General features: G+C 40.2%; 1 protein-coding gene and 1 long non-coding RNA gene across 5 annotated transcripts; both read left to right on the plus strand.

Annotated features, from left to right (window-relative positions):
• Positions 1-9,810: 9,810 nt before the first annotated feature.
• Positions 9,811-24,474, plus strand: LOC118008599. 2 transcript variants are annotated; one of them, XR_004678722.1, is made up of 3 exons: positions 9,811-10,259; positions 20,254-20,597; positions 23,671-24,474. It is a non-coding gene; the product is annotated as an uncharacterized LOC118008599 (long non-coding RNA). The 2 variants fall into 2 exon arrangements; XR_004678723.1 differs by having other exon boundaries at positions 20,254-20,465.
• A 526-nt stretch (positions 24,475-25,000) lies between these two features.
• MDM1 (Mdm1 nuclear protein) lies at positions 25,001-58,087 on the plus strand. 3 transcript variants are annotated; one of them, XM_035002193.1, is made up of 15 exons: positions 25,001-25,140; positions 26,131-26,245; positions 29,741-30,114; positions 31,210-31,344; positions 36,023-36,190; positions 37,946-38,049; positions 38,131-38,230; positions 43,088-43,117; positions 43,455-43,630; positions 44,692-45,000; positions 45,783-45,895; positions 45,985-46,094; positions 53,237-53,489; positions 55,947-56,006; positions 57,259-58,087. In XM_035002193.1, the coding sequence occupies exons 1-15, from the start codon at positions 25,123-25,125 to the stop codon at positions 57,369-57,371; spliced, it is 2,178 nt and encodes a 725-aa protein (XP_034858084.1). In that variant the 5' UTR covers positions 25,001-25,122; the 3' UTR covers positions 57,372-58,087. The 3 variants fall into 3 exon arrangements, with proteins under 3 accessions (XP_034858084.1, XP_034858086.1, XP_034858085.1); XM_035002195.1 differs by having other exon boundaries at positions 53,237-53,347; positions 57,259-57,344; XM_035002194.1 differs by lacking the exon at positions 43,088-43,117.
• Positions 58,088-72,089: the final 14,002 nt, after the last annotated feature.

Here is a 72,089-nt window from a genome sequence, read left to right on the forward strand (position 1 = left end):
GATCTGCATTAGCCTTGTAAATCTTTCTTGTGAATTAACAAAAGACATACAATTTGACATGTCTAGAAAATAGAGCATCTTAATTAATTCAAATGTATTGGTATAATAATTTAACACCACCGATGCAGAAACTGCTGCTTAAATATTCTCCACTGACTGGAGGAGCTCTTTGGGAATATGTACCTCCTGAGTTTAAATAAGGATTGGCTAATGAGCAAAAAAGAAGATTTAAAAAATATTTCAGACCACATATACAAATCAGTGTGGTTATTAAAAGCTGCTACTTTGGGAAGCTGTATACTTTTTAAATTGCCTCTTTGAGTTCATAAGTCACATTTTACTGTGGTTGCCACCATTTCTATTATGGCTAATGCCACTCCTGCCAATATGACTATTTATTTAGTAAAAAGTATGTACCAGTGGAAATATTTTATATGCATTATCTCATTTAATCGCATGTTAACATTGTCAGGTAGGTAATATTATCCTCTGCATTTTACAGATGAGGAAACTGAGGCACAGAATGATTTCATAACTTGCTTATATTCACAAATCTAATGAACTACTGCAATGGGTATTGGGGCCCAGCTTGAAACCAGAGCATACACTTCCTATCAATACTTCAAAGTCATCTTATTTTTGACCAAAAATAGAACATTCTTATTGATCATCCTTCCTTTTTTTGCCAGATTTAGCCCCAAATGACTTCTGGTTCTATCAACAAGTGAAATCCATCTTCAGAAAGAATGATGTTTTGTTAGTACTGTGGCTTTTCAAAAGATATGTGTCAGTTGCTAAAATCAATTCAAAAAGAGGAACTCCCCAAATGGTATGTATCATTAAAATGAGTGATCAGCTTCCTAAGGTTCCCTCTTTGAAAGGGATAGTACCATTTATATGAATATACATGGGAATTTGCTGTAAAAAATCTGTCCTTACGTTTACTGTCATATCTCATATAGTTAATTTACTTAAAAAACAGGGAATTGGGGCAGTTTCCTGTTAGAGTTATATAATCAGAAAATATCAAACTGCCTATATTTCTTCATATTTCATCACTAGGGCTTTATGATCCAGATAGTCCTAGGCAAATCTGCAAATTATGCAAGGTGTGTCTTGCCACATCCCTTTCTTTCAGCACTTCCCTTTAATTATTTCTCCACTCTCCTCTCCTCATTCAAAAATGCCAAGAGTTCAGTGAGCCTCAGTAGCCACATGTAGAGTCCTCAAGTTCAAGGTCCCACCCTGTCCCCTCCTCTCTGAGTGCTCTTTTCATGTGCTCTGAAATGGTCCCTCTCTTTAGCCATCTGAACAACAGCCTCTTCTTACAGAATATCCAATAGCATGTAACTTTTAGGAGAAAAGACAGCAAGGTGTAAATGACTGATAGCTCTAGCTAAATACAGAGATCCTGGCAGTAGCACTGCTATTTAATAAGAGAAGTTTATTAGGTTAAAAGCAGTATATTCACTTTGGGCTGAATACCATTCTTGTCTTTCCTCAACAATAACAGATCCCACATTTGGACCTTTCTTGTCCTCCTTCATCTAATGCTAATCTGACATTATCGTTGGACATTATTCAGTGATGACTCCAGAGACCTATTTTTACCTTTGGAGTATTGTGGGGGCACCTATTTATTTTGGTTGGCCAAGGGTGGGGTTGTTGGTTACAGACCCTGACTCTGTGAAGTACCTACCATTATCTTATTTTAAGGTTAGGAACGTGCTTGGCCCAAGGTCACCCTGCTGGTAGGTGGCAGAGGCACAATCAGAACCCAGCGTGTACAACTCCAAAGCCTTCTCCACAGCTACACAGGGATTGGGAGTGGGGGAGAAGTGGGAGGAAGTTAGGGGAAAGGGGAATCTTCCAAGGAGACTTTTGGAGGTGTCCATGAGAAATACATTGAATTTATTATTCTGGAGAGTAGTGTTGTGGAGGTGGTGATTGTTCTTATTTGTTTTTACCAGGGAGAAACTCAAAACCTTAAATGGTCTTCATCTTGTTGCCTCTAATGCTTTGGACTTAGAGGGTGTCTGGTTCAACTTTTCTGCTAGTTTCAAAGTGAAATAGTATTTGGGGCATGCCACCTAGTGGCAAGAGCTTTTGGTTTATTGCGCATTTACCCTAGTAAACCAAAGACTCCTAGGCTTGAAAGCCACATTAGAGGCCATCTGGGACATCCTTTAGGTTTTCTGTAAGCAGGGAAGGATATCACCCTTTCTATGGGCCCGAGAGAGAAAAGATAGGCAGTTCGAAACCTCCAGGGCTCAGAAGTCCACTGACTCCCTGTTCTCTGGTGGAACTGGAATGTGGTGGCTTGCCTGGCTGGGACACAGCCCTGTATCCCCACAGGCTTTTGGCGGTCCCAGAAACAAATGCTTGGAAGAAGACAAGGCTCTTTCTGAGTCTTAGCCCTGACTTTGACCCATGTCCTCTCTCTGACCTCTTTTCCTCCCTCTCCCTTCCCCCCCCCCCCCCCCAGCTCTTGGCTGCTTCTTCCTCTCTCCACATTCCCTGCTGCTTTTACAGCTTTTCTTCCATGGTCATGCTTTATGTACCTAAGAATATAATACTTTTTTTTAAAAAGTTGCCATAGTTTCCTCTTTAAGTTTTAGTTTTACTTTTTCTTCCTAAAAGGAAAAGGGTTCATGCTTAATTTGGGACACTTGGAAAACAGGGAAACCACACCCATACCGTTTTAGAGATAATCATTGTCAACATTTTGGTAAAAATCCTTACAGCCCCTTTTTCCTTGGGTGTGTGTGGCTTTTTAAAAACAAAAACCAAAAATGATACAAATACTTCTTTTCACTTAGTAATATATCATAAGCATTGTCTCATGTCAATAAATGTTCTTTTACTACATGATTTTAGCAACTGTATTATAGTTGTTAATATGTTAAATTTGAAGAAAGTGAGAAGGTAGGGAATATTTTAAATTCATAGTCACATTCAGTTCACACTTTATTGAGCATCTATTGTGTGCTATGCTCCTGCACAAGGCAATTTTCATATTCATCATCACATTTAACCTTCACAAGATCCCTCTGACCCCCTATGAAGTATTGATGACATTTTGCAGAAGAGGAAAATGAAGGCCTGAGAAGTTAAGTAGCTTGCCCAAGATCACACAATTTGTAAGAGGGCACATAGGAAGAAAACTTTGGTCTCTGGATCTACAGTCTCTCAGCTACTTCCTGAGGTCCTCATAGGTACTGAGTGTGGACGTAGTTTTTCTGAGCATTCTTTTCTTGGTCCTCATAATATTAATAGACAGAACCATCTAAAAGGAGGTTAAGTGTCAAAAGACTTTAGAGCCAAGGTAGGAAATGTGAAATAGGATATGAGTAAGTGGAAAGAGAGCCACCTAGGGAGAAACCCCTGGGTTTTCAAAGCCCCAGCAATAATAATTGTTAAGTGCTCTATATACATTATTCAATTTTATTCTCACAACTCTGTGAAGTACCTACCATTATCTTATTTTAAGGTTAGGAACGTGCTTGGCCCAAGGTCACCCTGCTGGTAGGTGGCAGAGGCACAATCAGAACCCAGTGTGTACAACCCCAAAGCCTTCTCCACAGCTACACAAACTTCCTCTCCATGTTAATTAGTTCTACTAAGAATTTTAGAGTGATATGGTCACAGGTCTCACCCCTGGTTTTAAAAGTGTGTTGAAGGGGATTATGGCTCAGATAAATAGAGAAAGAGAGGGAAACAGAAGACCAAAGCAAAACAAAGCCCAGAAAAAAAAATATAAAAAGCCTGAAAGAGTGCCAGTTGCAGTAAGGGGAAGATAGACTAGCAATCTTTGATGCAAAAAAGTTTGGAAAGCAATGCTGAGCTGTTGAAATGGTTGAAATTTCTGCTTTTTCTTGTTTTGTAAGCAAAGAAGAAACATACGAATAGTTGTTAGAAATGGTTTTTCCTCCATACAATGCTAGTACATTTTCCAAAAATAATTAGCTCAAAATACATTACTTATCATGAAACTAATGAAAGTCTTTCACAGAATATTTCTAAGTTTATTCTGTGTGGTGAAAGATCAGCAGCAATACTACTTTTCAGGACTGTGTCTATTTGAACTGCTCCTGTTTTGGTTTCTTAATGTCTGAAATGAAATGGATAATACTCTCTATGTCACAGGTGTTGTAAAAATTAGTGAATAAATACTAAGAGCTTGGGGAGTGATTTAAAAGGAATATGTTAGTATATGCTATTATTAGTTATTATATCCTCATTCCTATTCTGAAGTCATAATGCTCTGATGGTGACACCGTTAGTTGTCACCATGGAAACCAATGACATATGCCATCTTTTTCTCTGTGGCCTCTCTCCATCCTCCAGGCAGGAGGGGTGGAGTGATTGGCAGCAGTAACAAACTGCTCAGTCCTCAGACTAATAGGGTGAGACCTGACCCTACGTCAGCAGAAAACGGTATCTCACTTTGAAGAGAACATTCAGAACTGATGCCCTTGCAACTTTCTGCCAGCAGTCATTGTTTCAGTGATGAAGTGTCCCCCTTTTTTCCTCCCCTCCTTTTGAGTCACTTAAGATGAAAAACAGGAAAAGAAAGTAAGCTGGTTTAATAGTTTTCCCATCCTCCAAATAACCCCCTTTAAACCACTCTCTTTCACTTCAAGTTTCTCTTTCCCAGCAGGAGGCTAAGCTTCTAAGCTCTGACATCCTGCTCCGAGTAGCTGTGAGTAGTCCAAATGCTACAAAGGTGTAGGAGTGGCTGGAGGTGCCTCTCTGACAGGAGGGAGAAAGAGCAGGTAGCTTGGCTGTGAAGTGGGTACCCTTGAGGATATGTATCTCTGTCTTTAAAATCTCCATACCTAGTCTGGTTCTAACTCCAGTGAGAGTGGGCCTGGCTATCTCACAAAGTTCTCAGTGGCCCCCAGTTCAGAGGGTCAGTGGGGGCTGGCAGGCAGGACCTGAGGCACCACCCTTCACTTGGCTTGCCATTCCAGGGCTGGAAGTGAGAGCCCTCAGTTGACTTTTGTCTCGAGCCTACCTCCCCATGCTCCTATATACTTCCTCTCTCCCCCTGCTAACAGATCTTCTCACTGCTGGTTCTCCTCCCAGATGCCAAGCTGAAGGCAGAACAAGTTGTTGCTTTGCTCTGCCATACCCTAGCACTTGCAAGGGGCAGATGACCAGATGCCAAGTAGACTGAAGCCTCATTTAGCTCTTGTCCTTTTGCAGGCACAAAGGAACTAGAATGGATTGAATTTAAAGTTAAACTAAGCCAGAGCACAGTAAGCCATTTGCTTGGTGGCCTCTAAAGGAATCTGCCCTTTTAGAGCAAGGGACAGGGGAGGGACAGTGGCCCTCGATCCTTTAGCATTTCTTACATTTCCTTTCCATCTTCCTCATTGGAATGAACCCTGCAATAATCTGTGCCGGGCACTATAATTAAGGTGGTATACGGTATTATATTACAAGGTTTCTTAATTCCCATCTATTCCTTCATTGCCTATGGACAATAACACTATTATTGTGTTGTTACTATTACCTTTTTACAGATTATGAAAGGGAACTTTCACAAACATTTCATAGCTCTGCTGCTGAACTCAGGGCTTATTACATATTGAGACCTCAATAATGTTTGTTATTAAACTGGAATTTGACCAGTTCTAAGGGGTTAGTCTCCTCGTGATAAGAACCCTGGACTGATATCAAGGCAAGTATTTTACTTAAAAGTATGGAGAGACTGAGTCATCACCTAGTCTCTAGGAGTTCTTTGGGGGCAACTTTTCTGTCTTTGATCCTAAACAGGGTTGTAGAGGAGGAAAAAGTTTTCCTTAACTTTCTCAGAGTCCCTGGCTGAGTCTGAGAATTAAACTGACAAGGACAGATTAACAGGAAAGAGGCACACAAATGTACTGAATATAGGTTTTAGGTGATATGGAAGCCTTCATAAGGAAAGGAAGACCTAAAGAAACAGATCTGTGTAGCTTTCTAGTAGGTTTGATGAAGAGTGAGCAGTTGTGGAGAAACATGATAGGTTCAAGAGTACGAGGTAAATGCACTAAACCAGGGGAAACTAGCAGGGCCTGCTCGTTAGGATTCTTCTGGGCATCCTTTTGTCTTTGGAGATAAGGTTGCTCCTTTCCTCTGGGTAGAGGGAGGGCACTCTCGTATAAGGGTTTTATGACCTTTCTCAGGGGAAAAGAGTGACTGACCTTCCTGCTGTTGCCCTTTACTCAAACTCCTCCAGGTTAAAATATTCAATATGCCAAGGTACCATATTTTGGGGTAGCATGCTCTGAATCCCATCAGGGTCAGTCTTCCTTCTCTTTGTTGCTGCTTGATTATAAAGGAGCTGCAAAACTCTCTTCCAGTTACCCTGTAGTGCTCAGATTTGTCAGGCTCACTCAGCACACCCCCACATGTTGATAGAAGGCTGTGTGGTCCAATATGCTGGCTTAAATCAGGGAAGATGGTTTCTTTCCTGCAGGGCTTCCTTCCACCTTTAATATACTAATAAGCACTGGGTATGTCCTAAAGGAGTACATAAATATTTCATCAATTCTAAGCAGTACCTTGCTGCCACATTTTCTCATGTCTGAAGCTAGGATACTTCTGGGACAGCAGCATCTTACAGTGGCTGTTGGCAGGCAGCTGTTGAGACCTGCTCAACTGAGGTCACTGCTGGGCAGTGTGAACTTGGTCACAGCTGTTCCTGCTGTCATCACATTAATTGAGTTAGGTACCTTCTTAGGATGTATGTGATGTTTAATTGCTCTTTAGAACGTCTTCAAAAGGTCACACCATGATCTGGCACTGAAATGAAATGTTACGGTATATAAAAGGTATGGAAACAGAGCAGTGGGGTCTATGTATTGATGTTAGGATGGCAAAACTTCAGTATTGCAGGCTTAACAATTTCATATTTTCTTGCAAAGCAATAACCAAGTGCTGAGTAGAACTTAAGAAAGGAAGATATCCCGTAGTTGAGGGTGTATTTTGTTACTGAGATAGGTGCAAAAGGGTTACCTAGCATGTGCCAAGAAAGCAATAAAACCGAAGTCAGAACTGCCAAATCCCCAGGAGAGCCTTGTGTCCTGCTTTCTTTCTTTGTGGTACTTAACTGATAGCTTTATAGACTTCATGAAATATGTTAGTGTGGGGTATTTCCAATCTTATTTGACCACAGACTCTTGTTTCCCCAGGAACATCTCTTGGAACTAGTATTCTGTGGAATATAATCAAGATAATATGTAGCACTTATCATTAGCTAGTCACCATTTAAATATTTCACCTGTATTAGCCAAATGACTTCTCATCACCATCTCATGATGGAGGTACTATTATTATCTCCAGGCCACTATTAGCTCTATAGTAGAGCAAGGATTCAAACCCAGGTGGCTGCAGAGCATGCATTCTTGATCACTAGGGCACCAAGTCTGGGAAACTCCATTCTAGCTACAGACCAGGGGGTGGATGGGGTCCTGCAAATCTGACCCATGGTTAAAAAATTAATAAATATCACAATCCCCACTGATTCTAAAAATATTTATTTTTAAAAAATTTTTAATTTTTTAAAAGATTTTATTTATTTGACAGAGAGACAGTGAGAGAGGGAACACAAGCAGGGGGAGTGGGAGAGGGAGAAGCAGCCTTCCTGCTGAGCAGGGAGCCCAAAGTGGGGCTCGATCCCAGGACCCTGGGATCATGACCTGAGCCGAAGGCAGACGCCTAATGACTGAGCCACCCAGGCACCCCTGATTCTAAAAATATTTAGCAGGAATCCACAAGGAAGAAAACTTTTCCTACTTATTGTTTATATTATGAATGCATTATTACCTTTTGTATATGCCTAAATGATCTGCACTCCTTCCAGGTTATGAAGATTAGGGAAAAAAGTCACTTTCAGTGGAAGACCGAAACACTGCAAGTTTAACCGGAATAAAATGCCAGAAACCAGTGGAATAAATATCAGCCCCACTGTAGGTCATCTCTAAATGCTCTGAAAGGATATATTACTTTACAGGTTGCTGCTCCAGTGAAGGAAAAACTGGTGCTTTTTTCCCACAAAGTTGTGTGTGTGAGGGGGGGGAGGGGACTTATAAAAATTAGGCCACTTTGTGCACTTTCTCATCTTTTGACCAGCTACTATTTGTGAGATGAATTTCAGTGAACCAGATGGATTTGCCGATAGATGTTAACAATCCCTTATTACCTCAGCCCCTAGGGAGGAGGCAGGTGACAGAATGATTTCGGCAATAAAATGAACCTGAGCACAAAAGGTGGCGTTATTGCTTGGAGCTGAGTGCTGTTCAGGTCCCATCAGCTCAAATTTCCCAGACAGGTGATCGCGAGGACAATTCTGCCTACTCCATCTCCTTAAGAGGATTTCAACTCTGTAATAGGTTTTTTCCATGTGTGGGTTACTTCCTGAGATTAGTTAGGCCTTCCTGAGATGTGTCTGGCCTCATAAAAGCTGCAAGTGAATACAACAGCTATTACCTTATGTTAATTTAAGGAAATTATACTCTTCAGGAGACAAAATGCTGCTCAGTTGCTATTTATCTGTGCCAGTTGGGTAAGAAAGGGAGATGATTCATAGCCCAGTCCAGTGGGACCAGTGAAAAGCTTGATTACACCTTGGTTCCAGGCTGTCTCGTGGAGCAAGTACCTTGGCATTTGTGGGTTCCAAAAAGACTGTACTAAGTACTCGTAGTTCGAGATTTACCTTGGGTACTGGCTCTTATGAGAACACACAGGTGTTAGATCAGTTGTGGACAGGATCTTTTCTGTTCATTACCCCAGGGGGATAAAAGATATGGATTCCACTTTAATATGTGACTTGTAGCTCCAAAGAAATCAGATGGAGATGGCTATCTTATGGCAGCTGGTTAAATGGCAGCTATCTAAATACAAATAAAGGGGACACTACAATTCCCAGGGCTACGAGAAAGTTAACAGAGGGAGAGTTCTAGTGCATTAAAATGTCATCCTTTTTGTTTTGTTTTGTTTTTTTGTTTTTTTAAAGATTTATTTATTTATTTGAAAGAGGGAGAGACCACGAACAGGGGGAGGGACAGAGGGAGAAAGAGACTCCCTGCTGAGCGGGGAGCCAGACAAGGGGCTCCATCTCACAACCCTGAGATCAAAAATAAGTCATCCTTATACAATAGCTGCTCCACACATATATTATGGTACAAACCAGTTGGTAATAAAATTTCGACTGGGTTCATTACGCTAAGTTTATAAATCAAGCTTCTGGGCTTAAGCAACAGAGACACTCTTTGTTCTGGGAGGCTGCAAACTGGAAGGTACTTGATAAGAAAGTGCTAGAAAGAGTCCAGCTGTTAGCTATTATCATGCTTCTTTTGAACCTATTATTTAAGACATGTATAGTTACAAAGAGAGTATATGAGGAGATTAAAAACCATGGTTACGTTAACTTAAACCTATCTCAGGGGAACTGCACTCACTTTTCTTTCCGTGCATGCTTCCTGCAGCTTCTCTGCTTCATCTGGCAGGCAGCCTGCCTTTGGAATCCGTACTGCCTCAAGTCACTTTCAGCAGTGTAGGAGGATAGGAGTCATTAAGACAGAATAGATGCTAGGGGCAAGACAGCTAATAATCCACTTGAATGCCAGTCAAGAATATGTGCGGCAGGTGAAACATCCTTACACATAAATATTTTGCTGGAGGTATATAGATAACTACTGTTTCAGAGGGATGTTAATTATCTTTAATAAAATTAAATCTGAAGTCTTCCACCCATATGGAAATCATCTGAGCTTAGAAAAACATATTTGAATACCAACGAGGTGGTACAGAGTATTATATTACAAGGTTTCTTAATTCCCATTTCATTTTTCTAACCACTACTGTAGGCAAAGATAACTATTTCAAGAACTTTTAAGCCAGGTTTGCAAAACTCTGTGTGGCAACCAGGGCAGATCCTCTGAAGGGCCAGCCTCTCATTGGGCAGAGTTTTCTGAGGTAACAAGCCACACTTCTCCCTCCTTCTCTAACAAAAAGCCAAGAGGTACAAATTCCTACTTACGCAACAGGAAAATGACTGATTTGTTCAACTCTTCACCTCACCACATTTAGTCTTGTGCTGCAGTCAAGCCACAGTCTTTCCTTCACCCATGGGAGGTGCTGAGTGTTGGTGGGATGGCTCAGCTTTTGGGGATTCGCTTTCCATATTAGACTACAGCCTGCTGGGCCAGCCATGGAGGGATGGCTCCAGCCTCCTCACGCTCTCTTCTAAAGAATGAACACCTAGAGTTCAGGTAGGTGCCTACGAGCTGCTATTTGTGGGGAATACTTGACTGATTTTCAGTCACAAGTTAGTTCATACAGCACTTCCTTATTTGTGCATATCCAAAAGTGTTCCTTGTGACTGGTAAAGAAGAGAAGCACGTGACTTTCAGAGCATACCATGTAGTATGTGTCTCCTTCTAGGGCAGAGCAGTAGCCAATTTACATGGATGCTTATTTCATGAGGGACTGATGGTTGTAGTTGGGTGGCTTTATTAATACATGGGAAAGGGGGGGAAATGGGGGTGGGACCGGATGTTTTTTCCAGTCTCTTCTGTGATTCATTTAGAATCAGAGAAATAAAGAGATGACAAATTTATCTTTAAAAAAAAAATGTGATCCCTATTTATTCTTTCCCCTTCACCACCCAGAAATACAGTTACATTGTATCACTGAAGTGAGGGCGAGTCTTAGGATTTCTTTTCTTTGGGTCTTCAATGGAGTTTTTACAGTATAGTCTTCCTAGATTATATTTTGCATTCTTTCACATATTTGTGTGTGTGAAGATTACGCTGGGTCAGTAATCAATCATGGTCAACTTACTTAACCTCTCTGTGCCTCAGTTTCCTCAGCTGTAAAATAGAGATAATATCTCTACTTTATAGAATTATTGTGAAGATTAAACGAATTAATATATGTAAAAAGCTCCTTAGATGAGTACTTGGTATACAGCATAGTGTATATTATTATTATTATCATTATCATCATTATCATTATTTTTATTTTTATATTATCATCAAGGCTTCCTGGGTCTTTATCACTTACTTACAGCTTTCCTAGGCATGGGGTAGGGAAGGGGTGAAGCAGGAACACTGAAGTTTAGGAAACATTGTAACCTTTTAAAATCTTATCATCTAATACATACAAAAATGACATATTTTGCACTTCAGGGAACAATATGCTACAATATGTAAATGGGATCAAATGCTGATTTTAGGTGTTGGAGTAATTGAATGAATGAGATTTCATTTCATGCACCTCAGGGAGAAGGCTGAAATGGAGCTGGGCTGAAGAACAGGTAGGATTGAGATAGCTGGAGAAAAGTGAGGGGGCATTCCAGATGAGAACAATGTGCATGAAAGTAGAGGGGCCAGAAAGAGCATGAGATGGTCTTGGAGCAGTGGAGAGACAGAGCTGGCAAGGCAGGTGAGTGGAAGGAAATAAGACTGCATAGAATGGAGCTGTATTATGGAAGTTCTAGAAAGTTCTATCTACTTAGAGGATTCTTCACCTGTTAGGAATGGAAACAGCAGAACTCAAAGTTTCTGAGATAATATTTCCATGGTTTGGGGTTGGAGGCTGAGTCCACAGAGACTAATGAGGAGGTTGCTGCCCCGGCTGCGTTAGTGTGAGCAGATTGGGACTAAGCTGGGGCGTAGCAGAGGGATGAAGAAAAAAGAAAAAGATTGAAGTCACATTTCAAGAAAAAATTAGTAGGAGAGTTAGCAAGACCTATTTTGTCAACTGACTAGATTAAAAAAATTGAAGTAATGGGTAAATCAAAGATTATCACAAATGTTACATCTGTGGGTCTGAGAACTAGAGACCGCACAGAAAAACTTGAGAACCAATTAGGGAGAGAAGCAAAGGAAGAATTTGGGGTTGTATACATTGAGTTTCAGTGATAGTGTGACCTCCAATAATGATAGCTAACATTTATTATTTACTATGTGCCAGGGGCTATATGTTTTATACATAAAACTCATGTAATCCTCATGGAAACTGAGTTAGGTACTATTATTATTCCCACTTCATGAAGGATGAGGGGCTAAATATAACCCCAAAATGATATAGTTAAACTTAAACCTGAACCATCCGATTTCAGCACTTATGCCAGATCACCACTTTGCTTAGATACTCTTAGGAAGTCAAACTCTGATAAGAAGCAAAGACTGAGATGAACAGGTGGGAGTCATCCATGCAGGGGTGTTCATTGCAGTTATAGGAATGATGACCTTCCTGAGGGAGAAAGCATGCAGATAGGAGAGCAGATGACCAAAAATGAATCCTGGGGGATGCCCCCATGAGAAGTCAACCACGGGGAATGGTGCAGAGCCCCAGGCAGGGTGCATAGATCAGAGAATAGGCTGTAGGCTTGGCCCTGAAAGAATTGGGTTAGGGATAGGGCTGGAGAGGGAAATCAGGGTTAAGAAGAGAAAACTTCATCAGAGACCTGAGGGGGAAGTGACCAAGTTTTGTCAGGGAAATGAGGAAGAAAGAACAGGATGGTCAAATGAAGGGTTTGTATTTCTTTGCTCCTTTTCCCAAAGTAAGAGAGAACTATTCCTCAGGAAGCTAGAGGATAGAGGGAGAATGTGGTGTGGAAAATGCAAGGAATAGGGGCACCTGGGTGGCTCAGTGGGTTAAGCGGCTGCCTTGGGCTCAGGTCATGATCCCAGGGTCCTGGGATCGAGCCCCATATCGGGCTCTCAGCTCAGCGGGGAGCCTGCTTCTCCCTCTCCCACTCCCCCTGCTTGTGTTCCCTCTCTCACTGTCTCTCTGTCAAATAAATAAAATCTTTAAAAAAAAATGCAAGGAACACATGTGGGGAAGGAAAGATCCTGTAGGCGTCATAAAAGGGGAGAATCAATAGCTTTTACTTCAGCGGTGAGGAGAGGGCTATTGGATTGTCAGGTCTCAGGGTTGGAAATGGGCTTTAAAATCTGGTCACTTATCTGGCCCTTGAGATAGATGCATTGCACTGAGGAGGACAAACTTGAATATGCATTTCCCCCCTGAATTTACTTGTTTAGGAAAGAGATACATATGACATCTCCACTTGTATGTCTTGTAGGCATCTCTTAAGTCCAAAATAACCTCTCATTTCTCACCCTTGCATCTGGTCCTTACATCACACCTTGCATCTAATAGTGTCCCCTTCCATCCTTCTAATTGTTGTGGCTAAAAACCTTGGCTTCATCCTTAACTTCTCTGTTTCTCTCACATATGACATCTAATTCAGCAGCAAGTCTTGTGTGATCTGTCTTTGAGATTTATCAATAATCTGCTAATTTCTCACTATCTCCACTCATGCTACCCTACTCTAAGCCACTCATAAGTTTGCCTGGACTAGTGTGGTGCCCCTGCCCCCAACCTCACCTCCTTACAGTCTACCTTCTCATTGAAGCAAGGGTAGTTCTTTAACAACAGCAATTTTATCATGACACTCTGATGTCTAGAAACTTGCAATGGATTTTCATCTGTCTCAGAATAAAATCCAAAGTCCTTGCCGTGGCCTACAAGGTCATCACCTACTATGTCTCCCCAAGCTACCATTGCTCCAGCTTCGCTGGCATTCTTGAACAAGCCAAGGATGTTTTTGTATCATGGCCTTTGCATATGCTTTTCCCTATGCTTCGATTCATTCATTCAACAAGTGTTTCTGGAGTGCCTCCTATGAGCCAGGCACTATTCTAGACAGGTGGGATACATTAGTAAACATGGCGGACAGAGAATCCTGCTTTTGCTGTGCTTCTATTTCCAGCATGTCTGCATCTCTCGCTCCCTCTGCTCAACTGTCACATGATCAGAGAGGCCTTCCCTGACCACCTGGCCTAAGATAGCAATCCCTTCCTACCATCTCATTATTCCATATTCCTTTATCCGGGTTTATTTTCCTTAATGACACCTGTTACCATCTGACTTATGTCATTATTTCTTTGTCTATTACCTGTCTCTCCCAGTAGGATGCAAGCTCCTTGGCAGGGACTCACATCCTTGGCTTTAGTCTTTGCTGTAGTTTTAGAATAGGGCCTAGCACAAAAACAGTGTTTTCAGATATTTGCTGAATAATTAATGCATATGATTGGTGAGAACTTTTATTTTAGAAACTCATCTTTTCAATTCTGGGAAGATTTCTTGAAAAAAATTTTTTAAATTTCTTACTCTACATTTTTCCCCATTTTCCCTTTTACAAACTGCTATTATAATGTCAGATTTTGGACCTCCTCAACAACTGCTTTTATTGTATTTTATTTCTTTTTATGGATTTTTTCTTTTTGATCTAACTTCCAAGAGGTGGCTTCAGCTTTATTTTCTAACGCCTATATGGCATTTTTAAGATGCTGCTATAATATTTTTAGTTGCTAAGAGTTCTTTCGTGTTGTCCCATTGTTCCTATTATATAGGTATAATCATTTTTACTTACAAGCTGGACTGAATAGGGTCATGCAGAAATCAACTTCATTCTTTCCCGTCTAGATCCCATTTCTGGATGCAATCTTGGTACCCAAACTTTTTCAGTTACTTGTAGATAGGGAAAAAAATGTCCTTGGTTACTTTTAGTCACAAGAACAGCCTCCAGTTGGTAGTTTTTAAAGTTCTCATGTAGTATAAAACTCAGATCCAGTTTCTTTTTCCTTTCCTTCTGCCCCCACTGCCCTGCAACTGTGCCCAGTTGGAGACAGACACATACTTGACTTCTCTACTTGCTTGTTTTACCTTGTCCATCTACTTTTCCCTGTTTTGTAGGTGCTGCTTCTGATCGTTCCAGGGCCAGGCTCAGAAGGAGAGGGGATTAATGAAAAAGACTTTTTGTGGCTTGTGTAGACTGTAATCTGATGACTTCCTCTGAGGTGGCAGGTGCGCAATTGCTGGCTTTTCCCCTTGAGGGATGTTTTGGAGGTGTGCCCACTGAGGACCTCTGACAGCAGCTCCCCTGGTGTGGGTGGGGCTGTACATCAATAGGCACCATGATCCTACCCTCAGCACCTGGACTTCTGACAATCCACCTGCGGGTCACATTTCCCCTCTAGGCAATACTCTGAGGTAGGAGCGAACATGACCCCAGGTGGACTCCCTCTCATCTGTCCAACTTGGCCACAAGGAAACTCAGATGTTTTTGCCCTACTGTGGGCAGAAATGTAGTTTGTTCCTAATGCACCCACCTCTTGTCATTCTGCTATTAAACCAGCAATTCTAGCTGTAATCTCTCACCATTGTGTGTCCCCAGGCAGGAATTAGATAATGGCCTTTCTGTTTCACAGAGTCCAAGGAACATTTGTCAAGATCTCCAAATGTTCCCTGGAAGCTCTTTTCACTCGGCTTGAGTAATGGAAAGTATATTCTTTCCTCTCTCCCAAAAGGCGGGTTCAAGGTATCGTTGTGTAGGTCACAGCATGTACAAAGGATGGGAGAATTAAGGGGTGTAGGCATTAATTTTTTTTCCAGCCAGAGGAAGAAATGAGACTTCCTGATAATGTAGCTCTGTAAGCTGCTGAACCCATGATACCTTGGGCAGCAGAAATGTCTCAGCTCGGCCCCAAAGACGACTTGCATCCCTGACACATCACTTTAGTCCTGAGATCTGTATCTCTTAACCACAGTGTTCTAGAATAGTTGAAACATATGCCTCTGGCTCTCACAGAGACAGGAAATAATATTAAATATTATGACGGATAATCAGTATTTATAGATTTTGAAGGGCCATTAAATAAGAGTTGTTATGATCATAGGTCTCAGACAGACCTGGGTTTTGAGTTTTAGCTCTGCCATCTATTAGCATGTGACCTCAGGCAAGTCATTAAACATCTTAGCATTTTGACTGCCAAAAAATGTTAATAGTAACACTTGTTTCTATTGTCTGTGTGCTGCATTGCCTGATGGTAACTTGGCACCACCAATATTATTCCTATCTAAGGCTGGAAACTACCAGAATATCTGGAACTTCCCAGAATCTCCTTTCCTACATGGTTCTGGGTTGGAATTTGTGAGTGACTTTTAGTTTGTGACTTGCGCAAGACTTGGAAGGCAAAAGTGAAGGGCGACCATTGTTTCTGGGATAATAGTTGCTTAGGCTCATTAGGGCTTCACCGGACACAGAGGCTCACAGCATTCTGTAGCTACTGCAGGATTCTGGGACGTGCCCCATGAGCTGAGTCTCTCCATCCACACTCTAGGACTTCAGACTGAACACATCAGTGACTCTCCACTCCTCTGGCTGCCACCTTCTAGACCTTTACTCCACCAACTCCTCTCATATCTATGTAAGCCATCATTTCTATATGAAGCCCTTTATTCCTATACTATTTACAGTGGCCCTGTTTCCCTAATGAAACCATTCTGATCCAGGATATACAGTCCTAAGACATGTAATGAGTACTCAATAAATATTAGATGAAAATAATAATAATCAGAAAAGGTATTGTTCACAATAAATTGGAGACTAATTAGTAATGTTAAACTGCATGAGTTCCACTGTTTAGGAAAAGCAAAGATGAGGAGTGGTACAAAATGGTACAAAAGGAGACCATTCTTAACACCTAATACCAGGAACTGCTCACATTTCTATAATGTTTGCCAATTCACAAAGTGTTTGCACACATTTCACTGCATTTGGCTGAGGTGAAGCATGTACTGGAAATGGACCCTTGCTTTCTTAACAATAAAAGCCCATGATCAAGAGAACATCACAATTCAAAGAAGAAAGTGGCTTATATTGTAAAGAGAACATTTATTTGAAACATGATTTGTTCCACTGAGTGTTCTTTCATCAGGAGAGAATGGAGTTGCCCTCTGGCTCGTGTGCCCTCCAGGGTTATGGGGTGAGCCTTGGATCCCAAGGAAGAAGTAACAAACCCTAACGGCTGTCCATATAGTGGAAAGTTTAGCTTTCCAATCAATTTACTGAACAAACCCTTTATGACATGGACGCTTGTTATTGTGCTCTATGGTATTCATGTATAAATGGTAGCAGCCAGTTTATAAATGATTGTAATGGGAATTAATTTTAGGGAGTCAATATTTTTTTTTCTCTTCTTGGTTCACTAGTACTGACAATTTTTTTTTTTAATGTGAGTTTGATTTACCTATAGATAAAAAGGCAAGTCCTAGGCCAGTTCCTCAGGTCCAGTGTCTTTTTCTTTTGCTCCTCTCTAAGATAGGGGTTCCTGTGCTCCTCTCTAGCTCCAATTCCCACACTTTGCCTGTGAAATTCATAAGCAGAATGTCCTGCTGGCCCCTGCATCTGGCTTTCCTGTCTGCCTGGCACCAACACAGGCAGAATCTCCGGAAGCACAAGGCTGTGGGTGGCCTGATGCAGGAGCAAAGCGAACCACGACATGGTAAGGTAGAGCAGACAGTCTAGGGAAGGGACAGGGCACCATGAGATCCAGGTCCGGTGTTTTGTCTCTAGGCATTCTGAACCAGAACTCAGGGCACCAGGGCTGACAGGTACCCTCCTTCACTCTTGAAGGTTTGGGGACTCACGCTCTAATAGCTATATTGAGACTGGCTCCCCATGGGAACAGAGATATTTTCGCCTCTGGCTCCAAATGCATGTTTTTGTTTGTTTGTTTTGTTTAGTTAGTAGGAACATGCTTACAGTGATGCATTTGTCCGTGTCCCACTTCAGGGAAGGATCGTTGCGGCTGTTACTGTCTGTGCCCTGTGCTGTTACCTCTGCTGCAGGGAACCACCTTCCCCAAGGCTGTGCCCTTCCTAAGGCCCAGCACAGGACAGGGCTGACAGGCCCTTTCAGTTGTGGACTCCGCATGGGGTTAGCTGAAGTTGTTGTCAGGCCTGCCTTGAAGCCTGACTTCTTCTACGCCATCCTGCTGCTGTGCGCTCCCTTTCACAAGTGTTGGTCCTAAGAGGCCTCACTAATAAACATTCAGCACATTCAACTTCAGCTTGGGGTCTGTTTCCCACAGAGCCCAACCTGCAACAGACTCTGTTCTCCCTATCACCAATATTTGTTGACATCTCTATTTTGCAGTTGTCTCCTCTGCCATTCTCTCTGACCTCACCAATTTATATCAGTTTTATTCATTTACTGTCATTTTATAGCATTTTTAGAGGGAATGGAGATACATGCATATGTATAACCCACCAGAGTTAAACTGCAGAGAACATAATTTATTCAGCCATTTAAAGCAGAGAGGGTATTTCCAGAGTATTCAGTGTTGAGGCAGATTTATTGTACTAACAGCCCCACGTTTTCTTTCCTCCTTTACAATTTGTCTTTGTAACTCCTCCCATCAAGGGATTGAGTCTATTTCCCTACGTCCTGAATCCAGGCTGCCCTTTTGGCTTGTTTTGGCCAATGGAATGCAGCAGAAGTGATGGTATGCTGTTTCTAAACCTAATCCTCAAAAGACCTTGCACACTTTGCTCTCCTGCTTGGTACCTTCCTCTCCCATGAGAATAATCCAGGCTGGCCTGTTGGAAGGTGAAGGAGCAGTGAGAGTTGTCCTAGCGGAGGTCATCTGAGACCAGCCAGCTTCTAAAGTCCCCATCAGTTGACCACAAATACTTGAGCAAGCTCAGTGAGGTCAGCCAAGCTCAACTTAGACTCCTAGCACTGGCTAGCTGACCCACAGATTCATGAGCAATATAAATGGTTATTGTTTCAAGCCACCACATTTGGGGGGGGGGATGTTTGTTATACAGCATTATTGTGGTAATAGATGACTGGCACAAAGTGGCTTACAGAATCCTTGGGAAGGCAGAAGAAGTAAATTCTAGGGCCACATCACAGAATAGACTCACTAATGCCAGGAGTTGTCGAACCAGGAAATTCCTGGCTAAGTTAATAAACCACTGCTGTAAACCCTGGCTCCGGAACTCTGTCACTGCTGCGGTGATCAGGCAGCTGCTGCTGGAGCTGCCCGATCAGAACCACGCTCCTGCCACTCCAGCCATGACTTACACCATCACAACAGGTTCCTGTGCTTTGCCTTTCTCCCACCTAATTCAGTTTATGCAAGTGCTTCTCATCAGCAAAGTGTAAGTTATACCTGACATTCAGCTGCGAAGGGGCCTAGTGTCAAAGGGACTTTCAACTTTCTAATTTCCGTAGTACGTGAGAAGGTTGGAGTGGATTTGCAGTGTCAGCCTCAGTATCTGCCACAGCTCTGATGAACTTAAACGAGCATGATTCCTAAACCTTATTCTGTAAGTTGTGCTCAGTGATATTGGAACCATTTCTTTAAACTCATATGTGCAGTATTTTACAATTGGGTATATCATTCTCTGTAGGGTCGAACATTATTAATTCAATTACCGGAAGTTGAGAGACTGAAGGATGAACAACATAGTACTAAGATTTTATGAACTCATTGTTCCAGCAAAACCCAAATGAATAAGTTTTAAAGGGAACCAACAATGATAAGTCACTAAGGAGAGGAAAACTGATTTGTGTTTTGAAAGATTCTTACTCCCTTTTTGATATCTGATATAACATTACTAATAGAACAGTGATTTCAGAAGGAATAGTAACAGGCATTTGGTCTTGACCTTAAGTTCTTAAGGTGCCTATACACTATGTGATAAAAGAATATTTCAAAATTTATTTTGGTGTAGGGTATGGATTTAGAAGGTTCTTAGGAAGACAGTGTCCTCTGACCTGACCTTAAGACATGACGTCTGATTTTAAGTGGTCAGAGAATTAATGCTTCCCAATCTACAGAGTTAGAAATTCTAGAAAAACCTGTGTCCCTGTGGATACTTTGATACAGATGGTGATTTAAGACAATAATCACTGAAGAAAAGGGAAGGCAATTTTTAGATCACAGAATCATCAACAGTGAAGGCATTAAAGTGAAAAGAATTTTGTGCCTTCGTATTTTGTTCCCTGTGTCTTGTTCAGCAGAGGCACAACATATTATTATGGTATGTGAGGCTTGCAGTGGCTTATGCCTCACTAAGAATCACTTTCTTTATTCAGTCATGGCCTCATAAGGTTAGGTGTCCCTCGAGCTCACCAAAAAAAAAAAAAAAAAGTACATGTTGTCAAGAGAACCTGGAGTCCCTCCCAAAGGTGCCCCATTGATTCAAAAGCCAGACACTTCTTTGTCAACAAAGGCATCCCATGGCGAAAAGTCTGGAGGATAAATTGCTCCTGGCTCATTGGTGAGTCTTAATCACACACCCTGTTTATTTGATTCTTAGTGACACTAATGTGAAGTATAAGCAATTTTGCTTCTGAGACAGAATCCATTGATTTAATTTTGTCATTTTTCTTTTCAGTTGTGCAATCAGAAATTCATTCATGCGAGGAAAAAGCAGTTAAAACTGATGGAAAAATGCCAAAGAAAGCGGCTGTCAGACTGATTGCTTTTTGGCAGAGACTGAGATCAAGATTTACCAAGGAAAGCCCATGTAAATATGACCCAAGAGGAAGTGACAGAGCTCAAGAGCATTACTAAGCCTCGAAACTGGAATTTCAGTTACCTTGCAAGGTATCTGAGAAAAAAAATTACATATATGCAAACACAGTGTGGATGAATCACTGCGCTGATGGAATGGTGGTTACTAAAACAACATTACTCTGATTTCTGAAGCAACGAGAGAAAAAAGACAACAGAGAGCAAGTAACTTACCTTTTTGGGACCCAATCTTGAGCAAATGTTAGTTCTGCCCTGGATTCAGCTACCTAGGGCAGAACAAAAGGGAAAGTGAAAGGTCCTCTAGATCAGGTGTTTCCCAGGATGTAACTTAAAAGCAGCTGTCTTACCTGTCTGTTCTTTAGTCTCCAGTCTTGGCTCAAACTTTCTGGCACTGGATTTAAAAGCATCTTCAGAATACCTGAGTGCTCACTTTTAGCCCCTTCCTTGAATCATTCTTTCTATCCTTTCCTGAGCTCTTTGTGTATGCGTCTGTTCCCTCATTTGACTGTAATCAGATTGGAAGGCAGGCGCTGTGTCTTACTCATCTTTGTATTTTCTTTCCTCAACCCTTTTGTATAACAGTGTTCTGCTTATATGTAATACATTTTTGTTTGTAAAATAAAAATATGGTTAGAGGCACATACAGATTCAACACAAACATAAATTCGAATACAAGTACAAATTCTCCAATGTTTCAATTGCTGCCAAGAAAATGATGGGAGATTGTTAGATTTGTGAAGTGATTGACTTCCTGTTTTTAATAGAATAGGTACCATATTTATATTTTAAGTGCAAATAAAAGTTGTTTTTAAAGGATTTTGATATGCCTTTGTCTCTAAAAGAAGCAACAGACTTATTGCAATATATGCAAATCAAAGTGAATCTAGAAAGGGTTAATGGACTGATTTTATGTAAAGAGAACAGCCATAGTAACTACCAATACCTTAAAGTTTCCATGTATTTATAAGTAAGTTGAATGAAATGTTCTTCATCTTCATAGCTGCTGCTAATAGAGTTAGACTCATGAGTGAGGGAACAAGTGCCTGTGAATGATGCTATTATATAACATCATTTTTTCTTTCTTTGTCTTTCTTTTATCCCAACTGATGGTATACTATACACATGTCTATAGTTTGCTTTTTTTTTTTTTTTTAACTCCTTCCATGTTAGCTCATTAAAAAATGCTTCTTTCTTTTTAAGGGTTGGATGGGTGGAAGTTAACAAGTTACAGTCTCTCACTTCCAATTTTACCTTTTGGGCTCTGCAGACCCTTTGGACCCTGCTAACTAACTAACACTAGAGACCAGAATGCTCGCTTTCACTCACTATTTGCTCTCAGCAGCACCTTAATGATGACCTTTTCTTCCATGGCAGCAGCTGGTCGCCAACTTTTCCTTTTCTTCCTTCCTTCCTTCTTTTCTTCCTTCCTTCCTTTCTCTTTTCTTTCTTCCTTTTTCTTTCTTTCTCTTTCCTTCCTTCCTTCCTTCCTTCCTTCCTTCCTTCCTTCCTTCCTTCCTTCCCTCCTTCCTTCCTTCCTTCCTTCCTTTCTCCCTGTCATTCCCAGAGGCAGCCTCACTTTGTTCCCTAAGAAGGGCAGTGACCCTTCTCAGAGGTCTGGCCAACTCCCTGAAGCTTCTAGGGTAAGCCTCTGTGTTCCAGTAACATCAACATTTTCCTCTGCTCTTCTAACCTCAGGGGTATGAGCTGCTTTCTGGAATTACTATCCTCAGTTTCTCCTTTTAGTTTTTCTAAGTTCTCCAATAACTCATTAACCAACAGTTTATAGTAAGCTTTCTTTCTTGAAATGCCTCTAGTAGTTTCTGTTTTCCCAGCCAGACCCTGATGGATGTAATATTTGACACCTGAAGTGGGTCTGACCCAGCTGGATCTGCTGGGTTGGAAGTCCCAAGGAGCAGAGCAGCCTGCACTGTCACCTGGACCTGCTGCATAGCCTGTTCTTGCTCTGGGCCCTGGAGCAACCATAATATATTTAACTAGGATGGACATTTAAATTGTTTCCAATTTTTGTTACTCTAAACAATGCAGTAAACAACCTTAAATATTTTTCACATATGGGCAAGTATATTTGTAAGATAAAGTTATAAAAGTAGAATCGCTGGGTCAAAAGGATTGCCAAATTGTCCTTCATAGAGGTGGTACTAATTTAATCTCTCACAGGTAATAAAGAGAAATCTAATTGCATGAGAAATAGAGAAATCAACAAAGGGAAGAGGGAGGCAGGTATGACACCCTTGTCCTAGTAAGAGAGCCTTGGTCGGTGGAAGAGAGAAGCACGTCTAGAATAGAAGGTCATAGATTGACACAGAATGAAACCTATCACTTGAGGATTACTTTCTGGCTCAGACTCCAAGGAATTCCCTTTGGAGAGAAGGAAGGCTAAAATACAAATGGAAAAGCCCTCTAAGACACTTTGATACTCACTTAATAGAGGGTAACACAAAAATGGGAGAGAGGTGCCTTGTCACAGATCACCAGCAGGGTGGGGCAGTCTGAGGAGGCTTCATGCTGTGCCCAGTGGAGACTCAGTACTCAGCAAATGTGGCTGTGGTGGCCAGCAGCAAGAGTGACACATACAGACGTGTGGCTATTGGAATTTGAGGCAGTGTTGCCCAGCATACCATATGTGCTAGCTGTAAGCACATGTGAAACACCTCCTAGGGACTCCCCAAAACTCTTGGGTGGAACACTGCAGGTACTGGGTCTGTTTCCTGTGGTAGTAGAGAGCGTAAAGGCTGGTAAAACACAGGCTACAAACTCTCATTTACTAAGGTTGTCCCTTTTTTTTCATTTCCACGTCTTTGCCTCATTAGCTTGAGTGGGCTTTCATTTAAAAATAACAAAATAAAGTACTCTTCTTCGAATCCTTATAACCCATCTCAGCAAACCCAGGTTATGACTCAGTTATTTTTACCCTCTGCTGTTCTTGTCATTTATTCCCTGCTCAGTAGAGCTCTACTGCAGTTATCATGGCCCTTGTTTAGCAGACAGGCTACGTTCTACATGCTTGCTTTTGCTGATTTCACCTCAGCATTATGTGGTAACAAAATTGTGTATACAACCAGAGTTGTGTTTTTCCTACTCTGTAAGATCTGGGCTGTTTTCCTGCAAAGGACCTTTGTTTTATGTTCCACCGTGTCTTGTTTGTGCCATTCTTAATTTACACGACAGAGATGCTGTCATCACCAATTAACATTTATCAAGGGCCCCCTGGATGCATGGCCACATAGGGGCTAATTTAATATTCTCTTTGTTTCAGATATCAGGTGCCTCCTTCAAATGAATTTTTAAGTATCTCCGTGATGATGAAGAAGAACAGAGACATCAATTAGGATTCAGGAACACAAGGCTTTGCAGAAAATGCTTAGGGCATCAAGGACTGCTATTAATATTTGAAAGTTTAAAAGAGGGCATACTTTTCTTCAGTCAACAAATGACAAAAGTAAAGGCACTGTTTTCATTGTTCCTGAAAGAAGCCTGGCAGCATTCCATTCAGACATCTGCCCTTTGATGGTCCCGTTTTCCTCTTTACTTATTTCAGTCCTTCTAATCTTCAAGGCTGAGTCTGAATATTTCTTCCTGAGGCTTCTTCTAATCATCTCTGCCCTTAAGGACAACTCCCTCCTCCAACTCCTATAGCCCTTATTATTATACCTATCATTTGAAAATTTAGTACATGAAACATTATACTATTATTGAATAAATAGATGTTCATTCTCTGCGAGTATATTAGACAACTGTCTGGACAATTTCTTTCTTTCCCATTCTCAGAGTCAGCACAGTGTTCTGTCAATGGTAGAATCTGGAGAAATAGTTATTGATGATGATGGCAACAGTCTATTAAAATCAGATGGAATTTTATTTTTTAAAATGAGTGAGAGGAGAGACAACGCTGAAGCTTTGGAAGTTGACACAAGCATCATTCACGTTTTCTAACATAAGAGCTCTATGTGCATGGTTTTTGGTGGGGGCGGGGTAGTGGGAGAACTGGGCGCAAGAACATCACTGGACGTAAGCAGTTTCTCTTTCAAGAGTTACTAAAAAAATGTTTTTGGCCTGCCTAAGCAATATTTATTTTTTGCCGACCCTTTTGATGTGCCAGTGAGTAGTGTAACATGGCTGTCAGAAGAACGGGTATTCAGGAGAATAGACCTGAACATTTTCATATCAGAAAAAGAAACATTTCGGTTTCGTCACAGATCTGGAATTAAGAACACACCTTCATGTTTTATGACGTCACGAACTCGGCCCAGCGAGGCCGGCGACACACGAATCCCACCAGCCGGTAGACCCATTGTCACACAAAACCCGCAATACCCGGAGCGGCGGAGCTCTCCCCAGGACGAAGCTCCCGCTGGAGGGCCCCACCCACCCCGGTTCCGGGAGCCTTATTGGCCAGTCTTCCGCCCGCCATTTCTGTTAGTCCCCGGGATTTGTCACGGGAGGCGGGCGTCTCTCTTTCGGGCACTGATTGGTCGGATCTTAACGACCACAAGAAGTTCTCCGAGTCTCTATTGGTTCTTAGGCCTCAGAGTGGGCGGGGAAAGGCCGAGCGACGGCGCTCAAGGAGGAAAGCCCGGAGTGCGCCGGCGCGTAGTCGGGGACGCCAGGCCGAGGATTTTGCTAGGGAACCGACTGTTGTCGCCCCGCCCCCTCGGGGCTTTTTGTCCCGTTAACTGTCGGAGTGGCGGGGGCTCCAGCACCGGGCGACATGCCGGTGCGCTTCAAGGTGAGGCCGTGGTCTCCGGATCTGAAGGCTGCTGGGGGAAGTCGTGGTGGGGCGGGTGCGGGGCGCGGGGGCCTCGCTGGCTTTCTGCGCGGCGCTCCTGGGCCCCGCAGAGCCTGCCAGCTCCCGAGCTTGCCAGTCACGATCCTGGAGGATGCTTGGCTCCTCCACCTAGCTCCCTCTCCGCTCACACACACTTCCAAGTTGCAGTGTGGGAGCGTTGGATGGTGTTGAGAGAGACTGATTTTGGAGGACACGGGAGTGGAGATGGAAGGAGGGCACTTTGTAATGAGATCTCAAGTGGCTTCAGATTGGGACACCTGTGGCCCCATCTCACAGCTTATCCTTTAACCCCCGCCCCCTGCCTACCCTTTAAAACTTTAAAGTGCCGGTGTCTTTTAAAGGATTGAGAAATGGGACCTTGACAATGTAAAGATAGGGTGTAAGAAATACACATTGTTCATAGTTGTGCATAAGTTTCAGGTAGGTGGTAGCTGTCAGGCACCCACCAGTGTAACAATTGGCCACAGCATTTCGCAAACCCTGTTTTATTCTTTTAACTTAAGGGCTTGTATCCAGAATGGGAGGGGAATTTTTCTTTGGTTGACTTTCCAAAATTTTGAAAGGTACAAGGCATCATACTCAATTGAGAACTTAATTAGGATAATTATATGATGAGGATTTGGATTGTCGCCTGTTATCAGACAAGAGCCCAGGCTTTGGACTCAGACACCCAGCAAAAAGGTGACTGCTCAGAGCCTCAGATTCCTGCTAGCATCTGCCTCAGGTGGTTGTGAGGATTAAAGGATAGAATACGTGTGAACTGCTTAGCACTGGGCTGGATAAACGGTAGCTGTTATCAAGGAGTTCTTCTGTGTTTACCAATCTCAAGACTTTCAACTCTGTAGTGGTTCAGAAATTATTTTTACTGATGTCTTCTTTAAAGCAACGTTCATTAATTGCATTGTACTCAAATTGTCTTTTGTATTACAGGGGCTGAGTGAATACCAGAGAAACTTTCTGTGGAAAAAGTCCTATTTGTCAGAGTCCTATAATCCCTCAGTGGGGAGAAGGTACCCATGGGCTGGACTTAGATCAGATCAATTAGGTAAGTTGAACAAACTAATAGTCATGATAGCTTAAATAAACCTTGGGGTTAAGTTTGCAAAATGCTTAAAAATTGTGAAGCTTTGTTCAGTTGGCCAGGTTGCCTTACCCATTCGTTTAACAAATATTTATTGAGGGCTTCCTATAGGCCACGACTATTCCCAGCTTCTAGGGAGATAGCCTTGAATCAGACAAAGACTCTAACTGTAGGGAAAAGCAGTAAACAAGTAACTCAGTAAATAAACCAGGCGATTTCAGGTTGTTATAGGGTAGCCTATAGATAACTTGGGGGGGGGGCTGCATTGGAGGGAATACACTTTAGCTTCAGTGGTCAAAAAAGGCCTTTCTGAGGAGATGATATTTGAGCTGACACGTGAAAGCTGAGAGCAGACAAACCTGGGGAGGTGTACTCCCAAGGTCTTGAGAAAGGGAAACTTAGATTAAGTAGCTTGCCAAAACTTCATAGTAAGTGGCAAAACCATGATTTGAAATCAAGTCTTTTTTAGTGGAAAGCCTATGAGTTTGGAGGCTGTATTTTTGTCATCACACGTGTTTCCTCCTGGTATCCCAGGGAAGTCAGAGCCCTGGGCAAAGGTTTCCCAGAGCATGGTAAACGGGAAAATAAACAGACTGACTTTATTCTACCTGCCTGTTTCATTCTCCCTTGCTAGAATATAAGATCTCTAAGCAAGGGCTCTATCTTCCTGCCTAGTAGATGACACACAGCCTTGACACACTCTAGTCCTTATTAAAACTAGTGTTTGCATAAATGAAGAAAAGTGACTTTGAATGCACATTAGCTGCATGACCTTGGGCAAATTTGGCCTGTTTTGCCAAGTGGGGTTTAGGAAGCCCATTGCACAAGATTGCTGGGAGGGATTAAATGAGATATTGCCTGTTAAGGGCCAGATGCATATATGCAGATGAGAGCTTGGGGCCCCACATCTGAGAGTGCTTGAAGTGTGATATATATATGTCCCCCAAATATTAGATATTTGAAACCAGGAGAAAAAAAGACATAATGGGAAATAATCATCATTTTCCTAAGCCTAGGAAATTAGTAAAATGAGAAGAGTGTTTCCAGGATTAGATTTGGAGAACAAAAAGAAGAGTGGGCTAGAGTGGGTGGCTCTGGGTTCCTCTGAAGCATCAGGATCCTTTACCCAGAGCCTGACTTCAAACACTGGATGTCCCTGCTTCTTGGACAAGGTGGTGCTCAGAATCCTCCAAATGACTCAAAATTCTACAAATTTGAGGCTCCATTAGAGTAATCCAAAGTAAATCTTAAAGTGTAGATATCCCACTGATGGGCTATTATGACACTGGGGAATTGGTTAACCAGATTGTTGCCCCCATAACATTTTAGCTTAGATCAGCAAATTTGGAGTGTGGTACATTATGAAGGCAGGAACGGTCTAGGGGAGGTATGTTAATGGGGAATATTAAGTAAAGGGGAAGGGCAGAGTGAGAACTCCAGGATGTTCAGAAAGGGAGGTGGGAGACCAGCAAGGAATAACAACAGTTTTACCTAGGATCGGCTGGACGTTCTGTTAATGTAGTGTATTTTTTCCCCTTAGTGTATTTTTGCTGATGCTGCAAGAGAAGGGCAGACCATTTGAGAATCTTCCCCTTTCATTTTGCTATTCTACCAGAAGCCTCTCTCTGTGTTAAAGCAGAGGGAAGTCTAGGGCAATGGTCTTCAAACTTTTTTGCTTTCATATCCCTTAAGAGAGTTTAGAAAGTCTTTATATCCTTTCATATTTTTAAGTAGATTTTTAATGTTTTTAATCATAAGTGTAACAAATAGTTTCAAAGGATATGATTTCTGGCATATTGAATATTGTGCATATGTTTTACATATGTTTTGTTAAAACTTTGGAGCTGCCAGTGTAGCTCATTCAATTTTTGGTAAATGTTCATCATATAATTGGTAAAGTCAGTCCTCATTGGCAAACTAATCAGGCAAATTAGAATTCTTTTCTTTGAGGGGCGCTTGAGTGGCTCAGTTGGTTAAGCGACTGCCTTCAGCTAAGGTCATGATCCTGGAGTCCTGGGATCGAGCCCCGCCTTGGGCTCCCTGCTCAGTGGGGAGTCTGCTTCTCCTTCTGACCCTCTCCCCTCTCATGCTCTCTCTCACTCTCTCTCCCAAATAAATAAATAAAATCTTTAAAAAAAAAAGAATTATTTTCTTTGAGAAAAAAGTCTAACTTTGTTTTTCAATTCCTATAAATGTGTTAACATATGTTAATATCTATTCATTTCACGTGACAACCCTTACTCCTGAATTTTAATTCTAAGATAGGTAGGTGGGAAAGGTGTGGACCTGGATGAAATAAGGCACTGTTTCTTTGTTATTTGTAGTCTCTGCCTTCTTTGCTTTGCTGTCAGATATTCTCAGTAGTTACACTTCCTTAAATTGTCTCTTTGTTTATCCTCCACACCTAGGAGAATTTTTTGTTCCTTGGGGCTGGCTGAGAGGTGTGTCTTTTGCAACGTGGGAAAGGGTGGGATGGGAATGAAGACTGAAGATGGCAGGTGCAGCTCTCAGGCAGACCAATGTTGGGAAACAGTGCATATAGAGTTAGGATCTGCAAAATGATTCCTTAAGTGGCCCATTTCTGCTTATCCCCCAGAATGTCTCCATTTGCCTCCAGACACATGCATGCACCCAGTTTGAAGGCCACTAGACTAGGGAAGTGTTGTAAGAGTGGGGACCCTGGGTTCAATGGCCAAAACATCTGTCACAGAGGCTAAAGAACTGTGGGTTTTTATGTCATGCCAGATTTTTGGTTCACCTTCCCTCTCCTTCCCTCTAGTCTTACTCTTTCTTCCCCACCCTGCACAGCCTTCTATTTAAAGAATGGCCCCAAACTAGGACAGTATCTCGGTGGCTGTCATTCCAAAGAGCTCCTCTTACTTGGGTAGAAGGTTAAGTTTTTTGGACATTTGCTTGCCAGACAGAAATATAGAGAACTAGTATCTTAGCTTCTGTTAAAAGGGTTCATTCTCTTTAATTCTCAGGAAATCAAGGCAAATGTAGAACCAAGATCCAGCATAATGACATCTCATCCCTTCTCTTCTTGGTCTACTGTGCATAAGAGAAGCTTTGTGAAAAGTTCCAAATTTTGACAATACTAGGGCCCATTGTTCTGTTAAGTAGCACAGGAAAGTAATTGAAACGGAGGCAACACGTCCTGCGTCGCTTGGCAGGCCTGTCACGTTGCGATTCTGGTGACTTATGTTAGGATGACTCGAACACTGTGATCCCAATTTTTAATTTTTTCCATGTCAAACTTTCAGTACTTTTTTTTAAAAGCAAAGTTAAAGATTTTATGTTGACAAACTATACCTATTTTTTTCTGTATCCTGCAACTTGAAGGACATTGTATCTCACCTGAATTTTCAATTCCATTTTTTCTCTCATAAATGTTATGAAAAATTGTCTTTGTAACCTTATACTTCAGTAGCTGCAATTTTTTTACACTATATTTTGTAGGAATCACAAGAGAGCCAAGTTTTATTTCAAAAAGAAGAGTCCCTTATCATGACGCACAGATTTCAAAATCTCTTGAGTGGAATGGAGCGATCTCAGAGAACAATGTGGTTGTATCCCCAAAACCTGAAGCCCCAGAAATAACAGAATCACAGGAGGCAGAACAAAAAGATGATGTTAACCAAGAAAATGTTCTTGCACTAGAAGCCTCCAGGGTTCCCAAAAGAACCAGATCTCACTCTACAGACTCCAGAGCTGAAGGGGCTTCAGATATTGTGGAAAATGATGCGGATATAATAGCAGACCATATACCAGTTAATGAAAATGAGGACCTGCAGCATTCTACCAAGCTGCATTCAGAAAATGTAGATAACGGGGTAGGTATATTCACTGTATTTCTTTTGGAAAGCATAGCATTCTTTGTAAATTTCATCATCATTTCAGTAATACTACATTTTGTGCCTAAAAATTTTCCATTGTTGTTTTCTTATCTAATGTCTTATAGAATAGTTTCGGAGACTGTTGACTTTAGCTTTTGGGAATTCTATTCTTAAGAGTTGCCATTTTGTACTGGTTATACTAAGATATCTCTTCATTGGATGGACAGCCTGCCTCTGGATTTTATTCATCTTGTATCAGCACCACAGTCCTAAGGGAGAGATCAAATTGAGACAGAGAGGGAGAGTAGTAGGCCATTACCTCTGGCAGGGCTGGTGAGCTGACTTCTACCTAGGCCCTTTTCAATTTCTTATTGTGTCAACAAACAGAATCACAATTGACAAAATGCAAAAGGCAAGGCAGTTCTGGCTGGATCTCAAAGATCTTGGAGTTCTGCTCTCTTATGTCACACCTGGCCAGTGGAAGGTCTCTGCAAGCACATAAGCTTAGGCTGCAGGGACCTGTGCAGACATCTCTCTGCCTCGCATGTTTTTCTTCAGTCCACTGCTTCTGCATTTCTTGTCCACCAGAACCACGGAGAGGCATTCAGAAGTGAAGAATCCGTGGCTTGTTGCGAAAACCAAGGGGGCACGGTAGAATCAAGGAAGGTGATATGTAAGTGGTGGGCAGGGGAAGGGTGTCCCAGAAGCAATGTGTGGATAAGGTGAGGTGCTGCTGTTTCTTGGTAATAGATCTAATTATGAGTAATTGGTAGGAAGGCACTGAAAGATGCTGTCTTTTTCTGGAATACACAGAAATGAAGAAATAAAATTCCTTGACAGTATTAAGATAAGAAATTTTAAATGGTTGGACAGTTTAAAAGGGAGATTATCACCAATTGAAAAAAGTTTGCTGTACTACAATGTGCATGTAGATAACAATACTGTATACTTAAAAATTTGTTAAGAGGGTGGATTTCATGTTACATGTATTTTTTGTTGTTGTTCTTGTTTTTGTTGTTTTTTTACCCAAGTACAAGAAGTTTGAATAGCAACTTTTAATGACTCTGGGTGGGATTTTTCTTTCCCTAACAGTTGGATAGAGTTCTTCGGAAGAGAGCAGGATTGACTGTTGTTCCTTCACGTGATATCTTGAGGAATTCTGAATATCAAAGGCAGTTTGTTTGGAAGACCCCTAAAGAAACTGCTCCAGTTTTTGCAGCCAATCAGGTAGTTTAATGGATGTAATACATTTTTAAGTATTATCGTCTGATCTAGTGATGCAGATTTACACAGAACTAAGAGCTAAATTAGGTACTTAAGTAGGCCTGGAGGTAGGTTTTAGAAAAGTAAAAATGAGATTTTTGCTAAAATCATTCTATTACTTATGATTTATAGTAGTAATGTGATACTGTCCTAGGCTACTGATGATCATTGTTGCCAGATCCATGACATACACTAAATATGAGACAGGGTAATGAAACTTGATGCCTGGTAAGTTTCTGCATGCTGAGTTTTTTTTATTTAATAAAAAAATTTTTAAATTGGTTTTAATCTATAACATTGTGTTCATTGACTAATACGTTGCATGTTTTCTGTCTTGCAAGAAAGGCATAACTGCTTTGAATATTTTAATAAATACAAAATACGTTAAAAGTAGCACAAGATACATAAGCTTGTTTTTATATCAAATGAGCAGTAATAGGAATTGTCAGTTTAACTATATTTATAAAATTCAGAAGCTATGATAACTAAATGTGATACTAGATTTCAGTGTACCCGTACACAGTTTTTGGTACCGGACAACCATTACTAATAAATACTCTGTTGTTTTACTACCATCATCATCTAGACAGTTCTTAGGCTCTTAACTCTCATTTTTGTTCTTAACCATACTTCTAGGCCCAGGTAAGGAAATACCTCATTTAGAATATCTGCAGAGGCCCATGATAGCTTAGACTTTTCTTTCTCACGATCTTGGCATTTTTCTTTATAAACAAACATTCCCCTTCATACACCCTCACATTCATTTTCTCTTCTATGTCAACATTCACTTGTAACCTATATACCCCTGAGGACTGAGAGGGTAGATTCAACAAGACAATAATATTAGTCATCTTACACTAAGATAATAATACCCGTGATCCTATAAATTGTGGCGGCTTTGGGCTTGCTTACTTGTTACTCAGTTTTGTAAAAAACTGAAATTTGTATAACATTTTAGGAACATATAAAATAGCATAAGTGATGTTTGTACTCTTTGTGAATCTAGTCAATAGGAACAGTACTTCTTTTGCTGGCTCACAAGTGTCCTTGAATAGTAAGTGTACCTACAAAATTACTTACTGCCTGAAAATTATAATTGTTCAGTTTTTGTAGAGCATTTCACCTTTCAACCTTTAAAGCTGATTCAAATCAAAGCCCCACTGACCGCTTTTACGTATTTCAGTGGAAACATTGTGTAGAAATGCTCTTTTTATAGGCCCCAAAATACAGTATAAAATAAATTGCTGGTGATACCTTCACTAGTAGTTTTATTGCTTTCATCAGTGAAGGTTTCAAATAATTTTGGGGGGAAGCAAATGCTCTTTGTTAATTCAAAGCATATCAATTTCAGGGTCTGTGGATTGAAGAGCCATGTGATGGAAACTTTCAATGCTTGTTGATAGGGAACCTCTAAAGCTATTCAGTTCTATTTTATCAAACACCTGTTTTCTGAAAGGATGTCTTGTATTAATATGTAAAGGAGTCTGAACAATTTTTGGCAGAAAAGTCCTTGAGGTTATACTCAGGAAAAAGATACTCTGTTTGGAATTTGATCTGTATGAAGATGCACTAGTCAGCATTGTAAAGCAGTAATATAGCTAATTTGCGCTCCATATCTTTTCCTTTTTCTTTCTTTTTAGACAGTGGTAATATACCATAAAATAGAAACCATATTATAAAATACTAAAGATAAGAAGAAACATTTAAAAATAAAAACATAGGGATGCCTGGGTGGCTTAGTCAGTTGGGTGTCTGCCTTTAGCTCAGGTCGTGATCCCAGAGCCCTGGGGTTGAGTCCTGCATCGGGCTCCTTGCTCAGAGAAGCCTGCTTCTCCCTCTGCCTGCCACTCTCCTTGCTTGTGCTCCCTCACTCACTCTCTCTCTCTGTCTCTCTGACAAGTAAATAAATACAATCTTAAAAAAATAAAAAATAAATAAAAATAAAAACATAATAATTACCTGATTTTTTTCCCCTTGCATTAAGCTAAAGATAGGCAAGCAAAGGAGAAAAACAGAACAAATGAACACATCAGACATTCAAAATGTTAATCTTCTCTTTTTGGAGGAAGAAAAAAAATTCATTTCAAGGAAGGAAAAAAACCTTTAGAGCTGACAACAGAATTGCCTTATAAAGTGAATGTCTATGTTCATATCATTAAAATATGCCTATTTTACATATCCCATTACCATACTGATGGGAGGGAGAGGTAGGAAACTTTGGGGAGAAAAGATATGGGTCATTTTTTTGGGGGGGGCTTAAGCATTATTTTTATTATAGTAACTTATTCAAAACATAGTAATGAGTGTAGAAAGTTGATCTTTGAATTTTTTCCCCAGCTTTATTGAGGTATAATTGATAACTAAAAATGATATATTTACAGTATACATGTAATGTTTTGATATGCATATACATTGTAAAATACCACAGTCATGCTAATTAACACATTTATCACATAGTTACCTTTTTGGATGTGTGTGTGTATGTGTCTTAAGATCTACCCTCTTAGGGGCGCCTGGGTGGCTCAGTTGGTTAAGCGACTGCCTTCGGCTCAGGTCATGATACTGGAGTCCCAGGATCGAGTCCCGCATCGGGCTCCCTGCTCGGCAGGGAGTCTGCTTCTCCCTCTGACTCTCCCCCCTCTCATGCTCTCTCTATCTCATTCTCTCTCAAATGAATAAATAAAATCTTTAAAAAAAAAAAAAAGATCTACCCTCTTAGCAAATTTCCAGTATATAATATAGTAGTAGTAACTGTAGTCACTGTGTTGTACCTTGGATCTCCAGAGCTTACTTTTTCTGCAGACTGGAGCCTTGTACCCTTTGACTATTTGTACCCTTTGTACCCTTTGACTGACTACCCTTTTTACCTAGATCCTGGTAACCATCACGCTGCTTTCTGTTTCTGAGTTCTACTTAACTTAGATTCCAATATAAGTGAGTTCTGCTGTATTTGTCTTTCTGTGCCTGGCTTATTTTACTTAGTGTATGTTCTCCAGGTTCATCCATTTTGTTGCAAATGACAGTGTTTTCTTCTTTTTTAAGGCCAAATGATATTCCTCTAATTGTATGTATCATTGTCTTTCTCCATTCATCTATTGGTGGACACTTAAGTTGATTCCACATCTTGACTATTGTGAATAATGCTGCAATGAACATGGGAATGCAGATATCTCTTTTGAGATACTGATTTCATTTCCTTTGGAAATGTACCCAGAAGTGGAATTGTTGGATTGTATGGTAGTTCTATTTTTAATTTTTTGAGGAACTTCCATATTGTTTTTCATAATGACTGTACTAACTTACATTCCTGCCAACAGTGTACAAGGGTTCCCTTTTGTCCACATCCTTGCCAATGCTCATTATCTTTTGTATTTTTGATAATAGCTCTTCGAACAGGTGTGAGGTGATATCTTGTTGTGGTTTTGATTTACATTTCCCTGATGATTAGTGATGTTGAGTACCTTTTCATATACCTTTTGGTCATCTATATGTCTTCTTTGGAAAAATGTCTGTTCAATTCCTCTATTTTTTGATCAGCTTGTTTGCTTTTCTACTGAGTTGTAGGAGTTCTTTATTATTTTGGATATTAACCCCTTACCAGATATATGATTTGCAAATATTTTCTCCCATTCCATATTGCCTTTTCGCTTTGTTGGTGCTTTCTTTTGCTGTACAAAAGCTTTTAAGTTTGATGTAGTCCCACTTGTTTATTTTTGCTTTTGTTGCCTTTGTTTTTGGTGTCAAATCCAAAAAATCATTGCCAACACCAGTGTCAGGGAGCTTACTGCCTAGGTTTTCTTCTAGGGGTTTTATAGTTTCAGTCCTTATGTTCACATCTTTGATCTATTTTGGGTTGACAGGGTCCAGTTTCATTCTTTTTCATGTGACTGTCCAGTTTTCCCAGCACCATTTATTGAAGTGATTATACTTTCCCAATTGTGTATTTTTGGCTCCTTTGTTGTAAATTAATTGACTATATATTCATAAGATTATTTTGGGGTTTTTCTATTCTGTTCCATTGATGTATATGTCTGTTTTTATGTCCCTTTGCCCATTTTTATTTTTATTTATTTTTAAAAAAATTTTTAAGATTTTATTCATTTCAGAGAGAGAGAGCAAACAAGGTGGGGGGAAGGACAGAGGGAGAGGGAGAGAGAGAATCCTTGAGCAGACTCCCTGTTGAATTGGAGCCCCATGCGGGGCTCAATCTCAGGACCCTGAGCTGAAACCAAGAGTCAGATGCTTAACCCGACTGAGCTACCCAGGGGCCCCTCCCTTGTGCATTTTTAAAATCAGGTGGTTTTCTTGCTATCGAATTGCTTGAGTTCCTTATATATTTTGAATATTAACCTATCAGATGTAGTGTTTGCAGATATTTTCTCCCATTCCATAGGTTGCCTCTTTGTTGATTGTTTCTTTGCTGTGTGGAAGCTTTTTAGTTTGATGCAGTCCATTTTGTCTTTGCTTTTGTTGTCCTTTGGATGTTAATTAGATATATGAAATGAAATTATAAAGTCATAATTTCACTTTTTTGTTATCCTATAATTCAACTTTATATGTGAAATTCTTAAAGCATTTGAAAAACTAATTTTTGTATATTTAACCAACAAAAATACTAAACTAAAGTAATTTTTGTTTTAAGGTTTTCCACAATAAAAGCAAATTTGTTCCACAATTCAAAGGTAACTCAATCATCCATGAAACTGAATACAGAAGAAATTTCAAGGGTTTATCTCCAGTGAAAGAACCAAAATTAAGAAATGATTTGAAAGAGAACGGAAATTTTGAAGCAGTATCTCCTGAAAAGAAGGTATTCATCAACTTTTAACTTTTTATTTTTATTTTTTTTTATTTTTTTAAGATTTTATTTATTTATTTGAGTGAGAGAGAATGAGAGACAGAGAGCGTGAGAGGGAGGAGGGTCAGAGGGAGAAGCCGACCCCCCGCTGAGCAGGGAGCCCGATGCGGGACTCGATCCCGGGACTCCAGGATCATGACCTGAGCCGAAGGCAGTCGCTTAACCAACTGAGCCACCCAGGCGCCCCATCAACTTTTAACTTTAAACAAAATAAAAAACTTAGGATTTTAGACTCTACACATTTTCTTTTACCAAACACTACCTGAGATTTTTGGTTTTAGCTAGTTTATTAATTCCTTTGTTTGTTCATTAAGTGTCACATATTCATTAAGCACTTAGTGGGAGCCAGGCACTAGGTAGGTACTGAGAATACAATGATAACCACACTAAGCCCCACACAGCTCTTGGGCTAGTGGGGAGACCGAGATGTAACTAAATAAATATAATACTGTGGCAAGTGCTTGGCAATACAGCAGTTAAATCTGTGATATCTAATAGCAAATGATTGGCCTTACAGTAATGTGAGTTATAGGGCTAACAGTAGAGATAGAAATATATACTTTAAATTAAATAATGGAAGTCAAACGCAAACACGCATACATTCATATATATATGTTTGTTTGTTTGTTTGTTTATTTATTTATAAGTAGGCTTCACGCCCAAGGTGGAGCCCAACTTAGGGCTTGAACTCAGGACCCTGAGATCAAGACCTGAGCCAAGATTGAGTCTGATGCTTAACCGACTGAGCCACCCAGGCACCCCTTTTTTATGTTATGTTATATTATGTTATCTCTTTCTTTATTTAAAATATACATACATGCATTTTAAAACCAAAGCTTCAGCATGCCAAATTATAGCTAGTCTAAATTATGTGATTTACCTTAGCATGTACAGGTACCTGCCTCTGAAACTACACCTTATTTAAGTTACAGTGTCACGTTAAAATTATTGTAAATTATAGGTAAGTGGAGTATAAGTCCTATTTTCAAATTTTCTGGAATGTTATTGCTAATACTTTATGGGTTCTAAAAATAGAAATTATATGACTAAAAGTAAATTGGCATCTATATATTTATTTCTGTATACACATATATACATATTTTTGGATCTGTGATATTAGGCAGAAAAAAAGGGTTAAGTTATTCAGTAAAGCAATGTGGTTGGTAACATACTCAGTGGAACCTTATATGTATTACTGTAACACCAAGGGCACCTGGGTGGCTCAGTTGGTTAAGCGTCTGACTCTTGATCTCAGCTCAGGTCTTGATCTCAGGGTCATGAGTTCAAGACCCATTGGGTTCCACACTGGGCGTGGAACCTACTTAATTACTGTAACACAATTAAATGTAAATTTAGAATATCAAAGGCAAATGTAAAAACACTGTTCAGTAGGTAGTAATGTCAAGTTTATTTATTTACATGTTTATTTGTTAATTAAAAGGTTTTTTTCCTAGCTAAGGATATAAAATTTCTTTGTTATAAAGTGAACTCAGTCCTGAGTTATACTTCAAAAAACCAGCCAGGTATACTAGTTTCAAAACTTGCTTGTTGATTGCTCGTGAATTCTAGGTTATCTTTTGTAGTTAAAACTTACTTCCATCAACAGAATTGTAATATGATATCCAATTATAGTTTATAACATTTATGTTTTCACTTTAATGTATGACATATTTTAAGCATAAAATGTTTAAATTATTTCCATTTTAGTATAATAAAACAGATGACCCTTTAAAATTAGAAGCAGAGATGGAATCAAAAGAGTCAAACCAGCCTAAAAAGAAGCTTACGACTTGGAGACATCAAAGGCTTGGGTACGTATTTTAGAGGAAAAATATCATGGTATTTAGATGTTCAACATGGTGAAATATTTACTCTCATTTCATTTCTGTTAGGAAGGTGAATTCTGAATATAGGGCAAAATTTCTGAGCCCAGCCCAGTATTTATATAAAGCCGGGGCTTGGACCCGTGTGAAGGAAAACATACCGGATCAGGTGAGTATACATAAGCTCAGTAAGCCCACATTTTCTTTGAGCCTGTATCTCAGTTTAATTTCACAGTGAGTTTCATTTAGTAATAGAGAATACAGTTTAAAGATGTGTGATACAATAGTAGCACTGAAAGTATCAGGAACTTAAAGTTATATGTTAGGATATAATTTATCAGTATGTTTACTTTTTTTATATCAAATAGCTCCTTTTTCAACTAGAGATTTTTATTATTCAAGTCTTTTAAGTTAAAAAGGCTTTTTACAATCCAATATTTCATTGTGTTACTACAACTCAGCTTATAGAATTAAAGCGTTGTAGTTTTCTTAATAATATCCGGACCTCCAGTCTCTCAACTGAAGATTAATTTTCAAGATTAGTTTGTCTGACAGTGGCATCTGCCGGCGGTGTGTACTGTGACTGTAAGCCTAAGGGAGGAGTGGTCTGTGCTGATAGAGGTTTGAGTTCTAGTGTTGGGATACCCCGACATATGGGAGAAATTCTGAGGATCCTAAAGAAAGATTGGAGGGAAAGGGTCATCTAGAATTGGGAAGCTTCTTACAGTCAAAAACAGTGGAGTTTCTGGTTGTAGTGCAGTTACCATCTTTTAAACCCCATCTTGATGGTTTCCTGCCTTTTCTGTGTGAATAAGCAAAAGTAAACAATTTAGACTTTAGTCAACACCCCCCCCATCATTGTGAAGAGAGAGATCATTTGGATGGGGAATGAATCTTTTATATAGCTCTGTACTTCAAGCCATGGCTAACAGTTGCATGCCATGAGAGCCTCTGGAGGAAGGCTTTGGCCCTTGGAGCGGCTGGCTCTTGGCACTGGCAGCCCCCGGGCCAATGTCCTAGGGAGAGTCCTGTGTTCTACGTGTTGTTTCAGGACATTACTTGATTCCTTCCACTGTGGCTGCCCCTCGTGCTCTCTCCTGCCCCACGTGAGCGTGGCTCAGCCGCACTACAGGCACAGTAAAAGGCCAATCTTGAAGCTGTCCCAAATATTGTTGGAGGCAAAATTCATGTATTCACCCTGCTGAAATAAAGTTAAAAATAAGAGCATCGGGAGCAAGCCTGATGAAGCAAAGGAATTGTGTCAGTGAAACTCCTGAGCAGTTTATGGCCATGCCAGACCTTGGCAAGGAGCTCTGAGCAGTCTCAAGGGGAATGAGGAAAGGCCGGGGGCGGAGGCAGGGTCCAGAGCGTGGCAATAGACGGCTAGTGTGGCCAGTTAATAGGTGTTAGCCACTGGCCTGTTATATTTAGGGGCTTCACTAGGTTGAACTCATGAGAGGCTCCTTGTTGTGGGAAGATTATCTCTTAGTCTCTGAGACATCTTTAAGATGAGCTGGTATTTAGGCGTCAGATCTAAAAATTTAATGGACTAGAGGATTGTTTTGTCTGGAGTCATGATAAGGTGATGATAGTCCTTATCCTGCCCTGATGGAAGAAAACATTTCTGTTGATGTTAATTTAAGACCTGTCTTTTCAAGGTTTCCTATTATAACATCTTGGTAACATGACTGTTTTAGGCTTTTCAAAAAAACTCATTGCTAATGGTGGTTGTTAGTGTTTAAATTAGTGCGATTGTTTGCCTTAACCTCTGTGGGCAAAATAATTCAAAAAGTGAGTTGGAACTAGAAAAGAATAAGAAGTTTTAGCTAAATTATATCACTGATGGTGATAGCTGTTTCAGTTGACCAGGTCATAGATATTTAATATGGGCCGTATTTTACTTAAATCTTAGATTTTATTTTTAACTTGAAGACATTTACTTATGTGGCTGCTTATGAGGTATCCAAATATAAGGTACTCGCTCATTTTCCCTCTCCTAACGTTTCATGAAGGAATATTATTCACACTCTTCAAATGCACTTGGACATCAGTGACTTTATCATCATTAGAATATTAGCTTTTTGAGTCCTGTTATAGTTTCTGGTCCATATGTCATACTCATTTTCTCCTATGGTGTTTGAAATATTAAACTTTTTGAATCTATTTATAGTCTAGTGCCTGGGTATTTTATCCTAAGACCCAACTATCAGTTCATATAACATTACAGTGGTTGGTTTTCTTTGCCCAGTGGCTGTATATGTGTTATGTCCATTATATAACCACTGGCACTACTGCTTTTTAAGATGCTCACTTAAAGGGTTGTTTTTAATAATAACCAGCAGTTGTGATTGTCTGGTTTCATCCTTAGAATAACTACTGAACCTGTGTTAAATTTCTTTTTTCTTGATTGTTAGGTAATCTTCTAATCATCCAAACTACATTAATTGAGATACTTTTTCCTAACGTGTCTTCCACAAATAGGACCTTATTTCAAGATAAAGTTCCACATTTGACAGACATGCTGTAATTTGACAGACATTGTAAGGATGGCTAGGCATAAGATGACTCATTTTGATGGAGATGACTTTTGGGGGGGAAAATTTTATTTTTTAATCTTTCAGTTTTTAAAATTTGAATTTCCTGTATATAAATTTTTAAATAACTTAGTTGAATTCTTATTTTGGGAAAAGAAATTCAGCAATGAAAACATTTTACTTCTTGCATTTATATCCTGTAATCTGATGGTGTTACTTGACTTGGAAAGGGATGTGTGTATTGTTTTAATTGAGTTTAATTGAGTTCATATCCTTTTTAGTGGCTCTGCTTGTTGGTTGTAGGGATCGTTCTTGATATTGAGTTCATACCATTAGGTTTTTTTCTTTTTCTAGTAGAACAACTTGCTTTAGGAAATATCAACTTTCTATTTTTCCATCCTAGTTTAGGATCATAGAAATCTAAAACTAGGTATTTGTAAGCCACTGTTACATTAGCACTAAGATTATTAATAAAGATTGTGATAAATTTAAAACATTGAGATTTGAATGTCATTAACAAATAGAACTGAATAAAGTTTTACAGAATTTCCCTAGGATCTCCTTTTTGAAAAAAAATATTGTTGACAAATAAAACCAGATCACTGGCACATGGAGGGATATTTACCCATCTTCTCATTCATCAGACAGTAGGTCCTCCCACCTGGATGGAATACAGCCTTCTCTGCTGTTCTTCCCTGCCCCCCCCAATACAGTGCAGGGCTGATGAACCCCCTTGTGAACCACTCCTTCAATTTATATCTCCTTTGTTTATTGCAGCGTAGACCATCCAGTATTATGATGATAATTTGTCATAGAGGAGGAGGTCTGCCTCCTCTATCGGACTATGAGCACACTGAGTGCTGTGGGGACTTTCTTGCTTATCTCTGGCTCCCAGACATCCAGCTCAGGCCTAGCACTTAGTCCACACTCAGGACACTGAGGATGTGCTGCATTTTCCTTCACACTGTGGAGTTTACAGGTTAATGGCGGAGAATGATGAGAGCCATTAATTCCAGTAGAATGAAATAAGTACTAACGGGGATATGCATGAAGAGAGATGAGAACGGAGGAGGAGGCTGTGCTAGAGTTTGAAGATTTGACCATGTAGATGATGGAGTAGCTGTGAGACATTTGAAACACGAGGGGATTTAATAGAAATAAACTCTGGATTATATCAAGGCACTTTATAACAAGGCCTCTGTGCATTCACAATGCCCTGGTGAGGGGGCGCCTGGCTGGCTCTGCTGGTAGAGCATGCGACTCTTGATCTTGGAGTCCTGGGAGTTCAAGTCCCACATTGCATATGGAGCCTACTTAAAACAAAAACAGCAAAACACCCTGGTTGGTATTTCAACAGATTCAAACTGTATGTCTCAGTTCCACCTGTTAAATGCAAAAACCACTACTAGGAATTTAAATTTTAGGAATGAACAGAAATGTTAGATGAACATGGCTCAATTTTTCTTGGCAGTGAAGAAAATATCTTGAATTATCCTTCAGGAATGTTTCAGGTTTGGTTCATTAGAACAGTAGGACCCTGCTAGGATTATATGGTTTCTTATGCCACCATGACAGATGTTGTCCTTTGCTTTGGCTAATTCCCTACAGATGTAAGACTTTCATCCCTTTGCATTCAGGAGTGTCTCCTTAAGGAACTGAGGATATGTTTCTCTAGTTGCTTTTGCAATGCCAAGTTTCATTATTTGCTTTTTTGCCTGTAAGTGAAAGACAATTTTAGCAGACAGTATCTGCATATCCTTTTAATGTTATTATCCCATCTTTATGATAGGAAAAATTGAGTTTTTGAAGAATAAATAAAGATGATTTTAAACAATTTTAAGCCGCAACTTAATTTTTTTACAAGGTGGAATTGAATTTAGGGAAGCCAGCAGGTGGCAGTATGGTGTATAAAATGAAAGGGTTTCAAAGAGTATAAAAGGCTCCTTTCCGTATGAAAAGATGTTATTTGCATATTAGGGAATTCAGATTACCTTATAATTCATCAGAATATTATTTTGTATTGTCACTTTGCTGAATATATCACAGTTTTTATTTAATACATTTTTTAAAAGTTGAGGTTTTGCTGATGCCAAGGGAACCTTGAGGAAGTTGGAGAAGGAAGCCTCATGATTCTCTCACTGGGGGCTTGTACGGTAGTAGAGCTGTTGTGGAAGCCAGGAAATAAAGCCAGGATAGGGTTTCTGGCATGACCTACTCTCACTACTCTTCCAGAGGTGGGCAAGTAGGAAAAATAATTAGGTTACCTGTTGTTGATAGCACTCCAGCCATGCAAGAATGTGGCTGGTGTTCAAGGTAATATTAAGATATCTTCCTCTGTGAATTAAATATTACTAAAAATAATTTTAAAATATTGATTGACAACTTTGTTATATATTTAGAAGGAAGGATAATAAGGTATTTCATTGATTCCCTTTAATATTCAACTATGGCATTAACCTGTCATTAAGTGTGTTTCTGTATTCCTCTCCTAGGCTTCTCTAAATGCCATGTGGTATGCGGAGGTTGGTTGCTTTTGAGTTTTTAAAAACTGTAATAATGCATAGAGTACTTGTATAATTTCATTTGAAATATGAAGTAGGTGTCAATATTTTTCTTAGCTGCTACAAATTCTTCTTCCTGCCTGCTGGCCTGAAATAAAATAACTGCATTGCGCTTTAGCTTGACTGTTTCAATTTCTGCTTAAAAATGCACATAGTCTGACGAATGTCTGTGGCTCTTTTTGCCTTCCTTTCTCCTTGTTCTCTGGCTGTATTTGTGCATCATCTTTGATAAGCTATGTCGTGATATTTGCAAAGGAGCACTTAAAATAATACACAATGTCTCAACTCTCCCGCGTAGGTTAAAGAACTCCGAGAGAAGGCTGAGTTTTATAGGAAACGAGTTCAAGGAACACATTTTTCTCGGGACCATCTGAATCAGATTCTGTCTGACAACAACTGCTGTTGGGATGTCTCCTCCACCACAAGCTCAGAAGGAACCATTAGTAGTAACATTAGAGCTCTAGATCTTGCTGGGTGAGCTATGTTCTTTGTGGATGGCACAAAAGTATGTTGTAGCTTAGGTAGATCATGGAATCTTATAGGAAATTGACATGACCATTCAAAATTTGTCTTCTGGTCAAATGGAGATACGCCAGCCATTTATTACATTTCATTATTTTTAGTGTATTCTCTGTGAAAAGTAAAGCTGTGTGTAAATAATCCATAGTGTAAATCTGGAAGACTGGACTTTATACTATATATATATATGTAATTTTTATAATATCTTTTAAGGGTAGGTTAGGAATGATTATGCAATAGATGGAAAGAACGTTAAAGAGTAAGAAGAAGAAAAGGTAGCGACAACAATGACACCTTAGAGAGTATAAGCTAGTGTACATCCTGTTACCATTCATTAACAGATTTCCGTGGCTAATAAGACACTTAGGCCCTGATTCTGTGGGACAATTCTCTGCTCTTTTGGGTTTTAAAGTGAACATTATTAAGAGAAATAGCACATTGATTTGTAGCAAATAAAATAGTCTTTAGTTGTTATGGTATATTAATAAAGTCATATAAGCCGAACTGAACTATAAGTTCTAATTATGACATCTGATTTTAAAAGTTCATCACAAAATCCATTCTTTAGGGGTGTCTGGAAAAGATTATCTAAAGTGTAAAATTTGAATCAATTTGCTTGATCCACAAGTATACTTGAGTTTGTGCATAAACCCTATCAATATTGAGTAAGTGAACAAGTTAGACCATGTGGAGTCCCCGTTTATGTGTGTAAATGCCAGTCGAGGACACACTCATGAGTGTTGTCAGCAATCGTATAGGCATGCATGTGTGAAGGTAGGAGTGAGAGGAGATACATATATTTTATTTTGGAGTATTTTAATAGAAAATCCAAATTGTAGCTTTAGTTTATTATACTGTGAAATGAACTCTTAATTAGATTTCTTTCTTTAGTATCTGGGCAAGGTAATATCTGTGGGAAACCTAGTTGTGAACACTGGAAGGGAATGACAGACTCTTTAAATTTAGCATAAACTAGAAATCTCAAACTCAAGTTTGAAACTGTTTTTGTTATGCAGAGATCCTACAAGCCATAAGACTTTGCAGAAATGTCCTTCTACAACCCTGGAAGAAAAAAGGCCTGTCTTGGAAGAGCAGCCGCAGAAAAATACCACAGAGAAATTGGGCATGTCAAATGCTCCCACCGTACCTGTTAGAAGGCGCCTGGCGTGGGATGAAGAGAACCCCAAGGAAGGCACGCAGAAACAGCCGAGAGAGGAGAGGGAGGAGGAGGAGGAGAAAACAGAAAAGGACAAGCAGGTTCATATGGGAGAGCTGGAGAAGTTGGAAGTACATGAAAAATCTAAGGCAGACAAGATAAAAGAAGGGTGAGAGTTTTAAATAGTTGGTATATGGAAGCATTATGCACACAGTTAATATTTTTTGTTTTGTCACTAAGTACAGTGGCTTACACTCTTAATTTTATGACAAATAGAGAACAGATGTTACTTTAATGTCACAAAGCAGGCATTTTTTTAATATGATTTATAATTTGTTTGACTCAGGTATTTGAGTCACCAGTAATTAATAGTTGAACGGTTGAATACTGTGAGCTACTGGGGGAGGAAGTAGTTAGGGTTATTTTCATTTATGTCCTGCTGGTTATGATTTGCCAGATTTGTAAATGTGTCTGGGAGAATGGCTTTCTTTATGACTTGAGGAAAATAGCTGATATTCTTTAATATCAAATGTTTTGCCAAGAAAGAAAGATAATATTTTGTAATATTAAAATAAGTGGTTTCTGCAGATAGCTAATTCTTGTTGGTTTATATGTTAATTGCTTTGGGGAGTGGTTCTTTACCACTGATAATGGTGCTTTTTGTTCATAATCCAAGTCCCTTCTCATTCCGTCATGAGTTTTGTGCCTAATAGGAAACTTAGGCCCTGATTTAATGGAAGAATTCTCTGCTTTATTGTTGCTGACTTGCAGTGATCTTCCCTCTTTTTCAATATTCAGTCACTCTTAACTGCATGTGGATTTGTTATTTTTTCAGAAACAAAATGGTCTTATCTTATAAATTGTATATTTATTATTGCACAGTAATGACAAAATATTTTTAATCTTATTTTCTGGAGGAAATGCTTCATAGTAGCTTGTTTGGACTTGTAGGTCAGATTCTTCTTCTGTATCTTCTGGAAAAGGAGGCCGGCTTCCTACTCCAAAGCTAAGAGAACTTGGTGGAATCCAAAGGACTCATCACGATCTCACCACTCCAGCTGTTGGTAATGGGCAGACACTGTAGTTCTTATTTTACCTGCTTTTTCTACATGAGAATTTAGTTTGAGACCTGTTGTCTTCTGCATTTTTCCAGGTGGTGCTGTTTTAGTGTCTCCATCTAAAGTGAGGCTCCCAGTCCCAGAGCAGAGGAAAAGAATGTCTTCTCAGGATGGCTTAGAAACTGCAAAGAATGATTTTAGGAAGGTAAATATTTATATTTTGGGAGAAAAAACATCTTTAGGAAGTGATTATTTTAGTCACATGTAACAAATGAATAATAGGTTCAGATCTTAGGAAATTCTGTATGTCGTATGTGAAGATGATGCTGTTAACCTGCTTTGAGTAAGGCAAAGGCATTGAATTGTTTTTTCTGACAGTAACATTCTATTTCTGCTGATACACTTTTTTTTTAAAAGATTTTATTTATTTATTTGAAAGAGAGAGAGAGAGCATGAGCAGGCGGGCAGAGGGAGAGGGACAAGCAGACTCCCCGCTGAGCAGGGAGCCCAATGTGGGGCTCAATCCTAGGACCTGGAGCTCATGACCTGAGCCGAAGGCAGACGCTTAACCGACTGAGCCACCCAGGTGCCCCTCTGCTGATATACTTTTAAATCTTGTCAATAGTGACTCAACAGGAAGCGAGAGAAGAAAAATAATACTTCTTATTGAGTATCTGCTGGGTGGCAGTGGTATTCCAGCTATGTTCCAGGCACTGTTTTAGCATTGGAGATACAGCAGTGAAAGAAGCAGGCAAAAATTCTGGCCCTTATTGAACTTCTATTCTAGTGGAGAAGAGAGACGATAAATAGGATAACCAGGTGCAATACATAGTGTTTTAGACAGTGGTAAGTAGTAAGGAGAAAAATAAAGCAGGGGAGGCCAATAGGAAGTAGCCAGGGAGGTTCTCACTGAGAGGGTGGCGTTTGAGCAGAATCTGAAGTGGGTGAGAGATTGATCCATGTGCATATGTAGGAAGGCATTCTGGGTAAAAAGAACAGCAAGTGCAAAGTCCCTGAGGTGATCAGGTACCCGATTCCTTGGGGACCAGCCAGAAAGCAAGAGAGGGAGAGTGTGGGCAGTGAGTTCGGAAGCATAGTGGGGAACTAAACTGTATAGGGCCTGATAGGTCATAGCAAAGACTTTGAATTATATTCTGAATGAAATGGGAAGCCTTTGGAGGGGCAGAGGAGTGATACGATTTGACTTAGGTTTTCCCGTGGTTACTCTAGCTGCTGTGTTGGGAACAGACAGTAGGGATGTGAGAGCAGGGGCATGAAGCCAGATAGGAGTCAATTACACTATCCAGGCAAGAAGTGATGGTCGTTTGGTTCATACTGGTAGCAGTGGAGGTCGTGTGATGAAGTCCGATTCTGGATATGCATTGAAGGTGTAGCCGACCAGATTTGCTGATGGTTAAGATATAGCATGGGAGAAAGACAAGAATCAAGGATGACTCAAGATTTTTGGCCTTTGCGTAAGGATGGAGTTGCCACTTAACTGAGATGGGGAAGACCGTGTAAGGAAACGGTTTGTCAGGGAAGACTAAGAGTTCTATTTTGGATACATTGCATTTGAGAAACTTACTAGACGTACAAGTAGCCATAGGCAGTTGCCTTTCCAAGTTTGGAGGGTGGGAGGGGAGGTTGGGCTGTAGCTGCAGATTTGAGTGTGTACCGTATCAACAGCACATGGTATGTGAGGTCTTGAGACTGGGGGGGATCGCCCGGGGAGTTGGTACAGATGGAGAGGTGTACGTGCAGACAGGTGTCAGCCGCAGTTTTTTCATACTGGGAAATGGAGGTGTACCCAGCAAAGAGGCTGATGAGGAATAGCTTGAGAGGCGGTGGGAAATCGGAGACTGTGGTACCTTGGAGGTGTCAAGGAGGAGGGAGTGTCGGGCACCTGCGTGGCTCAGTTGGTTGAGTTTCTGCCTTCGGCTCAGGTCATGATCCTGGGGTCCTGGGATCGAGCCCTGCATCGGGCTCCCTGCTCGGGGGGGAGCCTGCTTCTCCTTCTCCTCCCTGCTCGTGCTCGCTGTCACCATCTCTGTCTCTCTCTCTCAAATAAATAAATAAAATCTTAAAAAAAAAAAAGGAGGGAGTGTCAGTGCTACTGATGGATCAGTAAGGTCTAAGAACTGGTGATTGGATTTAACAACATGGGTTTTATCGGTGGCCCTGACAAAGGGCAGTTTTGGTGGTAGGGAGGGACAAAAGCCTAAATGCAAGTGAGTTCAAGAGAAATGAGAGGAGATCAGAGGCAGTCATCACAGACAATTCTTTTAAGAGTCTTTTCCATGAAGGGAAGCAGAATCACTGGTGGTAGTTGGGAGTGAGGTCAAGATGAAGGAGGTAACAGCACATTTATATGTTGACAAGAACAGTTTTTTTTTTTAAGATTATTTATTTGAGAGAGTGACAGAGAGTGCGAGCAGTGGGGAGGGGCAGAGAGAGAGAGGGAGAAGCAGACTCGGGGGCTCGATCCCAGGACCCTTAGATCATGACCTGAGCCAAAGGCAAACGCTTAACTGAGTGAACCACCCAGGCGCCCCAACAAGAACACTTTTTTTAAAAATTTTATTTTATTATGTTAATCCCCATACATTACATCATTAGTTTTTGATGTAGTGTTCCATGATTCATTGTTGCATATAACCCCCAGTGCTCCATTTAGTACGTGCCCTCCTTAATACCCATCACCAGGCTAACCCATCCCCCCTCCCCCTCCCCTCTAGAACCCTCAGGTTCTCAGAGTCCATAGTCTCTCGTGGTTCATCTCCCCCTCCGATTTCCCCCCGCTTCATGCTTCCCTTCCTACTGTCTTCTTCTTTTTCTTAACATATAATGTATTATGTTTCAGAGGTACAGATCTGTGATTCAACAGTCTTGCACAATTCACAGCGCTCACCATAGCACATACCCTCCCCAATGTCTATCACCCAGCCACCCCATCCCTCCCACCCCCACCACTCCGGCAACCCTCAGTTTGTTTCCAGAGATTAAGAATTCGTCATATCAGTGAGGTCATATGATACATGTCTTTCTCTGATTAACTTATTTCGCTCAGCATAATACCCTCCAGTTCCATCCACGTCGTTGCAAATGGCAAGATTTCGTTTTTTTTGATGGCTGCATAATCCAACAAGAACACTTTTTTTTTTTTTAAGATTTTTTATTTATTCATAAGAGACAGAGAGAGAGAGAGAGGCAGAGGGAGAAGCAGGCTCCCCGCTGAGCAGGGAGCCTGATGCGGGACTCGATCCCAGACACTTACCAACAAGAATACTTTTAAAGAGAGAAAACGCTGATGTAGCCCCAGCCACAGGCCCTTTACACCTGTGCCTTGAGTGCCCTGCACCACTCGAGATGTTGCACAGGGTCTGGGGAGGAGCGAGTAGAAGGGTTGATTTTAGGCACTCTGACAGTTCCTTCATTGTTACAGAGGAGGCAGAATACGTGAGCACTGGGGAGATGTGGTGGGGGCTTTGGGAAAGTCTCTTTGGATTGTTTCTTGGTGGCACATGAAGAAAGATCCTGGCTGAGAATGAGGCTGGGGAAGAAAAGGTTAGAGGTTTGAGTAAAGAAAAGAAGACATGAAATAGTCTTTTCAGAGAGTGGGAGAGGGATTGGGCCAGGGAAATGTGAGATAATGCAGGGTAACATAAAGGGCCCATTTTTGGCTAGTGGTCACAAATTTGATGTTGATGAGTTGTGTGTTTTTCTCCAGCATGTTTGGCTGCAGAGGTGCAGGATAAGTAGAGAGTTGGATTTAACTGGGGTTCATGTTTTGTCAAGGAGGAAGAGGAAATGAGAAGGGGGGTCAGGGAGTTAAGGTATATGCCGGGAAGTGACTATGATGATTGGCCTTGGAGACTGAGTTGGTTAGGGCAGAAAAATAGGACTTGAGAAGGTAAGGCACAGTGCAGAGGTCACAGGATCAGTGGAACGTCTTGGCAGACTTGTTGAAATTAGGGTACCCATGGGGATTAGTGTTTTTTTTTTTTTAAAGATTTTATTTATTTATTTGACAGAGAGAGACATAGTGAGAGAGGGAACACAAGCAGGGGGAGTGGGAGAGAGGGAGAAGCAGACTTCCTGCGGAGCAGGGAGCCCGATGTGGGGCTCGATCCCAGGACCCTGGGCCATGACCTGAGCTGAAGGCAGACGCTTAACGACTGAGCCACCCAGGCGCCCCTGGGGATTAGTTTTAAAGGTAGGAGGTGGTGGTCAGAAATTGGAAGTCTGGAAGCTTCTTGGAAGTCAAGGATGCTTCTTAGAAGAAATCCTAATTGGGTTGAGATACTGAGGAAGAGGAAAAGTTGATGAGGTAAAAAGGGTGGAGAAGAGAAGCATAGCATGTGTCAGTATTCTGTGGTGAGAAAGAATATAGGGTTCTTTTTTTTTAAATTTATTTCAGAGAGAGACAGAGAGTGTGCAAGCGATTGGGAGGGGCAGAGGAGAGGGAGAGAGAGAGTCTTAAGTAGACTCCTCACTGAGTGGTGGAGCCTGATGCAGGGCTTGATCTCATGACCCTGAGATCATGACCTGAGCCAAAATCGAGTCGTATGCTTAACAAACTGTACCATGCAGGGGCCCCGTAGAGTTCTAAGAAACAAAGGCAAGTATAGTGTGTGGCAGGGAGTAGGTCAAGATAAGTCTAGAAAAGATAGCAATATGGAAAATTTTTATCATTATCTTGAGAGCAATGGAAGCCATTGAAATATTTTAAAGACCTTTCTGGTTACAATGGAAGACAAGAGTAGACTGTGGTTACCCTTAGAAGGTCATGGGGGTAGTTGAAGTAGGACATGTTGATAGCTTGGACTGAGGAGGGTGGGCATGGACAGAAGTGGATGAAACTGAAGAATTGGGTAAGGGAAACAACATCAAGGCTTGGTGCTGGGTTGCATCATGGGGGGGCGGTGCAGTGAGAGACCATGAATGACTTCTAGGTTTCTACCTTGCCCAACAGGATTGATGGGGAATACCATGTACCGAGTAAGAGAGCTCTGGACAGAAACCACCTTTGGAGGGGGACATCAGGAATTTCACTTTCATTCACTCAATTCGATATGTAATGTGCTCTTACTATGTGTCAGGCACCGTTCTAGTATCTTGGGGATTCATTGGTAATCACGACAAAATCCCTGCCCTCATGGAGCTTACCTTTTCATTTTGAGAAATAGGTGATTTTTTAAAAAGATAATTTCAGCACAAATAAAATCACAAAGGACCTCTGAGATGTGGGTGAGGTTGCTTTACATTGGGCCGTCAGGACAGGCACCTCTGAGGAGGTGACATTTTAGCTAAGACCTGACTCATGAGGGATGTGTCCAGGCAGAGATTAGCGGAAACTGTTCTCCAGTTTGAAAGAGCAGTAAGTACAAGTGTGCAGCAGTGAGAGTTTTAAAGAGTGAGAAGACCAGTGTGACTGGGGCGAGGAGAGGGTAGGAAATGAGCTTTAGAAGGGAGGGTGGGTAAGGAGTGGGGATGTTATTCTGAGGCACTTGGAAGCCCTGGGAGGGTTTAAAGCTACACAGCAAACATCTGATTTACGTGATAAAATCATTCAGTGGAGAATGGGCTGTATGGGGAGTGGGATGGTGAGGCCATTGAGAAAGCTTTAGGCTCAAAAACAGATCACCAAGGCCATTAAATTAAACTTGGGAACCCCATATGTTACAAATATTCTAGAGATTTCATTCAGGCCTTTTTAGCAATTATGACAGATCTCAAATTCTATGTATATATGTAGAAAAAGAAAAAAATAAATCAAAAGAACAGTTTTCCTAAGTGATACCTGTAATTATAAAAAGGGAAGCAAGAGGAAGATTTGTGGTTTTATTTTAGATCTTGATTTAAAAAGAAATGTTTGTTGGATAAGACCCCAGGCCTTCTCTACTTTTAAGCAGTAAGTTCTTTCATTGCAGAAAACGATATCTCTGGGTCAGACAGCAGTGTTTTTAATATTGTGTTGATACACCCAAAGTCAGTGAGTAAAGGCCACATTTACAAGGAATAACTAGGAAAGTTTGGAACTGTGTTTGATTTTACTGGTTTGAATTCTCCTAATAAGTAAAATTATGCAAGGACTTTTAGGATAGTGATACATTATCATTGTGGAAAATAGAAGATACTGACCAACTAAACAAAATAAATGCTTTCCTCCCTACTGTTCAGGGCAGCCACTATTGAATGTTTGAGTTCTTTAGGTATATAGTGTATTTGGCTATTGTGCTGGAGATAAGGTTTCATAATCTGTTTTTTCTCACTTGGCAATGAATTGTGAACATATTTACATATCATTATATATCACTTAAAATTAAGTTTTAAAGGTGACATGATATGCAACCTATAGTTATACTGGTTGTTTATTGTTGAAAGCAATTTTTTGAAAACTAGATGCCTATTGTTATTTCTTAAGTTTTTGTTTTGAAAAAATGCTATAAAGAAATTGTCCTTTAGCTGCTTTTTTCTTCATATTATCTCTTTTTGTGTAAATACTCTCCAAGTGTAACTGTGTGATAAAAGAACACAAAGTTTTAAGGCTTTTGCTGTTTCTCCAGCTCCCTGGAAAGATTGTGCTCCCAACAATACTCTAGGAGAGTGCCAGTTTTTCCACATCCTTGTCAGCACTGGGTATTATAGTATGGCTTTTAAAAAAATTTTTAATCTTTTAATTTAGTAAGTGAAAAATTAGTATCTTGATGCTTTTATTTTGAAATTATTTGATTACTAGTGAGGTAAGATATTTCTGCTATTTGTAATTTATGTCTGTACAAATTGCTTATATATATCCTTTTTCCATTTTTAATTTATCTTTTTTTTTAATTTTTAAAATTTTATTATGTTATGTTAGTCACCTACAATACATCATTAGTTTTTGATGTGGTGATCCACGATCCATTGTTTTCGTATAACACCCAGTGCTCCATGCAGTACATGCCCTCCTTAATACCCCTCACCGGGCTAACCCATCCCCCCTCTCCCCTCCCCTCTAAAACCCTGTTTGTTTCTCAGAGTTGTTTGGTTCTCAGAGTTTATCTTTTACTACTTTAAAAGAAATATTTATGGAGCAATGATAATTCATTGTCAATATATAAGTTATATATTTTCCTCAAATTTGTGATTTAAAATTTTTTTAATGTTTGTATATTTTTATATAGCTAAATATGTTTACCAATATTGGTTGTTGGGCTTATAAAATCTTCCCCACACAGAGGTTACATAGATTTTACCCATAATTTCTCCTACTGCTTTTATGGTTATATTTTTTGTGTGTTTAAAGTTTTGATTTTTTATATATATTACAGACACATATCTGTATTTTTTTTTTTTGTCACTTAGAAAGAAAGTCACGCTATATCCCTCCTGACTTCTCCAGCTGCTGGTATAAAAACAGTTGATCCTCTGCCTTTGAGGGAAGATTCTGAAACCAATATCCCCAAATTTGCTGAGGTAACTCTTCCAGTTTCAAAAATTCCAGAATATCCAACAAACACACCTGGGCAGTCTCCTTCTCCACCCTGTGTTCCATCCTACTGGCATCCCTCCCGTCGAATTCAGGGCTCTCTGAGAGATCCAGAATTTCAGCATAATGGTAATTATTTTGGTTTTAATTTTTTGTCTTTTGAAATGAAAGTGTATACTGATGGGTACAAAGGCTTAAGTAAGTACTCTATGTTAATAAATTATGTACCTAGTATTTTAGTTAATGTAACAGGGGATTTCTTTAAATGGGAAAAGTCTCACTCATCTCTCTGGAACACTCAGCTGTGCTATAACCCCAGTTTACTTCTGTATAAGTGTGAGCTTCCTTCCTTCCTTCCTTCCAGATTTTATTTATTTGAGAGAGAGAGAATGAACAGTGGGGAGAAGGAGAGGGAGAAGCAGGCCCCCCGCTGAGCAGGGAGCCTGATGCGGGGCTCGATCCCAGGACCCTGGGATCATGACCCGAGCCGAAGGCAGACACTTAACGACTGAGCCACCCAGGCGCCCCAAGTGTGAGGTTTCTTTCAAGTTCTTTCCTATACACATAGAGGCAACCCACTAGATGCCAGCAGCGCCCCTTTCCCAGGTGTGACATCTAAAAATGTCTTTAGATATTGCTAAACGCTGCCTAGATGGAGAATTCAAGGTCATAAGTTATTTTCCTTTCGTTTTATTAGGCATTGTTGTGCTCTTTCCTAGCTTCCACTTTTGCTGTTGAGAAGTCTTGTGCTCTTCTCATTTTTGATCATTGTGTGTGGCTTCTTTTCCCCTGGCATCTTTGGGGACCTTCTCTTCACATTCAGTGCTCTGAACTTTTACCACGGGTCTCCGTTTTGCTGGTACTCAGTGGACTTTTTCAGCCGGGGGAGTTGGTTCCTCACTTTCTCAAATTAGTAATTCCTTCCCCTCCATTTTTTGTTTCCTCCTCTTCTGGCAGTCCTTGTTACTCCAAGGTTGGACATGATCTTACTTATCTTACCGTTCCTATTTTCCATCTCTGTCTTTTTATTTTAATTTGAAAGGGTTACTCATTTTTATTTTCTACCCCTTCTTCTGAGTTTAAAAATTTTTTTTGCTATATTTTTAATTTCTAAGAATTTTTTAACCCTGTATAGTATACTCCCTTATTCAGCATCCTGTTCTTATTTTATGGATGTCATTCTATCCTTTTGAAGAGATAAGTGGTATATAGAATTCCCCTGTTTTGAATATGGTACCCTTGCCCTCAGTTGAACCTGTGTCCTTCAGTCAGAGTCGCTGATAAATCTTGCGAGATGAAACCTCCATTCCTCTTTTGGGAGGAAGGGCAGTTAGCCAACTGTGCAAATTTAAAGAAGGATTTGGCAGCCTGTTCTGTAAACCAGTTTCCTGGTTCAGTCTTACCTTCACTCCAACTTTCAAGAGTACTTAGTACTCTTAAACCTGAGCCAGGAGAGGAGAAGAAATTGGTGGCTTCTTGGTTTCCTTCCTCTGCTGGCTTAGGATTCAGCTAAGATATGACGATAACACATGCACTGCTTTTCTGTTTGCTTTCCATTTTCCAAAATTTGGTTGCTGTTTCATTGTCTTTCATTTTCTTTGTCCTATGGGTTTATGTCATTCTTGATAAATGTGTGTAGTCCATCTACCATCTTTAAACAGCAGCCTACAGCATTCTTGAGACACCTGGATGGTGTAGTCAGTTAAATGTCCAACTCTTGGTCTCAGCTCAGGTCGTGATCTCAGGGTCATGGGATCGAGCCCCACGTCAGGCTCTGTGCTCAGCACGGAGTCTGCTTAAGACTCTCTCTCCCTTGGGGTGCCTGGGTGGCTCAGATGGTTAAGCGTCTACCTTCGGCTCAGGTCATGATCCCAGGGTCCTGGGATCGAGCTCCACATCGAGCCCCACATCGGGCTCCTGGCTCAGCGAGGAGCCTGCTTCTCCCTCTGCCTCTCTCCCTGCTCATGCTTTCTCTCTCTCTCTCTCTCTCTCTCTCTATCTCTGTGTCTCAAATGAATAAATAAAATCTTAAAAAAAAAAAAAAGAATCTCTCTCCCTCTCCCTCTGCCTCTCGACCCCCCAAAAAATAAATAAATCTTTAAAAACAGAAGCCAGGGGCGCCTGGGTGGCTCAGTCGGTTAAGCGGCTGCCTTTGGCTCAGGTCATGATCCCAGAGTCCTAGGATCAAGTCCCGCATCGGGCTCCTTGCTCAGCAGAGAGCCTGCTTCTCCCTCTGCCTGCCTGCCACTCCCCCTGCTTATGCTCTCTCTCTCTCACTCTCTCTCTGTCAAATAAATAAAATCTTTAAAAAAAGATAAAAATAAAAACAGAAGCCTACTGCCTTTCTTTAAAGTTAGTATAGATCAATATTGTCACTGCAAAGAATTCTAGAAATTTTCTATTGTTTGTTTACATATTTGCTAAGCACATTATAAATTAGTGAATGGTCTGTTGATAATAATTTCTATTCAAGTATAAAATTAATAAAATTTTTGACAGTCTACGTTCACTAAGGTTTTCCTGTAAATAAGATATACTGTTAGGTGGCTTCGAAGGATAATTTTTTTGCCTTTTTTTTTTTTTAAGTGGGAAAAGCAAAGATGAACAATTTCCAGTTGCCTCAGCATGAAGTCTTTAATGATGAAGGTATTTCAGTAGTAGAATAACATGATCAAAGTTATGAGGTTTTATTATATGGTAGTTTATAGTAGTATTATGATCTTAACATTGGATTAGCATTTTATAGTTTACAGAGCACTTCCACAGATATTATTTCATTAGATCTGGAAATCCTGTGAGGGGGGTAAAATTATCCCCATTTACAAATGAGTAAACTGGGACCTAAAATCTTGAAGAATTTTTTTAGGGCAAACAGATGATAAGAGAGATTATGCCTAGCATCGCACCTGAGATCGGTACTCTTTCTGTTTTTCCATCCTGGCTAGCTGGGGGCTTAGGAATTTGGTCTAGCATATCTGTTATTTTTTTCAAATATCTGTATATTGTCAATTTTCAGTTCTCAAAAAAATATGATTAGGGAAATGGACTTTTTTCTTGTGTAGCATTCTGACAAATTCATTTGCTTCTAATAGTGGCAGGAGGAATTTTGAATTCCTGATGTGAACAATCAAAATTATTATTTAATTCATCCTAAAATGTATGAAATTACTGAATTTATAAATTTTGGATATGAAAGTAACTTTGAATTAATACTTTATGTATTATAAGTTCATATACATTGAAGATTTTCTCTTTTAGCAAACTTGGGACTTTTTTCAGAATTCAGTGAGCTAGAAATAAAGTTATGTTTTAAAATGGAAACATCTGGACACTTTGAATCCAGTTGTGTTTTTTTAATGGAAGAACAGTGTTTACAAATAACCGTATAATAGATTTGCTTACTGAGAATGAGGAATTTCTGTAATAATGAAGGGTAGCATGTTAAAGTCAAACATTATTTCTACATTAAGTGATATTATTTTGGAAACGTGATGTAAGCACTATGTTAAGGTATAGCATTTTGTTTTTAAAATGCTTATAAAAGCTTTTTGCTGAGAATAGCTGTGCTTTTTAAAGTAGGACAAGACAGTATGATGATGAATTGTTTCCAAGTAGTACTGAAATCACAGGCCATGTGTTTTAGGTAATGACATTGTGGGATTTCAGGCAGGAAACAGAATGCTCATTTAACATTAAAGTGTTTGATTTCTAAGTATGGTAAACTTGGGAAATTATAGTGAACTATGCTGAAAATGTTAATATCTTATATTTTAATAATTTTTTCTGACAGTCAATATTGACATTACAAAGCTTGATGCTTTTAATTTTGTTAATGTTATAAAACATAGTATTTTTATTAGAGGTATTTTCTACACTGATTATAATTTTTTCATTGCAGATGAGGACAGATTATCTGAGATCTCTGCTCGCTCTGCAGCTTCTAGTCTCCGGGCTTTTCAAACTCTGGCACGAGCTCAGAAAAGGAAGGAGAATTTCTGGGGCAAAACATAATTAAATATCTATCTAGTTGAGTTGCTTCACAATCTAGGGCACCATTGGCATAATTTTTCTTTATTGCTTTACTGTGTTGAGATTTTTCAAGTGTTTGGATTTTTTTCCCCAACATTTCCTACTTAAAAAGAATTGGTTGACTTTTCAATAGCCATTTCAGTTTACTTGGAAAATTTTAACACAGGTTCATACAAATTCAACTTAAAGAATTCTTTTGACACCTATCCCAAAGTACAAAGACATAGATTTCTTCACATGTTGTAAGTTTTGTATCAAGGATAGCTGGTAGAATTGTGAATTTTACCTATCCACAGAATATTCTAAAAAATGAACAAAGTGAAGTAAAAATTAAGATCCAAGTGTGACGTATATATTCCTTGAAGATTGGTTATATGTATCTTTATGATTTGTAGATGTCATAAGATGAATTTGTTGTTCCTGTAACTTTTGCTGTAGCATTTCTTTTTATTTTAGTACCTTCTGTATGTGGTTGCAGTGTTAAAACAATTGTACTTTAAATTGAAAATACGAGCTGTATATATTTTTCTTATTTATGTAACAAAGTTTGCTGAGAGAATACGTATATTTTTGATCTTTGTGTGTATTTGTATAAGGACTTTGGCTTACATTTGAATAATGTCTCAATTTTGAAAAATTATTTGTATAATGGAGAGTTAAAACTTTGTAGACATTTTGAAATAAAAATTGATCAAGTATTTCAGTTCTGTTTGTTTGAAGTGTTTCAAGTTTTTGGCTTCTCCAGAAAGTTACTACATGGAATAAATAATTATCTTTTAGAAACATTTTACTCATAACAGGTTAACGAAATGTTCTACTTCTTTTGCAGCTGTCCAGATGCAACAAAACTTGAGTCCACAATAATTTTGTATGAATATAGGAAAAATACAGCATTTCCAAGGCAGACTTATTTTCAAAAGTTTAACACATACTTTTTGACTATTCTTTACTCATAGGACATGTTCTGTTTTCTTACTCTTTACTTCATCTTGCAAATCATAAATCTAATCTTCTGAAAAATGTGAATTTCATAAATATTACATGTGATGTTTACAAGAATACACAGAAGGTACTGAAGATAAAATATACAAAATATTCATGCCTGTTGGTTAGAGAACAAATGAAAAGTCTGTTTTAAAGTGCTTAATTTGGTCAAAAGTGCTTTTGCAAATCATTGATTCATAATTTATTAAAGATCTTATAAGGTTATAAATAATGGCATACAAATATTTGCTTACATCTCACTGACTTTAAAATAGTTTGTTGATAGAAGTTATTAAGGCCCTAAAGGTGGGAATAAAAGTTAGAAATTAGTGTGTAATTGCAGTTTAGAACACAAAATTATTTGGCTTTCATGCACATATGTATTGAGGCATATTATCTGTAAAATAAATTTGCAACTTACTTTCTTCGGTGTCTCTAGAAGCTTAGAGGTATTGTCTTCTTCCTCAAAAGTTGGTTACAATAGTTTTCATGACCACCGATCTACAGTAAAGAAAGGAATTATAGCTAGCTTGCAGGGAATTGTGTAAACACAGTCTATGTTACCTAAGCTACAAACTGTAAAATATAGGTACAACTGTTCAATAAGTCTCACCACGTGAACTTGCTCTATTGGATGTTCGTTGGATTAGGGTATGGTTCTTACGAGGCTGAGATTATCCCCAGTCTCTGGGTGACAATTTTGCTTTGTAGTATACTGCTGACTACCTCGTAAAAGCCCTACTCAGTGGTCCTGGGGAGAGAAGAGTGTTGAGAGATTAGTACTCTGTACTGAAAGCAGCTCAAAGGACATGCATTTGAGTTGGTGGGTAAATAGTTACATGAGAAATATGCCATGATACTTGCTGGAGTTTAGGAGCTGGCATTGTTAATTTTTAAATTGATTTTATTAAGGCATACTTTTATGTACAACAAACTGCAATCGGGGGCGCCGGGGTGGCTCAGTCGTTAAGCATCTGCCTTCGGCTCAGGTCATGGTCCCAGGGTCCTGGGATTGAGCCCTGCGTCAGGCTCCCTGCTCAGCAGGAAGCCTGCTTCTCCCTCTCCCACTCCCTCTGCTTGTGTTCCCTCTCTAGCTGTGTCTCTCTCTGTCAAATAAATAAATAAAATCTGAAAAACAAAATAAAAAACAAACTGCAATCATTAAAAAAAATTATAGCTCAATGAGTTGGGAAAGAATGTATACATCTTTGAAACCACCCTACAAACGAGATAAATTATTATAGTTCCATCATCCTAAAAGTTTCATTTCCCTCTGCAGTTCAGTCCTTCCCTCCATCCCCAATCCCAAGGCCATCACTAATCTGCTGTCAGTATAGTATGCAAGAATTTTATATAAATGGAACCATCTTTTACATTGCTTTCATGCAGTGTGTTTTTGGAAGTCCTCTATGTTTTGCCATTTATGTTCCCTTTTAGTCCATTCACCTACTGGTGGACTTTTGGATTGTTTGCAGCTTGGGACTGTAATAAATAAAGTTGCTATTTGCAAGTTTTTGTGTGGATATACACTTTCATTTCTCTGGAAAATAGGTAATTCAGTATTTATTCATCTTTAATATAATTTCTACTTTGAATATACATGAAAATCAATATTTTAAGCTGGTGGCTTGGTCTTTTTGTCAAAATTGGTATCTCACAAGCTAGACTGGGGAGAAAACATCAGAATCACAGTGGAAAGTTTTTCCAAAATGCACACACCTGTGCCTCTGTTCTTTCACCCATCTTCATCCCGGATGCTGAGATTCTCATGTGTCCCTGGTTGAGAACCCAGATAAAAATGCACACATACGCATGTATGGTAGGCTTTGCATGTTCATTTCTGATATCACCTGGATCTCTTAGGGAATCTGAACTCCATATTAAGAACTCTCGAATGCTGATTTTGAGGGTTAAGGATAAAGAACATGATAAATATGCTTAGTACATGGTAGGAAATGTTACCATGAGATTTAAGTATAAAGATCTTCATTTTACAGATGGGAAAATGCTGTTAGATTAAATGACTGGACCAAGATCTCATAGCTGGTGAATTAAATCTAGGCCTTCTAGAAATCTACCTGTGCTGCCTATTCTAGAGAGTTTATGCTAAAGTTTTGAGTCCTACTGTGATCACTTCTCTCTCTGGTTGATTTATTTGGGAGTTACTCTTAATTTTTGAAGTGTCTTTCTAGTTGGGAAAAGGATATATGGGCATTGAATTATTGTACAAATGGATTCAACCAGAATGAAAGTGAGTCAATATTCAAAACAAGTTTGCACTTATATAGAGCATGGGTGTGGTTGGCTACCCAGGATGCTCAAGGAGGATTATTTACCTTTGTTGTAGTTGTCGACACCCTAAGAAATAGTTATCCTGACTTCTGGAAGTTTACCAAAGGAACAAATAATCTAAAATGGAAACTGATCCTAGAATCGTTTACATTTGGTTTTGGAATATGTTATTGGTACTTTTATGTGAGGTGGTATTAGTCATGTTAGCATGCTCAGGGCCCAGTTTTTGTCAAATTGCCATCAACACTCACTTTCCCAAGATGAGTCAGCTGTGCAAAGGCTACTCCAGGCAGAGGAACAGTCTCTGTCATTGGACTAGTTAGGGTGGTGTTCCGCCAGGCCTGGTCACGTGAGAAGCCAGCCTGCCCCTCTAGCTTAACTCATGGATGAAAAGCAGGCTGGGGTTATCTTGCTAGTGTTGAACTGGCATTCTGGTCTTTCTCCCAGGGTGAGTAGAAGCATAGAAAGATCAGCCACTTTTATTCCTCTCAGGTTGAGAGCCAAACTTCCTATAACCCTATTTCATATTTCATTTCCTCCCTGATCCTGCGAGGCCCACGAAGGACAGCAGCCTCTCTCAAGCAGAGGGCAGCTCTCCCATAGTCCTACCCCTGCTATATGGCAGGCAAGAGGGAAAGAGTAGTCATCCCAAAGATGGCCTTCACTTCTCTTCCACGAAATGCTCCATCCACTAGTCCCATCCATGGCTTCATTATGCTCCAGACCCAGCATGTCCTTGGAAATTGACTGAGAGATGAGAACTGGGGGCACTGAGGTGCCTTTGGAAGTCAGAGCATGAGGCCAACAGATAGAGTGATATTTGGGAGGTTTATAACCAATTTGAATCACATAATGGACAATCTAGATAATGTTGGGAAATTGTTCAGTTTTCCCCCATTATTCTACACAGGCTCGTATGTTGGAGCTGGCTTCTGGGCCAATTATTAAATATTCAGAAATGTTGCGAGCAGGTTGTTAAACCTTCAGTAGTTTGAAATTGGCCATGGTGGGAGGCTTTATACCATAGAAATCAGCTAGTGCCATAAACCAGGGCTTCCGCCCCACCTATCCACCAGAGGCAGTTTCAAGCCCAGCGATGTGACCACTACACCAGTCCCTGATTTTATTTTTATATCATTTGCCTGATAGAAAACAGTCAACTTCAGAAAGGAGAAGAGGAAGCCCAAGAGAAGGTGCTATAAACCATTCGCATCTTCCTTAGTTTATAAAGACAAATAGAACATGATTTCACTCATACATGGAATTCAAGAAACAAAACAAATGAACAAACAGAAAAAAAGAGATAAACAAACAAACAAAAAACCCCCAGACTCTTAAATATAAGAGAACAAACTGGTAGTTGCCTGAGGGGAGGTGGCCGGGGGTCAGGTGAAAGAGATAAAGGGAACTAAGAGCACACTTACCAGGATGAGCACTGAAACATGTATAGAATTGTTAAATCATCATATTTTATACCTGAAACTAATATGACACTGTATGTTAATTATACTTGAATTAAAAAAATACTTTGGTTTAGTTTCCTTTCTTGGCTGAAGTCCACCTAGAAAATAAAAATAAGCTACAAATAGCAGATAATAGATTGTAGAGGGAGACTATCCATGATCCAACCATGGTACTATCCAGAAGTAGGGCCCAGGAGTCTGTGTGTATAATCTTCCAAGTGATTCTGATATTCAGGTAGTTTAGGAGCTACTGGCTTTGGGGTTATAGTAACCTATGGTCAAATTCCAACTCTACCTTGAGCAAGTTGGTTAAACTTCTTTGACTCTGTGTTCCTCATCTGCAAGAGTTAAGATTCCATGGCTTAAGGTCTCTAAAGGTATTTCATATCCCCTATTCAGATACTCAAAATGTTCTATTGTGTTGAAGGCACATTTTCATTAAAATAATGGGGGCGGGGGTGGAGAGCATGTTTTAGAGAGGCTAAGTTTAAATCTAGAAAGCAGGAGGCAGTGTATCCTAAAATTGTGGCATCTGGGGGCGCCTGGGTGGCTCAGTTAAGTGTCTGCCTTTGGCTCAGGTCAATCCCAGGTCCTGGGATCCAGCCCCGCATCAGGCTCCCAGCTCAGTGGAGAGCCTGCTTCTCCCTCTCCCTCTCTTGCTCCCCCTGCTTGTGCTCGCTTTCCCTCTCTCTCTATCAAATGAATAAATAAAATCTTTAAAAAAAAACTGTGGCATCTGGCATCAAAGCCCTATCTGTGATGACCTACATTCAGCTCACACGGAGGCAGTATGGGGTAGGGGTGGTGAAATGATTTGTCTATTTCCGTTATGTGGTAAAGCAAAAAAGACTACAGTCTTGTGACTCAGCAACTCTAGAAGGTGGAATCAATTACCTGAGATACGCAAACTGTATCAGTGTAACCATGAGTTGGAGATGTTATCAGGAATGAGTCAGGCAATGCGGAGGTAAAGGACCCACCATAATTACTGATGAAAGGAAAGATAGGCAAGGTTGGTCTCTAAATGAATATACCCAACCAATTTCAAAGATTTCCTATGTTTGCTACAAGTTATTTTTTATTTAGAGATTGATGATATAAAACTCAAAGTTTTGTAATTTCAAGAAGAAAATATAAACTAACCTAAATGCCACATGTTCTGGGAAAATGTAGGAGCTTTACACTTACAAATTCAATTACAGTCAGAGTTTGGGCATGTCACTCAGGAAGATTTTGCCCACAATGAGTACCTTAGCATTTGATGTTCCTATTAAAAAATTAGGTCAAAACAGTTAAGGTTCTGGACAAACCAAAGAAAATTGAAAATAGGTTTGTATGACAACACTAACTCTTCGGTTCCATAAAGAATCACTAACATTATAAGGTATGACTTGTAATTTTGTGAAGATGAGAAGGATAAAGAAGATGTGGTTCATATGTACAATGGAATATTACTCAGCCATCAGAAAGGATGAATATCTACCATATACATGGACATGGATGGAACTGGAGGTTATTATGCTAAGTGAAATAAGTCAATCAGAGAAACACAATTATTATGTGGTTTCACTTATATGTGGAACATAAGGAATAGCGCAGAGGACAATAGGGGAAGGGAGGGAAAACAGAATGGGAAGACAAACCATATGAGACTCTTGACTCTGGGGAAAGAAACTGAGGGTTGCAGAAAGGGAGGTGGGTGGGGGGATGGGGTAACTGGATGACGGGAATTAAAGAGGGCACGTGATATGATGAGCACTGGGTGTTATATTCAACTAATGAATCATTGAACATTATATCAAAAACTAATGATGTACTATACCATGGCTAATTTAATTTAAATAAAAAATAAAAAACAGAAACATTGAAAATGTTTTGCAAATTAGCATAACCTGGCATTACCAACACCCTAGCCTGATCATTTAAATTAATTACTACATGAAGTGTAGCTGCTAAGACTTTAAAAACATCGTGGATCAATGATCTAAGAACTTGTCACTTTCTTTCATCATTCAGAATCAAAATGTAGGGACAAGAAAAGACATTTCATTCCGATTTGTTTTTATAATTTGAAGAAATATAAAAATACAGAGTACTAGAGACTAATACTCAACATGTATAGTTCTTTATTCACTACTTAAATAACATAATAAAAATAAAATGTAGAAACTGAATACTTTTGATTGGAGAAGCTTCTAGAAAAATATCTGATAACCCTCCTTATTTTACAAATTTAGTGAATATGTTCATTCATTCAAATGTATGCAAAAATTACACGTATTAAATCACACACATTAATCTTAGTATCTCTTTAGGTAATAATCCATTTAAACATGTCAGAGCTGCAATTTACAAAATCATCTACTAGACATTTGGCTATCTGGTTTTTGTTAATTCCATATAAGGAGAAAGATAATTTTCCACTCGTGCTTTATGGATTTTCAAAATTTCAAATTTATGGACACTTTCTTCTCTCATAAGGGCAGCATAGCCAGCCAGCGAGCCTTCCTTTTTCCTGTGACAGATTCTCTTTGTTAAACTCTCTTTCCTAGTTGCTAATAGCAAAAAAATCTTTCTAAGTTACAGTAAAATATGGTATGTGTGGTTTGTGTGTGTGCAAGAGTATGTTTGCATGTGTGTTAATAACACCAACACACTACCATGTGTCATTTACTGACGTTCCTTTTTGTTCATAAAGAGTAAAATAAAAATATAACAAACCTTGTATGGTTTTCCCTCTGCTAAACCAATCTGCTTTAAAGAACATTTGACCCGTCTTTGCCTTCTGATTTTCCATGGGTCCAAGGCACTGATTCTAGAAAACGCATCTTTTCCTTGGCCTCTGCAAAGCATCTCTTATCCAGACATGGCAATGATACATGCTCCAGTGTGTTAGAATATGTTAGTATCTTTTTCTCTAGGTGAATGAATCGATCGCCACAAGTCTTCCTGAAGTAGATTTCCTTTACAACCTTAAGACAACAAAGAAGCTGGGGACACCTGGGTGGCTCAGTCGTTAAGCATCTGCCTTTGGCTCAGGTCATGATCCCAGGGTCCTGGGATCGAGCCCCACATCGGGCTCCCTGCTCCATGGGAAGCCTGCTTTTCCCTCTCCCACTCCCCCTGCTTGTGTTCCCTCTCTCGCTGTGTCTCTCTCTGTCAAATAAATAAATAAGATCTTTAAAAAAAAAAAAAAGACAACAAAGAAGCTGGAAAAACGAAACACCTGTCAATGTTCATTTTAAACAGAGCTTTCCCTCTTGGGTCCGACAAAAGATGATTGAATCTTGGTTCCACCTCTTGCTAGTTGTGTGATCCTGGGTCTGTTACCTAATTTCTCTGAGTTCTGTTGATAGGATGCTAAATACTGATCATAAACAGGGGTAATGATAATAGCGATAATAACACGTTGTCTCAAATGGTTCCTGTGGAAATTAAATAATTTCATGCATGGGGAGCAACTTAATGCTGGCACCTAGTCAAGAGTTCAATAATTATAACTGTGATTGTAATTTTCTATCTAATTGCCGAAAATTGCTCTATTTTAAAGGAGATGAGGGACACTGGGAGGGATAAAAGTAATTTTAACTTAGTATTTGAAGAAGGTGTAGTTAGCTAGTGAGACAGAAGTTGGGGCAGCGGCCGAAGGGCTAGGCGGGCGAACCCTAACAGGTGTACCGTCCTGCACTGTTGACTTCCTTTCTGGACCTCACGCATGCTCTCCCCTGACGGCATTTTCCACCCGCCTGAACGGGACTCGAAAGAGAAGTTAGAAAAAAAGAGAAAAGAGAGATGCTTTTTAAAAGATTTCATTTATTCATTTGTCCGAGAGCGAGCACATGCAGGGGGAGCGGCAGGCAGAGGGAGGAGCAGGCTCCCTGCTCCGCGATGTGGGACTGGATCCCAGGACGCTGGGACCATGACCTGAGCCGAAAGCAAACGCTTAACCGACTGAGCCACCCAGGCGCCCCAGAGAGATGTTTTTCATTTCGAAAACTGCAACTACAGCAATGCTTCCACCCTGGAGATTAATCACAGAAGCATCCAGGAAAGGGGCTGTGTTATAAGCCAGCTACCGTGCTGAGTAACTTGAGCTTAGTACAGCTGGGAAAACTGGGAGCTTGTAGCTCAGCGCAGAGGGCGGAGGGAACCCCCATCAGTCACAGTGGGAAGGATGCTGGGATGCGGAGGGAAGTGAAGAACATCAGTGGCATCATGCCCTGGCTTGTCATGGAAGTGCCAGGAAAGCCCTCAGGCCCAGGAGAGCAGGTGCTGCTGCTGGAAATCAGCAGAGGGGCACTGAAGGCTCGGGTGGCGGGTAGAGGGCTCACTCCTAGGGTCTGCAGCAGGACTGTGCTCTCTTGTCCTCTGTCATTCTGATTCCTTGCAGTCAAGTTCTCAAAGTCTAGGTGCTGCTCCGCAAGGACCTGCCTTGTAAAAATGTGCAAGTATTTTTCCAGGGTCTTCTATTAGTTTGCTGGGGCCGCCGTAACACAGCATCACAGACTGGGTGGCTTAAAGAACAGAAATTTATCTCCTCACACACCTGGAGGCTACAAGTCTGAGATTAAGGTATTGGCACAGCTGGTTTCTTCCGAGGCCTCTCTCCTTGGCTTGTAGGTGACTTTCTTCCCTGTCTCTTCATGTGATCTTCCCTATGTGTCCTCATCTCTTCTTACAAGGACACCAGTCCTATTGAATTAGGGCCCACCCAGATGATCTCATCTTGCCTTAATTACCTCTTTAAAGACCCTATCTCCAAACATAGCCACATTCTGAGGTACTGAGAGATTAAAACTTCAACATATGACCTTGGGGCGGGAGGCAGACACAATTCAGCCTACAATAGGTATGTATCAAAAATAGGAAATTGTTGGGTTACAGAGTACATGTATTTTGAATTTTAATAAATTGGCCAGATTGTCATCCTAAAAATAGAGGAAAATAAATGAGATTGTGCTTCTTGCACACCCGAGTTTGTAGCCTGAGTGACCACTGAAACACATGCCACGTCTTGGTCACCCAGGGAATAATCCTTGGCAGGCAGTGCTGGTGGGGCTTTGGGAGGTGAGAGGGAGTGAATTCTTTATAATGTAGTAAGCTATCATTTCTATATAGTAACTATAGATCCTTCTTACCCCCATTCCCCAATCTGGCATTTTCTGTCAAACCGTTTTTCTCTCCCAGTTTGGCCCTAGAACACAAGTTGTTATGACCTCTACAAGGTCATCACTGAGTAGTGAAATACAAAGTCAAGCTTTAGGATTTTGTTTTCGAAAGATAAACCTTGGATGACTTTGTAGTCAGGGGAAGCCAGTGTTTCCAGCCTGCAGGAGACCCAAAGTGGCCAGACTAGAGCTGGAAATGGGAAGGAGATGGAAGAGACGTCGGTGGGCTGTTGAGGAGAGGTCCTTCCCCGAGGCTCCCGTGGACGGAGCCCTGGGCTGATGAATGAGTGAGGACTGCAGGCATTTCAGTCCAGGTGAGGCGATGGTGTGCCGAAGCCACTGCACCTGCTTGTGGGAGCCAGTCCTGGGCACGGTGAGAATCGTCACGCCAGAGATTGGCACCCGAGACAAATCAAGACTTTTCCCCTTGGAGAGCTGGTTGGTAGACACTTACCAGCACATCACTGGTTTGGGAACGACTGAGGATAAAGGTGACCTCTATCTTGCTTCCTGCGTAAGGTCTAGAGAGGTGGCAAACCTTTGGAAATCCATCACATGTCTAACCTACATCTGGCAAAAGGTACAAATGAGCCTGTGGGGGCTCATCTTAGCAGAAAGGTTGTAAGACAGTATCCCACAATTTTCCATGGCCTCAGATGGGCATGGAAGAGCACTCAAATTTGTCCTGTACTTTTGTTTTGTTTGTTTGTTTGTTTGTTTGAGAGCAAGAGTGAGCACGTGTGTGAGCAGTGGGGGAGGGGCAGAGGGCAAGGGAGAGGGAGAATCTTTTTTTTTTTAAAAAGATTTTATTTTTTCACAAGAGACAGAGAATGAGAGAGAGAGAGCCTGAGAGAGGGGAGGAGCAGAGGGAGAGGGAGAAGCAGACTCCTGCTGAACTAGGAGCCCGATGTGGGGCTGGATCCCAGGACCCTGAGATCATGACCTGAGCCAAAGACAAATGCTTACCTGACTGAGCCACCCAGGCACCCCAACTTCTCATGATTTTAGAGTCAGAATCTCCTGCAGTCCATTTGACCATCAAATTGTCACTGATTTGTCACTAAGAGAAGGCTGTGGGTGCCCGTTGTCCTTACTCGATGGTAGTGGACAGGATCGTACATGGTTTGGGAGTTAGAAGATCTGTGTTTAGATTTCAGCTTATCTTAGCCTCAGTTGTCATACTGGAAGAAGGGAGACAGTGCTCATAAAATGGTTTGGAAACATGAATTAAATAATGTAGCCAAAGGACAAGTCCCATAAAATGCATTGATCACTGTCATTTCCCTTCTAACGATAGCTAGAGCTTACTGAGCATTCACTGTGTGCAGAGCACTAGGTAATAATCCTGAGTGGACCCACTCATTTCATCCTTGTAGGAGGAACCAAACACAGGCTTAGAGAACTTCAGCAACTGGTCTAAGAGACATCAACATGTCAAAGCAAAGATCTGAACCCAGAAAGTCTAACTACACAGCTTATATGTTTAACCACTGCGCCATTCAGAGATGTTTTTTTTCCAAAACATATCACAAGTTGGTTAATACCGTTTTGCTTTTACTTATCAAATGTTTACAACTTTTAGGGGCACCTGGGTGGCTCAGTCAGTTAAGCATTGCCTTCAGCTCAGGATCGCGAGCCCCACATCAGGCTCCCTGCTCTGTGGGGAATCTGCTTTTCCCTCTCCCTCTGCCCGTCTGCCCTGCTCATGCTCTCTCTCGTTCTCTCTCAAATAAATAAAGCAATAAATCTTTTAAAAAAATATTTACAACTTTTACAGTGAAAACGCTTGGAGAAGTGGTTCTCAACTAGTTCATGCAGACATATCCCAGGTAGTATTACAACTTTCTTAAGAGTTCGAGTGGTGAGTATACAGTTCGGGCTCCAAGATCAGGTGTGCAAAAACAGTTGCATTTACTTTTCTCTATAATGAGACTCAACTTTCTTCAAGTCTCATTCAGGTGGGTGGTAGAATGGAGTCCAGATAATTGCAGTCAAGAATTCCTCTTGCTTCCCTATCGTATCGTGGGCATCTCCACATTCTTGTCCACCAATGGGGGCAGGAAGGAAACCAGTCCTCTGCTGTTACCTGTCTACCTCTTATATGCTGAGATGTACATCTTCCTGCCTGATTGTTGATCATCATACCAATGACTTCTGAGCCCCTCTCAAAAGTACAGGACAGGAGCTCCTGGGTGGCTCAGTCAGTTAAGTGTTCGACTCTTGATTTTGGCTCAGGTCACGATCTCAGGGTCGTGACATCAAGCCCCGAGTTGGGCTCCATGCTGAGCGTGGAGCCTGCTTAAGATTATCTCCGGGAACCTGCTTCTCCCTCTCCCTGCTCGTGCTTTCTCTCTTGTTCTCTCTCTCTCTCTCAAATAAATAAATAAAACAAATAAATAAATAAAATTTAAAATAATGAGAAGCTACACAAAATCTTTTTGACTTTTGAAATATCAGTCAAAAACTAAAAGATTTTCCTTAGAGAAGAAAAAAAAGTTTAAACAGGCAAAGACAGCAGTTTTAAGAAGGTGTTACAGTGGACCCATATATTTATTTTTATTTAAAACAAATATCTTAGTATCTTACTCTACATTGCATACTACTTTGTTTTTACTAATTAATTAGAGCATGATAAAAATACTTATACTAGGTATTTAAGGTAGTTGTATTTTAGCCATGGTGAGGAAAGCCCACCTAGTTGTCCCGCAGAGCCCGAGGCTGAGGCACTGCTATTCACCTGGTGGCAGCTACATAAATGCCAAAATGGTGACCTAAAAGGAGACACCCAGTCTAAGGAACTTGTCCTTAAGAGGGCAATCCATAACATCACACGGGAGGTTGGGTTGCAGTGGGGCAAGTGCCACTCACTTCTTCTCTGAGTCAGCAAGGTTTAAATTAAAAAAGACTTTAATTAAATGATTAGGTTGAACCCTAAGAAATTACCATGTCTGCAGGTCCAAAGTCATCAAATATTAACACTTCACATGTTTCAAACTATTGATTAAATTAAATCTTTGACTGCATGGGGCACCTGGGTGGCTCAATCAGTTAAGCATCCAGCTCTAGATTTCAGCTCAGATCATGATCTTAGGGTCGTGAGATTGAGCCCCTTGTCAGGCTCCATGCTCAGTGCAGAGTCTGCTTGAGATTCTCTCTCTCCCTCTCCCTCTGCCCCCCACCCCATTTGTGTGCTCACTCTCTCTCAAATAAATAAATAAATAAAATCTTTAAAAATACATAAATTAATTAAATCTTTGATTCCTGATTAACTTTTCTTCTTCCCCCAAGCAGGATTAGATAATAATCGTAACAATAGGAGGAGGCTTTGTTGTCTTAAGCGTTTATGCTCATTGAGCTCTTTTGATGCCCTTATTCTAGTCTAAGTGTTTTACATATATTAATTCATTTTAGTACCACAATGACCATGTGGAATAAGAATTATTATTATTTCCATTTGAAAGCTTTATCAAGTTGCATATGGCAGCTGTAAGCATTGTATTAAATGCTCTGCATGAATAATCTCTTTCCCTAAATGAGGTTCCCAGATAAGCACCAGCCTCTTAGAGCTTGCAATGTCTCAGAAGGTAACAGATAAACGCCCCTGCACTGGTGTGGCAGAGAAATGATTTCTCTGGGTAGTGGCTCAGTTCGTCCTCACCAAGGATAGTATTACTGAATCTCCTCATAGGGCATGCATATTGCTGTTACCATGCAAATGGTAAACAACAGCTAAAGCGAAATTGCTCATATCTGTCAGAATGGCTATTATTAAAAGATAAGAGATGACACGTGTGGGTGAGGATGTGGAGAAAAGGGAAGCCTTGTGCACTGTTTCTGGGAATGTAAATTGGTGCAACCACTATGGAAAGCAGTACGAGGTTTCCTCAAAAAAATTAAAATAGAATTACCATGTAACCCAGCTATCCCACTTCTGGGCATATAGTCCAAGATGAAAACACTCTCTCAAAGAGGTTCTGCAACCCCATGTTCATTGAAGCTTTATTGACAAAAGCCAAGACATGGAACCAACCTAAGTGTCCATCGACAGATGAATGGATAAAGAAAATCTGGTATATGTATACAGTGGAATACTAGTTAGCCATAAAAACAATGAAATCCAGTCATTTGCAACGACACGGATGGACCCTGAGGGCATTATGCTAAGTGAAGTAAGTCAGATGGAGAAAGACAAATACCATATGATCTCAGTTTTGTATGGAATCTAAAAAGGCTGAACTCATAGGAAAGAGAATGGTGGCCAGGGGCTGGGGGTGGGAGAGATGGGGAGATGTCAGTCAAAGGGTACAAACTTCCAGCTGTAAGATGAGTAATTTCTGGGAATTTAACGTAAAGCATGGTGACTGTAGTTGTCAATACTGTATTTTATTTATTTAATTTATTTATTTTTGCCCTTCTATTTTTTTTTACTTTTGCAAACTTTTTTTTATTATGTTATATCACCATACATTACATCATTAGTTTTTTTTTTTTTAAAGATTTTATTTATTTATTTGAGAGAGAGAATGAGAGACAGAGAGCATGAGAGGGAGGAGGGTCAGAGGGAGAAGCAGACTCCCCGCCGAGCAGGGAGCCTGATGCGGGACTCGATCCCGGGACTCCAGGATCATGACCTGAGCCGAAGGCAGTCGCTTAACCAACTGAGCCACCCAGGCGCCCCTACATCATTAGTTTTTGATGTAGTGTTCCATGATTCATTGTTTGCATATAACACCCAGTGCTCTATGCAGAACGTGCCCTCTTTAATACCCATCACCAGGCTAACCCATCCTCCC

The sequence above is a fragment of the Mirounga leonina genome, unplaced genomic scaffold, assembly GCF_011800145.1.
Source record: "Mirounga leonina isolate KUSES-001 unplaced genomic scaffold, KU_Mleo_1.0 Mir_126, whole genome shotgun sequence".
NCBI classification, from domain to species: domain Eukaryota; kingdom Metazoa; phylum Chordata; class Mammalia; order Carnivora; family Phocidae; genus Mirounga; species Mirounga leonina.

Coding starts and splice junctions, on each gene's coding strand:
- MDM1 (XM_035002193.1), top strand. Junction 38,231..43,087: donor AGGAAAACATACCGGATCAG/GTGAGTATACAT, acceptor TTCCTCTCCTAG/GCTTCTCTAAATGCCATGTG. Junction 45,001..45,782: donor GCAGACAAGATAAAAGAAGG/GTGAGAGTTTTA, acceptor TTGGACTTGTAG/GTCAGATTCTTCTTCTGTAT.